The sequence below is a fragment of the Juglans microcarpa x Juglans regia genome, chromosome 2D, assembly GCF_004785595.1.
Source record: "Juglans microcarpa x Juglans regia isolate MS1-56 chromosome 2D, Jm3101_v1.0, whole genome shotgun sequence".
NCBI lineage: Eukaryota > Viridiplantae > Streptophyta > Magnoliopsida > Fagales > Juglandaceae > Juglans > Juglans microcarpa x Juglans regia.
The window spans coordinates 19545909-19617997 of record NC_054596.1 but is presented as its reverse complement, the minus strand read 5'-3'; the positions used below and the strand labels follow the sequence as shown (position 1 = coordinate 19617997).

General features: G+C 35.4%; 3 protein-coding genes, 1 long non-coding RNA gene and 1 pseudogene across 4 annotated transcripts; 2 read left to right on the top strand and 3 right to left on the bottom strand.

Annotated features, from left to right (window-relative positions):
• Positions 1-13696: 13696 nt before the first annotated feature.
• On the top strand, positions 13697-15214 carry LOC121248752 (transcription factor MYB74-like). Its single transcript, XM_041147309.1, has 3 exons — positions 13697-13946; positions 14030-14159; positions 14293-15214. The coding sequence occupies exons 1-3, from the start codon at positions 13814-13816 to the stop codon at positions 15068-15070; spliced, it is 1041 nt and encodes a 346-aa protein (XP_041003243.1). The 5' UTR covers positions 13697-13813; the 3' UTR covers positions 15071-15214.
• Positions 15215-34015: 18801 nt separating this feature from the next.
• On the bottom strand, positions 34016-42402 carry LOC121249917 (annotated as a pseudogene).
• On the top strand, positions 34604-37261 carry LOC121249918 (uncharacterized GPI-anchored protein At4g28100). Its single transcript, XM_041148776.1, has 2 exons — positions 34604-35887; positions 36586-37261. The coding sequence occupies exons 1-2, from the start codon at positions 35273-35275 to the stop codon at positions 36913-36915; spliced, it is 945 nt and encodes a 314-aa protein (XP_041004710.1). The 5' UTR covers positions 34604-35272; the 3' UTR covers positions 36916-37261.
• LOC121249920 lies at positions 37073-37948 on the bottom strand. The gene is made up of 2 exons (XR_005937670.1): positions 37395-37948; positions 37073-37349 (listed from the first exon to the last, which is right to left on the bottom strand). It is a non-coding gene; the product is annotated as an uncharacterized LOC121249920 (long non-coding RNA).
• Positions 42403-53307: 10905 nt separating the features above from the next.
• Positions 53308-54009, bottom strand: LOC121249345. Its single transcript, XM_041148055.1, has one exon. It carries the CDS (start codon positions 54007-54009, stop codon positions 53308-53310), a length of 702 nt encoding a protein of 233 aa, XP_041003989.1.
• Positions 54010-72089: the final 18080 nt, after the last annotated feature.

Here is a 72089-nt window from a genome sequence, read left to right as displayed (position 1 = left end):
ACGGAGGCAAAGCTGTAGTATAAGCATGTTGCAAACATACGTGCGTGGTGGAGGCATTGGGCTGATTTTTGGACGGTGTGAAGAAACTGAGTTATGGTGCTGCGGCTTGGTGTTTTGCAGAAAGTATGTGTATATATATATATATATATATATAGGTGATTGAACATAAAAAGAAAACCCTAGAGCCGTAGGAGACGTGAAAGTGCAAGGGAGTGAATAAATACCTTAGATACGTGCATGCTTATGACTAATGGAAAGAGGCGTGTAAAGGTGGAGAGTTTTAAAAATCAAATGGAGAGAAAATCAAGAGAAATATATATGGTTGTTTGATCAAAGTAATGATATATCTACCGCTGCTGAAAACACTAGTGGGAAGCTCAAGTACGTGCATGGGATGTGGGGTCAAGAGAAAAATTTCATGGAGTTGGGCTTTATGGTCCATTTTAAAAATAATATAGACGAATGAATAAATAAAAAAATGAATGGGCTCTTCCTTAAATTTCCTCGGCCCATAAAATAGTACTTGAAAAATTTTAATTGGATTTTTCACATACTTAACCCAAAATATGAAAAAAAAAAAAAAAAAAAAAAAAAAGGCTTGGCGCTAGGCCTGGGTGTTACACAGCCTCTGAGGAATCCTCTTCTAGTGACATAGACATATTTACGCAACTGCTCGGGCTGTAATCTAGTTTGCCAAGAGGTTTGGGACAATCTTTCAAGCATAGATGTTCATCCTCCTCAACCTCATCGACTTCACAAATTAATAATCCTACCAAAGATTTAGAAGCTGCACGGCATGAAAATGAGTATATGAGGACGAGACAGCAAGAGTTAGAGTCTCTCTTAGAACGACAGTCTCATTTAGAGACGCGTTTATAGGAACAATAGAGAGACCAGGAGGAAAGAATACGCAGTGAAATCCAAGAGTAAGTGCAGCAGGAGATGATAGTGCAAATGGAGCGTATTATGTCGTTGCAACAAAATAGCAAGGGCCAAGGGAAAAAGAAGAAATAAATTTTATCAAGGTATATCTAATTTTGAAGTTTTATAAGACATTTTTAATTGTTAATTCATGGTATGTAATATGTTACAATTGTTATGTTTTAAAATTTTTTGAAATTAGTATTTTTGATCTGTACGTTCAAATGTAAATTAAAAACGTTCAAACATTGATTCACATTTGAACCAATGTTCAAACGTGAAAACACAAAATTATATAGTAACATTTGAACTTAGGCCTCAACATTCAAACGTACTCACCCTCAAATGAACAAAACATTCAAATGATTAAATGATTAATGTTCGAACAAACCTCCGAATGTACCACTTGCATTCGAATGCTCCTTCATTTACATTCGAAATAACGTCTGAACGTTAAACCTGTTACGTTTGAACATTGGTCATTTAACGTTTGAACGGAAATTTGAATGTTTATTGTAATTAATGTTTTAACGCATAAACGTTCGAACGTAAATATGATACGTCCGAACTATAATCAATGAACGTCAACTTCTGTCATTTGAACGCCAATCGGTCAGGTTGTCGTTCAAACGTTCAATTTGACGTCCAAATGTTACTTTCTGTGATAGATCTCAACCGTCACAAAAAAAGGGAACGTTTGAACGTTCAACCAAACGGAACACCTCCAACCGTCACTAAAAATATTTTTAGTGATGGTTCAACAGTAAACTGTTACCAATTGTTTTCTATGATGCACATTAGGTGACGGTCGTGGTGACGGTTTCAAACCATCACCAAATATCTTTAGTGACGTTTTGGTAATTTTTTGTGACGGTTTCCTCTGCCACAAAAGACAAATTGTGTTGTAGTGAGTTTTGGTCAAAATGTAGCACCATGGCCAAGGAAACATTGTGTCAATCGCACCAGCACACTCAACAACAAACTCAACGTGTAATTTTGCCATGCATATGCCGTAAACCAGCACCACAAGACCACATGACCACGTCATGTCGATGTTTAAACTAATATTTATCCACTTTCTAGTACAGGAGCTAAGTTAGGTTTCCTTCTCCATATATACTATAATTCTCTCTTACGCACACGAGATTTTGTAGTACACCTCTATGGATTGTATACCATCATCGTAGTAATATAAAATGTGCATGAGGAACTTATAATAATGAGCTAGGGTCAAAAGTCGATCCACACACCAATATATATCACGTATTACGTATGGAGTTGAGGTATGCATGTGAACTCTTAAACTGATATTACGTACCAGCCGATGCTAAAATTAAACAAAACCCACTAATATTCAAAGTTTGTTCGAATTTTGGACACCACTCGACAACAAATTAGCAAATGTATTAATAAGTCAACATGATACGTAGACATATTTAGCTAGCTAGATAACTACATATATTTAATTTATATATTGGGTGAGCCATGCACAATCGATCATACCCAACATTTTCGACAAGTGACTACCAAAATCGGTATAATGGTATGTAAGCATCTTTTAAATTCATGAACGAATACTTATAAATAGAAACTATATAAAATATATGGTGTTGAAACATGACTCCATAAATATTACGCACAAAGATCTAGATCAGAATGGAGGAGTGTGTGGTCTGCAAAAGAGCTCATGAAGGAAGGGTTAGTACGGCTTGTGGGCAATGGGAGACAAATAAAAGTTTGGGGTCAGAAATGGCAGCCAATACCTTCTTCTTACTGTGTGCAATCACCAGTTTCAGAATTGGGATATGAGGCAAGAGTTTGTGACCTTATTCTACCTGGGTTGCAACTATGGAATGAGACCTTAATAAAGCATCATTTTAGACAAGAAGAAGCTGAGATCATTTGCAGGATTCCAATTAGTAAAAGAAACTGTGAAGACAGATTAATATGGAATTAGCAAAGATGGAAAGTATAATGTCAGCAGTGGTTATTATGTAGCCAAGCAACTACGCTTGAGGAGGGATGGAGAATCATCAAATGGGGGGCAGGTGGAGTGGTTGTTGAAAACAATGTGGAAATTATAGGTACCTGCTGCAACAAAACATTTTCTTTGGAGGGCTGGTTCGAATGCTCTTCCTACAAAGGCTGCACTGAAGCAGAGAAAGGTGGTTGAAGATAAATTTTGTCCACTATGCAAACAGGATAAGGAGACTGTCCTACATGCTTTATGGCAATGTTCTGCTATGAGTGATGTTTGGGCAGAAAAGGAAAGTGCTTTACAGAAGTGGACTGTTATGGCTGGAGATTTTATGGAGTTATGGGGTACAATGCTCTCAAGGCTGACTCAAGAGAAGTTAGAAGAAGTAGCGATTTTGTTAAGAGGGATATGGCACAGGAGAAATAGATTTGTTTTTTAGGATCACTTTGATGGCCTAAAACAGGTTGTTCAATATGCTCTATTGTTCTTAAAAGAGTTTAAAGATGCACAACAGAAGAAGGAAATGGGGAGTACAACAGGTAATCCAATGCCAAAGATGATTTTTTGGAGAGAACCTTAGGAAGGGTGGCTTAAGGTCAACTTTGATTCTGCTACAAATTCGAAAAATCAGAAAGTAGGAGTTGGGGTTATAATTAGGGATCATAATGGAGAGCAGATGGCAGCCTGCAGTGAACCAAACTTGTTGTTGTCTCAACCTTTAATAGTAGAAGCAGCAACCATGAGAAAAGCAGTTGAGTTGTGTTCAGAGTTGGGATTTAACAGGGTGATTATAGAAGGAGATGAAAAAGTAATCTTATAGGCTGTGGTGAATCTAGATACATGTTGGACAGCATATGGGCAAATTATTCAACATGTGAAAGAGAGTTTGAAAGAGTTGAATGATTGGAAGATTAGTTTTGTAAAAAGAAAAGGTTATGAGGTAGCTCATATCTTAGCAAAAATGGCTTTGTCTTTAGAGGAAATGCAATGTTAGGTTGATGAAGGGCCTATTATGATCTCTAGTAAGCTAGAGTTTGATAAACATTGTATTGAGGAATTATTATGAATGAAATTTGTTCTGTTTTCAAAAAAAAAAAAAAAAACAAAAGATCAGAATGTATGCATGGCAACAAGGAAGCGCCATGTACGGTCGAAAACAGAAAAGGAGAATCATTGTTTATTAATCATGATGATGTCTTTTATATGAATCATTTTTTTAATTTAGTGGAAATGGGGCCATGAGTTATCGTAGCTAGCCATAACAGTCTTGCATGAGACCTCCTCTAGCTAGCCGGGGGATCGTTAACAGAAGAGATGTTTCTGGATGCCAAACCATGGAGATCACGATTTCCTTCACTCTTAGACTGCATTTGGATGTTGATTTGAGCTCATCTGAGTTGAGTTCTTTATAAATAGTAGTCATGGATCCAGATGTTCAATGCATAGATTCAACAGGCTTTATTAATGATGACATGATGACTTCTGGTTCCGGAGATGCGTATGGTGAGGGGGAATATTCAGATGAGGAGGACCTATAAACAGATGGGGGAGAATATTCAGATGAGGCAGACCTATCAACAGATGAGGGAGAATATTCAGATGAGGAGGACCTATCATCAGAGGAAGAGTCTGTGTAAGATTTATAATCACAACCTAATAACTTCGTTGATTTTAAGGTTGACACAGTAGATTTTTTTAATTGACATTGGTATGTGTACATAGACAGCTCACTATTGCTATTTGTATGAAATACCTGTTTTTGAGTTATTTATGATAACCATGAAGGATTTGATTTCTCCTAGCTCGAACTATCTACCATGCAAATAACAAACAAGTACAAAAGTAGTTTTCAGCTTTACAACTTAGCTAATACTTAATTTAAACGAAGTCTAACATGTGATACTTATTTCAATGCAGTTGATGAGGCAAGTTTGATAAGACATACTTGTCTGTGGTAAGCTGTGTATATAATTTGGAGGCATGAGGAGCACTATAAATTATCAAGGTATATAATTTGAAAATTCACATATTCCTTTGTCTATGTTATGCATTTAGATGTAAGGGTTAGTCTACCCACAAGTAATTGATAACAGTAGATAAATGATCTTTTTTACGAACTTGTCTGTGACTTTGAGATTATTATGTGGAATGGATCTGACATACCTCAAAAAATATTATTAACTCGTACTCGTGCAGGTGACCGACCGGGACCGAGCTCTAGAGGCAGAGGGAGACTCCGAGGCCTTAGTGCAAGGTGATATGTACCGTACTCAGGTCGCCACAGCCGACCAAGCGGATCAAAGATCTCTTCATATCATAGCACTGAGGAGTGTAATCAATCCTCCTTGGATGACTCCACACAGCCCCCAAGTCCCCCACTATGCGCCAATCCAATTCCTCCACTAGAACCTATTCAGGAACCCTCACCAACACGGGGACAATCAGCTATTGTAGAACAAACTGGTGCGTGTTTTTCTAATACATACTGAATGCGTTGACCTATTTCTATGTGTTATTAAGTTTGAATATTCCACATTACACATGACAAACACTAATCTAGGGAACCTTTCTTACAGCTGCGGATGCCTCCACGAATTCAGTAGCAACGCAGAAACAGAGGAAAAGAACTCATGGGCCCGTTAAGTGCATTTTATTTGAGAAGATGAGGAAGAACGGGACAGTACACTTCAAGATAAACGATGGCGAGACTGCCCCGTCTTGTGAACACGCTTCTATGTTCATGACACGAGTATCATGGATTGTTAAACAATACTGCGACATGAGTTACAAGCGTTGGTCGGATATCCCACAAGCCATGAAAGAGGAGCTCATCGACCATGTTCGGGTAAGTCATTGGTTAGTTTTAGGGATTGTTTGAAAGTGGTTTATGTAGTATAATCATGTCACAAATAACGAGAAGTCACATAAGTGTAGAGTGACTTCTTGTTCAACTAGGAATGCGAAAACCATCGATTGACAGTGACAAAGGCTCTATGTAAGCGCTTCAACGTCTTCCATCACTACTTGCACAAGATTTATCAATCATATGGAAGCCACGAAGAAGCGTTGGCTAATGGGACTAGCTTGGTGGACCCCATTGTTTGGGTGAAGTTGTGTGGCAGGTGGGACAGCAATGACTTTAAGGTATATATGCTCTTTCTCAAATTAAACCATATATTTACCCATTTAACACATAAAAATATTAATGTGGCAAATCCGCTTGTTTGTCATAACTAACATTCCTTATGCATGATAGAAAATATCGGTGCAAAATCGGGAGAACCGAAAGAAGCAGGCGATTAATCACATAACAGGGCATAAATCATTCGTCCGATTACTTGAGCAAAAGGTATGAGGATGTGAATAATTTATTTCCATTTCAATTGACTTGTGAAAATGCACATCACTGTTGTTTTTGTGACAGTATTACGTATCATGTTGGGGAGGGGTTACTCATAGTTTTTTGGGCTTAAAATGCACATGTCTACCTAATATAGTTTTCTGAAAACGCTAATATATTCTTATACTTATTGCTCACACATGTAGAGCACTGAGATAGAAATTTGGTTGACTTCTATAAGGAGATGCACTGGTCAAAGAAAAAGAATAAGTTTGTGACAGATGCTACAGAAGACACTTATGTGAGTCGTAAACTTACAGTCCCTGGGATCTATGTTTATTTCTGAATGTGATAAATGCCACCTTTAGCACTGAACCTAGATTGTTAATAATTGTTGTTTGGTCAATGTGCAGAAGGAGATGCAAGGTAGGTTGCAAACTAGGTTGGATGGCCTAGGACCAAAGCAACCTAGTGATGAGGCAGCAGCGACTGTCTTTAGGGAGGCCCTTGGCCATCGACCTGGATATGCACGTGGACTCGGGGAAATGGTCATCCCCGAGTCAAGTAGACAACATGACCAACTTCAAATGCAACATTACTTGTCTAAGATTGAAAAACATAAGAAAGATGTTGAACAACATAAGAAAGATGCTGAAGAGTACAAGAGTCAGTTGGATGAAATGAGGAGAGAGATGCGGGCTCTTAGGGAGCATCAGATACAGACTGACAACATGCTTCAGTCTTTCTTTTGGGGTTTTCTGTCATTCACTGAGTCTCTTCGATAGACTCAGTGTAACGATTCCCCCGACCCATAAGGGGGTCCTATGTTTTGAAAATTTTGGGTGGTTTTTTGTTAGTCTATATGACAACTGGGCAATATATATATATATATATATATATGTATATGTATATGTATATGTATATATAATACTATCTATATATATATATGAAGGGATCTATGTCTATACCGAGGAGATACAAAAGTTTGGGTGTCAAGTTTTTTGAGAAACTTTTGAGCATATCTTGGGACTCCATACCTGACCCATTCCAGAAGGGGAGGTTTTATGGCTATCTTTTGTGGGCATGTCCCTTTTATTCACAAGTAGGGGCAATTGTGGTTGTCGCGAACGTAAGTTGTATAGTTAACTCTCAGTGTAAGTTAAATGTTTTTCAAAAATAATTTTCTCAACCAAACAGTACAAATATTTGTTGACTCTTTCTTCCTATTTTCTGATTCGGGTTGATTTGCTTTGCAGTGATGTGACTAGCTTAAATCAACTTATGGGACGTGGCTTGCAACATAGTGCAAGACGAAGGTATATCTTTTATGATTTGCTATTTGTACTTTAAATGTTAATATGAACAAGATATGATGTCTATTCATTGCTTAATTGGTAACATCCAGACTAAGTGAAAAGCAAGAAGATTTTTTTTCCTTGGATCAATTAAACAAGTTATTAGCAGTCCTGCTCAAGATGCTGTTAATTGGGCTAGTAATTCTTTTGGTTGTCAAGTATTTTTTGGTTGATGAGGAGAGTAAAAGAGATGTTCATCCCTATTTTTTTCAATGTCACATACCTTCGCTCAGTGACCACATTATTGGAGTTGCACTCCCGATCTCTGATTTCTATTTTTTTATTTATTTATAAAAATTTCCTCAAATTTGACATAGATGGGCATGAGACTAGATTTGGTCATCCGAACTGGGTGAAGACACATGAAAAAGCTTTCTTGGACATCTCCCGTGGTTACTACTGTTGTCGAAGGAGGTACTACTGTTGGACATCTACCTTGGGTTTTTAGCTAGATTTAAGATGAATAGAATGTTTAGATCCAATTCTTATGTTAGCTCCAGATTTAATTTACTTCATGATATTATCAATGGGGAAGATTACTCTCTTGAAGAGTTTGATTGTCTTGGTTTTAATAAATGAAGTAGTACAAAGATTAATGCTAAAATTATTTACAAAATTAGATGGATTCAGTATGTTTTTAAAACTGAGTTTAATGTTAAGATTGTTGAATAGACTTATGATATTTCTAAAACTCATGCAAAAAGTTGTTTGTTTAATCGAAAATTCATCCATCATTTTCTTTTCCGAGACTTATCTTCCATACCCCTTTTGTATGTATTTTGCTATTGTTTTATGTTTATATTGAAATCAGAATATATATATATATATATATATATATATATGTGTGTGTGTGTGTGTTAAATAAAGACTTTTGGAAAATCCCAAGTCATGTGAACTAATTCATGTGACTTGAAAGCCCTCAAGTGCAACCCAGCTCACTTCCATGCATATGAGAGAGAGAGAGAGAGAGAGAGAGAGAGCCCTTTCAAAGGCGTAAATTATGGAAGCCAGCATGATTAATGAACAAACTGTATTGTGGGAAGAAGGGAGGCTATATATGGCTCAGCAACTGGTGCTAATGATTATCATGATGGAGGCCTTGTATCTTCATCATTTCTGACTCATAGCAATCTCTCACTTTTTTCCCACCCCTCATTAAAAGGCCAACCACACAAATCTTAAATAAACCACTAACAATGACATTTTCCTTAAAAAAATGCAAGAAAATATAACTATCCACAAAGGAAAACCTCCAAATTCCCCCCGGCCGTCAAGTTCAGATTACTCATCTACCCAAAAATCAAAGTCCAAGTTTGCTGAAATGAAGAGAAAATAAATTTCAAGTTGCTCATAGAAAAACAAACCAAAACCCCCCATGTTTCCCACCCACTTCCCCTTATCGATCTTCATGCTCTCTCTCTCTCTCTATTGCCTTTAAACTTTCTAATTCTTGAAGTAAATGTTTTGAGAAACAAACACAAGGTTAAACACCATGATTCCAGCATGTTTTAGCCAACCCAACAAACTCTCAAGCAGCTCTCAAGTACCTGATCCTCAAAACCTCATTACCTGCATATACCAAACCCAGCTATGCGGCTCTCCCTCCTATACTTATAAAAAAAATAACTAAAATACCTATTCATGATTTTTGAAGAGTCACTGTGTGTTCTGTACCTCAGGAGTTTTAGTAAGTAAATTTTTATTTTTCCAATAAAAATTTAGTTTCAAGTCCTGTAGTATTCTTTATGTTATCCCATCTGTTTAAAAATTGAATATTAATTTGTTGTGATGCTTGATCATATTTTAAATCATTGAGCAAGCTAATTGTTTTAATATATTGATTAAGCCTTTCTCACAAATAGTATATATATGGTAGGTGTTGATGGTGTTGGTGGGGTGAGAATACCTGCTGCATTTTGTGGCATTCTAGGATTCTGATCCTCACATCTATATATTTCACATCTACTTTCATCCTTGTGCGTTGGGTTTAAAGGACTTTTACTCTACTTATCTTTTCTACTACTGTTTTTTTTTTTTTTTTTTTGCTATAGGTTTTCTTCTAAACATGCTCCGTTAAATCTATTCTTTTCATATAACTGAATTTTTTAGTTTTCCTTAATGTTGTGCGCAGTCTGTTGATTTTGTCAAATACACAGATGAAGAGTATGAGAAGTCACGTGATAGTGCTATATCTATGAAATCGCCACCTTTCTCGATCAAAGCCGATATGTAGAACTTTGGGTGCCAATGCTGATGGACGGTCCCACTTTAATAGAGTTGTGGAACTTGGTAGTAGTTATTTCGGTGGATATATAGTAGAGTTAAACAATCTGTTATAACTGTGATGTTTATCTAGTATTTAATATGTAGCTAGCTCAGTTTGTACTTGATATGAGAATATAATGCACCACCTTAGTGTGTATATATATATTTGTTGATGGATTAGTTTTATGATGTGTTTTTAGTCTTCAATTTGAATGAATGGATGTGAGGTTGTTTGAATAATGAATGTTGCCTCTAGGAACAAGCAAAAAACGACGCCCAGTAAAAGAAAACAGGGTCCATAATATGATTAAATGAGTTATCTGGCGATTTTCAACAAATTGCCGGCGAAATATTATCGCCGCGAAACATTTTTCATATACTGTTAAATAAACTACCAGTGATTCATTTTCGTTGGTAGTTTATCAATTGCGGCGATTTATAAGTCACCGCAATTGAACAAAGAAAACAGAAGGGGCAATTACGGCGAGTTAATTTATCGTTGCATTATCAGATATACCCACAATTTTATAATCGCTGCAAATGAGTTATCAAAACCAAAACTCAATTCCAGCGATTATAAACCCACTGCATACTCATAATGATCGCTGCAACTTATTCAATAAACCGAAAATACAATTGCCACGATTAGTAGCTTTTAGCAACGATGTATAATCGCCGGAATTAATCGTTCCCAACGATTAGAACTGAATTCTAGATTACATCTTGCGGTGATATGTTATACTATCTGGGGCGAAAAATTTCGCTGGGAAATATTATTTTTTCGCAGTGATTTTTAGCTTTTGTTGGGGTAGCTCAGAATGGGAGGTCTAATACCGGCGAACCTCCAACGATGTGAATATCGCTGGTAAAGATATTTAGCGGCGATTTAATGGCCTTATACCAGCAAAATTGATCGCGGGAAATGTTCTATTTCTTGTAGTGAACATGGAGATCACTATTTGCTTTACTCTTAGACTGCATTTGGATGTTAAACTGAGCTCAGCTGAGTTGAGTTCTTTATAAATAGTAGTGAGTTGAGTAGCAAAGAGAATTATGTAGGACCCATATAAACTGAATTTAAAGTGTGTTTGGATGTTAAGATAAGTTTAGTACTTTTTATGAAAAATTGAAAAAAGTTATGGGTCCCATGTATTAAGATCTTTTTAAGTTGAAAAAGATTGTGGGTCCCATGTGTAAGAAGGTTTTGAGTTGGGATGAGTTTAGTAATTTGAGAGTAGAGTATTTGAATATTAGACTCAGTTTAAAATTAGACTGAAGTCAATTGAACTCAATTGAATTTAGTAACCAAACAAATTAGTCTATGTCTGTCGCTGGGAATTCATGATCTTCAAGTGGAAAGTGATACTTTGTTGGTTGTACAAGAGCTTACAAAAGAAGATGAGTCAATGTCCATTTGGCGAAATCTGGTTTTTGAGATTAGGAATATGTTAGAAAGGTTTCCAAAAGTTGTATTACAGTATAGAGGCCATATGGACAATGCTGCTGATTGTTTGGCAAAATATTCATGGCATCTACATGACTTATAAATGGTTTGGTGGAACTCTTTCCCTGAAATGGTTTCACATATCATTGAGCATGATGCTTTGTAGTTTTTTTTTTTTTTCCCTGATGAATGAAGTTTGTTGCTTGATTATCAAATTAAAAAAATAATAATGATAATAATTGTATATCAAATGCGTGTATATTATATGTTCGAGTGTGTGCATGTGTAGATGAAACACGCGTATACTTGCGTACATTTTGAATGCAAAATCTAAATCCTAAATAAAATACATGAAGCTCAAATTAAATTAATTAAACTGATTTTGTTTAGAGTGTTTCTGGAAGCATGAGTAAAAGACCGTTTAAACATGTACGTAGGGTAAGATATTAGCAATATCTTTTTCAACGCAAGGCAAATTTATTTGGATCAAGCTAAATAATAATATATACTACCACTACTACTACTACTACTACTAATAATAATAATAATAATAATAACTAATTGACAAGTTTTATCTGTTTGTTAGATTAGATCATCGCGGTGGATAGGATGTAGCACTCCATATTCAATGGCTTTGAATTTGGTTTCCAAGGCGAAGTCGTGTACGTAGGCCTTAAAAAAGGCGCAATGTCTATATGAAAAATGACATGAAACGCATGCATGTAGATCAAAACCAATGTTCTTGACCTTCTCGAGTACTGTTTCTGGAAGCAATAAATTAGGAACGGTTAAAATCATGTTGGATAAGCAAGAGATCACACTACGTATATAGGATTTAGATCAAATACTTGTGTGGATTATATAAATATATATATATATATATATATATATATAATAGTATTTGACCAATTTCTGTGTTTGTTAGATAGAAGTGGATGAGATGCAGCACCTGATTTTGCAAGCACCTTTTGACTTCGTTTTCCTGCGATGGAGTGTGAGTGTTAAAATAAAGCAATAGGGACAATTGTCAAAGTGAGATGGCTTTTAGTTGTCAGACTAGGGGGTTGATTGACTTTATTTGTTAGGTAAAAACTAAAAGCTCGACTGCTGTCACTATTGGCAACGTGGCTGGATGATATTGGCCTGATTTAAAATACGTTCCAGCTTGGAAACTTGGCCACTTCATCCTCTTTTGCCGATAAAATAAATTAATTAATAAAATTGCTAGAAGAGGAAAGGAAAACTGGCAAAAAAAATAAACCGATGGGGAGCCAAAATCTTGCTATTCGATCTTTATCTATAATTTAAGTTTCCAAAAATATATATTATAGAATAAATATAAATTCATACTTTAATTTTTAAATGCATAAAAAAATTAAACATCAGCTTATTAGTACTCATATTAAATATATTAATATTTTCAATAAAAATCACATCATATATTAATTCTCTCATGTTCCCTTGTTATATATAAAAATAATTTCCAATCACCTAATGCCACATCATAAAATGATAAAAGTTGGGATTAAGGTACGCAATCATGAATTCTTATATATCTTCTTTCAAGCTGGTGCGTGTTCTTTCTTTTTAACATAAATAATTAGACTCATTGTCATATATATATCTCCTATCATGCGACAAGAGACTACTCGATCCATGAATTGTTAATTAAATTCATGATATCCACATGATCTCATGTAAGGATTTCATATACTTATATATATATATATATATATATATATAGGTATGACGAATCCAATTAACAAGTGTATGCATTAGTTATATTGGAAAAGAGAAACAAGATGAGGAAGACAAAATGAATTAAGGAACGAAACAACAAGATACGTAATATTCTCTATCTTCATAGGGGACCTAACTATACTTTACCGTCCAATCATTCTCGTTCCGGAGATGTAACAAAAAGGTCAAACCCAAAACTTAGTTGTCCTTTCACACTGTGATTACACAGCCAACGAAAAAGCCAGCTTCCCTTTTTGCGCATTCACTCAATAATATTACCCGCTCCCATTCCAGGCTGGGCATGCACGTACGTGTCAGCTTATAATCATATATGCATGCATGCATTCAACCTTGATCATATATATATATATATATTGTCTCTCAATCATATGTATTATATATGTGTACACAATCATGTGCAAGCATTAATAGATCACATTAACTAGCTTAATGTATAAAATATAAAAGCATGCATCATGTATATATGTACATATATGCATGCATGGCTATAAATCATCAGATCAAAGGACAGTACGTACGCGGCATTTAGGCCGGCACCAAATCCCTTTGACTTCAATGGATATCTCAGACTTTAATATTATATATAAAGGCCACGGTCCACAACCCTTAGGATCATCAACAAGTACAACACCTTTGTGTTTGTTTCAGAGAGAGACCACGTTTTGTCTGTGGCGAGTAATTATAATCATCACCATCGATCTCTCCTACCCTGAAAACTCCTTTTAAATCCGTTCCGGATTACAGGACCAATGGGAAGAACACCTTGTTGTGACAAAGATGGGCTCAAGAAAGGTCCTTGGACTCCAGAGGAAGATCTTAAGCTCATCAACTATATTCAGCTCCATGGACCTGGCAACTGGAGAACCCTTCCTAAGAATGCTGGTAATTAAGTCATGAAGCTTCTAGTTGCACAATTTTCATTGTTTTTTAATGTTTTAGATAACAATTTATGACAAATTGTGCAGAGCTGCAACGATGTGGAAAGAGCTGTCGTTTGCGATGGACTAACTATCTGAGGCCTGATATCAAGAGGGGAAGATTTTCTTTTGAAGAAGAAGAGACCATCATCCAATTGCACTGTATCTTAGGAAACAAGTACGATGATGATCATTCTGCTCCTCCTGTAAATTTATATGATTTTTTTTTTAAACAACTCTAATCGATGTTTATATATGAGAGAAATTGTGACAATTATGAGCTTACAAATATTTTCTTCTTCCAAACTTAGGTGGTCTGCAATAGCCGCTCGCTTGCCTGGAAGAACTGATAATGAGATCAAGAATTACTGGAACACCCACATTAGAAAAAGGCTGCTACGAATGGGAATTGATCCTGTGACTCATACTCCTCGCCTTGATCTTCTTGACCTTTCCTCCATCCTAAGCTCATCTCTCTGCAACCCATCCATTCTCAATGTGTCAAACTTGTTAGGCACTCAAACTCTCATGAATCCAGATATCTTAAAGCTAGCCACCGCAATCCTGTCACTAAAACAGGAAAACCAAGTACCCTTTACAAAAAATCTCCAGGAAAACAACCTTTTCAACTACTTGATGCAAAACCAAGTCCAACCAGTACTACAACCCAACGATCAATATCAAACTCCACTACAAGAAGGGTTTTCATCGGAGATGACAAACCAGCTCATGCAAGCCAATGTAGAATGGTGTTGTTCGAACGTGTCAACTTTTGGGAATTCCCAAGAAAACTCAATACCTACAAACCTGAACGAAGAGTTCGTTTGCCAGCCAAACTATATGTATAGCAGCTCTAATCCAACGGTTCCTGATATACCAGAGAGTTCAAATTTCCAGTCACCATACAATAGCAATCAGAACTTCAGCTTTGAGTCTGTTGTATCGACACCAATATCAAGCCCTACTCCCTTAAATTCTCCATCCACATTCATCAACGGCGGCGCTGAAGATGAAAAGGAGAGCTACTGCAGCAGCGCCTTGTTTAATTTTGAAATTCCAGATGGTTTGGACATGGCTGAATTCATGTAATGGATCTATAATAACCGGATACATAAGTGATATATTGAGTTTTGGGCCGGGTTTGTATTGTTTTCAGTCTGTCGATGTTGATAATGAAATTCACTGTGTTTATCATAATCTCATGCAGAAAAAACTAGATAGTATCTATAAGAAAAACGAGTACTTATGACGAATTATTTGTGATGAGAATAATTATTTGTGACAAAAATATATTCATTTTAGCAGAAAATAATTATTTTCGCTAGAAATAACTAACCACGAATTAATTAATTAATTATATATACCCTTTGCTCGCAAATTATCAAGCCTATGGTTTCATCAAATAGAATTATCCACTTTGTTTTAAAAGCACCTATTTTGTTTAATCAATTACGAGAAAAAGAGAACAATCAAACCCAAGCTACATCCATTTATATTTCAATTTTTAGCTTTCATGACTAGATAGTTTTACCACTACTGTATCCTAGCATGATCAGTTAAATCATGATCACAACTTTCTCCAATTTAGAGGCCAAGAATATTAATGTTCTAAATTAGTCGTGAAATATATTGAATTGAGATCATGACTTATTCGGCTATTCTCGCACTGGCCGATTGTAACTCTTTGGCGATGTATTTTTCTTCTGAAGTTTAGGAGTTTACTTGACTTCACGCTTTGTTTTCAAACCCCAAAATGAAGCGCATGCAGTAAATTTTAGATCCGAATTATTTTTTATTCAAACATAATGTAACACTAATTTTGTCAAAAAAGAAACTAATTTGCGTGGATATTGTTCGTTCAGAACATGACGATAAAGGTGGTTTACTTGCCCAAGGGAGAGAGATGTGGCTTAACAATATGATCTTATAGTGTCCCTTCTATATTAGATTGGTTATATATAAAAACAAATTTATTTTTAAGCTAGCCTCCTTAATTATATATTGACTAATCCAATTAATTAATACATTCTTCTGGTCACATCGGTTAGCATAAAAAATAGAGTAATACTAGGTACAAGTCTCAAATAGACAAACTCCATATAAGTCATTTATAAAATGTGGGTTTCACTAATAAAAAATAGTTTTTTTATACTTTTTAGGTGGGGTTGACTTTTTTACAAGGATTTATATGGAACTTATCTATTTGAAACTTGTACAAATCATTTCTCTAAAAAGTAATTATATTTTTATTATTTTGACAATTCAAGCAAGTCTCACACACCAACTTATAAATATATTGTAGATATATAAATAGTCCTCCATGATTTTACATAAGGTTAGAACACAGCTGTAAAAAATTTGGTTGCGTTTGGTTCCTTGATCAAACTCAAAGTTGAGTTTGGTTCAGATTTAGACTTCTTTTAATTAACATCTAAACATCCAACTCTTAAATCACTAAACTCATCTCAACTCAAAAATTCTTTATACGTGAGACTCACAACCTTTTTAAACTCAACACATTTTTACACGTGAAACCTACAATCTTTTTCAACTTCTCATAAATACATTTAAACTCATCTTAATATTCAAACACATCTAAACTCATTTTAGGTGGATCCCCCATAATTCACTCCACAATCTCAACTCGCTATTATTCATAAGGAGCTCAACTTAGCTCAACATCCAAATACAGCCTTAATGTTGGGTATTTGTATAGGAAAATGATTCACTTATAACTACTTTACAACTCTGTATAAAATGAAAGGTACGTAATTTTCTAATATTGAAATTTATTTTTAATAAAGTGGCGTGATTATATTGGTTGATTGAAAATGAATTGTAAAATAATTGTAAAAAAAATTATAAATATATAATTAGCAAGTTAAAATTGTCAACTGACATTTATTGCAAAGCTGTTAAAAGAAACGGGTTCAATTCCTAGATCATGGCCGGCAAAACTCTTAAGAAATATATTTGATGTGTGTCGTTATATATTTTTCGTATGTAGAAAATATTAAGTGGTTTACATCATCACCGCCTTCCATTAATCCTCCTGCCCTCGACCTTCCTTTTCAGTCTCAACAACCTACACATCATGTACATACACATCAAAGCATCCGCGAAGCACTAGCTAGCTGATGATGACGATGATGATCAATCACAAGCAGCAGCTTTCCTTCATAAAGTGATGTTTCTAATTTCAAAGCTCAAAAAGTGTGATGTTGTCTTTACATCATGCCCACTTTCTTGTCTAAAAATCAACGTTTTGATCATCAAAAAGGAATCATATCCTCATTACATTCCGGCCCGTAAGATCAGATAAGACCAGATCGGAGCAATTCATGATGTTCCAGTACTCACAAATATATTATCATTAAGGGTGAGAACTGAGAAACACGTGGATCTAATTACAGTACTGATTAATATGAGTAGTACTATACTTAATATATCTTACAAATTAAGCTAGTTTTTTTTTTTTATCATTCCAAACTTTAATAATTTGTCTTGCGGAATATTATCTAATTCTATGATCTTGCGGAAGGAAATTTCCTTGGGTGGTCCACCTTTATCACCTTCTGGTGGTGTAATAGAAAAGTGGGTGAACAAAACAATTAACAGAAAGGCACGGATAAAGAAATTAATCAAGAGAGGCCAGACTCGATCAAATCCTTCTGCCATACTCTTTTGGTATGAATACTAATTTCTTTGCTTCCAAGTGAAGGAAAATAATAGCCGTGCATGCTATACCAGCTGCCAGCCAGCCAGCCAAGCAACAAGTTTTGGATTGAAAATGAAATATTTGTTCAAAATTTATACGTACTTACAAGAAAATTACTTATTTGCGATCAATTATTTACAGTAAAATAATTATTTTCAGTTAAAATGAATTTGTTTTCGTCGTAAAAAAATATCACAAATGTCCATTTTTCTTGTAATGATATATACTCATGTTATTAATTAAAGCTATTGTACTATTACCGGATTAATTAGAATTAAATAAAGTTTGTAATTAATGTACATAAACTTAACATCTTCATGATCATGTATCAATCAATAAGTATATATTAATGTTAATACGTAATTACATAATAACACAAAAAATGTGTTGCGCGCTAATTGTACACGCGATCGATGACATGACTAAATTGAAGATGAACAACTTTCTCAAAATACGAGCATAATTGCATTATTCAGGGAAGATCTTTAATTTGAGTTCAACCAAGCGTGCATGCATGGAAGGACGATTTAAAATATTATAGATTCAAATTCAGTAAATAAAACAAGAGGATCCAAACTCGATCAACTCATCTTTAAGGTCGACACGTAAAATAAGAGCAGAGGTTACTAATTAGAAAGAAGAACTTTAATGGCAATTCAAAAATATTCTGTCTTGGACGACTATAAGAAAAATAAAAATTTATGACAGATTATTTATGACAAAAATAATTATTTATTATAAAAACAGACCGATCATTTTAACAAAAATTAATTATTTTCATAAAAAATAATTAGTTATAAATAATCAATTTTCTTATAATAGAAGGAAACCAAAGCCCAATCATATTCATGTTTGAGGTTGAGGCCCAAGATCATGCACTCAAACGTAAGGCAGCTAGCTAGATACCACTTGACTAACTTCTTTTACATATCCCATTCGAAAACATGAAATTAAGATGCATATTTATACCTCATGACTATATATATATATATATATATATATATATATATATATATATATATATATAACACGAACCTCCATGCACACGACACGCATCCCTTTTTTCATTTTCATAAATAAATAACTTCTAACGATATTCCAAGTGGTCTTAATTGCCTTCATCTACTTCAAAACGTGTTCGACTTTTCTTCTAATTCCTCTTGCAAGTATACATAGGTTGGCCTCAAATACAAGAAGAAATTAATACGGGCCATGGTCAGATGCGACGACCATCTTCAGGCGCATATATATAAAAGGGCCAAACTAGCCTAGTATTTTGTTTAGCTAGCCTATATAAATTAGGTCTGGCTCCATGTATCCTAAAGCCACCCAACGTTAGCGTTCACACACAATTCTTGCACAACATAAAAATTTTATATACAGTTATTTTTATATATTTTTTATATATTCTATTAATATAATTGATTGTGTCACTTTTTTTTAATATAAAATAATTATTTTAATCAATCACATCAATAAAATGTATAATAAATATATAAAAATAACAGCGCGTAATAGAACTAGTCAATAAGAGAGATTACAAATTAATGGGTTTTTTCAAATAATATTGATAGTGCTATTTGCATCTAGAAACCTTTTCTGTTTATAATAAGTTAAAATAGATTATAATTAGGTACTTGGATAGAGCAAATAATTACTCCAATTAATTGAAAATGTACTTACTTGATCACCAAAATGATTTATATATATTATGTGCGAAAAGTCACGACGCATATACATTAAGGGGTTTGAAGATTAATGCTCTCCTTTTAACCTACTACGCTGAATATTTCTAATGATTTTTCGAGGGTGGGGTCTGGTTACATGCAGGGAATTTGGAGTGGTTGATAAAGTTCGTTGACAGTTTTTTTGTTTTTAAGTTACGTACAGCTAGGCTGTCCGTCACGCAATTTAATTTTGTTGTCATGGACTCTTGATTAATTTGTTTTGTATGATAATTTTCCAACGATGTTCGTTGCTTTTAAGATGGTTAAAATTTTGAAAAATGTTACTTTATCTATTTAATTTATCTACTGATCTTGATATTTCATGTATTTAATTTTTTTAATTTTTTATTTAATAATTAAGAAAATAATTGTTAGTGTATTAATATTTTTTTTATATTTTAAAAAAAAATTTAAATGATAAAAAAATATAAAAAAATTGAAAAAAAAACTCATTTTGAGTGCTATATATGAGAGGACTAGCTACTCTGAGCGGCAGAATCACGCTGCTCTAAAATTTTTAACTTTCATATAAATTTTAAAATGATAAAAAAAATATAAAAAAATTGAAAAAAAAAAACTCATTTTGAGTGCTATATATGAGAGGACTAGTTATTCTGAACGGCAGAATCACGTTGATCTAAAATTTTTAACTTTCATATACATATATATTATATAATATAAGTGATGGATCATAATAAACGCTTTTCGTTCGTTCTCATCCGTTCGTTCTTGTCCATGATCAGGAAAGGAATCGCGAGTAGTAGCTTAGCTAGCTAGTCAAAATACCATCCAACTTCTTGTATTTAGAACAAATATTAATGTTGCATGCATGTGCATGTGTTTCCCAAAGTACTAACATTTATAGCTTTATATATACACATATACTTATATATATTATTAATTAGGTTGAAAATCTTACCAATTAAACTAATATTAATTCATCAAATTAGTGCTAGCTAGCATGCATATAAATAGCATACAAATTATTAATAATCCAAAAGGGGCAATTCAAATAAAAGTAGTTCCTGAATGATCATAGTCGATCGACAATTAATGTCACATTAATTATATAATCATATGATGTTGAGGGTTGGAAAGATAGGGGGCACGATCGAACTAGCTAGGCAATCAACAGCCATGATAATCCGATATTCACAGATTAAAAGGTAATCTTTATTATTTCAACAAATTAATATATATATATATATATATATAGCTGCCATTTATAATTAATCGTAAAGTTATTTCAAAGCAATAGTACTATTAAACTCTCTTAAGTATCGTTTAGATTCGAAGATAAATTAAAATTAATTGAAATAAATTATAAATAGTAGTGAGATTTATAAATTAAAATTATTGAATAGTAATAAATAGTAAGATAAATTAAGATAAATTGTGATGAATTGTGAATACAAACCGAACTTTAATCATTATAAACTGGATATATGGCAGTACTATACATCTCTAGAAACCTTTAGCACAATTTTTTTTATTTTATTTTTTCACATTTTCCCGCATGCGGGAAAAGTACTGTACGTACTTGGTTTGGCTTGTAATAAACTAATAATCTATGAATTCACTGCGAGCTGGATTTTTAATATTTAGCTTCAGCCATTACTTACCACCAAATACTCGTAGCTAGTACTGATCTTTAAGTATATAATTGGTCACGATCACTCACTTTTTTCTTTTTTCTTTTTTTTTTTTACATCGTCATGATGACTCGCTTAATTTATCAGGAATATTGCCTACAAAAAAAAAAAAAAAAAAAAAAAAACACATCAGGAATATCACTAATTTGCTGATCATGGATGACTAGCTACCGGAAGAATTTGAAGATTGATCTTTAATTCTGATGATTAGTTTCAACAATTGATCAATACAGAGAATATAAGATATTTGCCCAAAAATATAGAAAAAAAAAAAAAAATCTTTGATTTTTAACAGATTTTTTACCTACAAACAGATTTTTAACAAAAATAGAAAAATCTCAATAAGTATACCAAAAATAAATACGTAAATAAAGAAGTAATATATCAAAATTCTGGCCCAAATAGGGTTTAAAATCACTTCATAAACGAAAAATGAAATATTACTATAAACAGCAAAAAAAATATCTAAAAATAGAAATTTGAAGGGGAAAACAGCTGATTTTGACCTCGAAAACGATACACACCAAATGTAGCTGAGTAACCATGACGTGCACACCGAAAAGATCTGTAATTGTGCTAATCTGCCGTCTCAATGTAGTTCGGCATCATCAACGTGTAATCTGACAACTCAGTATCATCTAACTCGGATCCTTTTGCATCAATAATGGAAAATGTGACCCGTATAATTGAACATATAAAAACAATTATCAATATATATTTTCAATTTAGGTACATATAATGTTACTTTTATAGTAATAGAAATTTTGGCACCAAAAAGATTGAAGTTCGTAAGAGATTTTTAATTTTTTATATATATTCTTTACAAAAAACTATGTCCTCAAGTCAATATGTATAGTACATATTGTAGAGTGCATACATGATATTATTTGATTTAGAAGATAAATTTTAAAATTTTAAGTTTACAGATCAAATTGTGTCATTTATATGGTATTTTTAAGATTTTTGGGATGAACTATTGAGGCAATATTGGTTTTAATTACAGGGTGTCTCATCAGTTTAGAGAGGAGAATAAAGTGGCAGATCTTTTAGCAAGGCAGGGCAAGGGCGGGTTAAATTGTACATATGTGGCTTCCGATGAGTTGCTCCTTGGTGTGAGAGGTTTGCTACATTTGGATCTTCTTGGTTTGCCTAGTATTAGGCCTTAATTTTTTGTTTATGGATGTTTTGTTGTTTTCTTTTTTAGTTTGTTGAGTTTAGATTGGGTTTTAATTGTTACGATTTTTCTCCACCATAAGTGAAAGTTGTTTTTCAATCAAGGATGGAGGTGCCGACCTCTTTTTTTTAAAAAAAAAAAGAAAAAGAAAAGAAGAAGAAGAAAAAGATAGTGTGCTCCTAATATTGTACATGGTCTTAGGCGTGAGCCACTCCAGAATTGCATCTGCCTTTAATTGATCTGCATGAACACCATCAATACACATAACAAAATAAGGAGAGTGACAATAATAAAGAAGAAACACTTCTTCTGATTGACAAACAAATACTCCTTCCTCAGCTTCTCAAAAATAGCTCGAAGGCGATCTAAATGTGACGCCTATGTCGAGCTATAAATGAGGATATCGTCGAAATAAACAACAATGAATTTTCTCATAAAAGGCTATAAAACTGATGCATAAATCTCATGAACGTGTTGTGCGCATTAGACAATCCAAAAGGAATAACCATCCACTCATACAAACCATATTGAGTTTTGAACGCTGTTTTCCACTCATCTCCAGGCCTTATTCTGATCTGGTAGTATCTGCTTTTAAGTTTGATTTTTTAGAAGACCTTAGAACCAAATAGTTAGTCCAACATGTCATCCAGGCGGGGAATCGAAAATCTGTACTTCATTTTGATCCTGTTGGTCGCTCTGCGGTCTATGCACATACACCAAGAACCATCTTTCTTAGGTACCAAAAAGGCAGAAACCGCAGATGGGCTTATGCTCTCATGGATGTAGCCTCTCTCCAATAACTCCACAACCTGACGCTGCAACTCTTCAAATTCTTTGGTACTAAGGCGATACGCAGGTCAATTTAGCAAACTCGACCCTAGAACAAAATCAATCTGATACTGAATATCCCTCATTGGTGGCAGTCCAGTAGAAGATCTTTTGGCATCAAATCTGAGAACTCTGCTAGTAGCTACTACACCTCTGGTGGCAAATCTGGACCTATGTCTGATGCACTAGTCTCACAAGGCAGCAAAGTTAAATCACGTCTTCACACTCAATCTCCTCTAAAAACTTGGACATAGAAAGCAGGTTAGTACTTTGGGCTATCAGGGTAGAAGTGGTTCCTTCTAGGCAAGGTGCCAACATGATCTTCTTCCCCTTGATGCTAAAAGAATATATATATATATATATATATTCTTCCGCCCATTGTGAATAACATTGCGATCATACTGCCAAGGTCTGCCTAATAATACATAACACGCATCCATATAGATGACATCACACTAAGCATTATCAAAATATTTTTTATCGATCGAAGAAGATACTAGATATCATCTATTTACTGTTACCTCACTGCCCTTATTGAGCCACCAAAATTTGTACGGCTTTGGATGACATACTGTCTTCAACTGTAACTTCCGCACAGCCTCTTTAGACACCACGTTTTTACAACTACCACTGTCAATGATAATCTTGCAAACTTTATTAGCAAATGTGCAAGTAGTGTGAAAAATATTGCTTCTCAACCAATCGTCTCCTGAATCAGCCTTAGGATCTAGTAGACTCTTGCAAACAACCAGGGTCTCATGGCCATCACCATACGACACATCTACATCTTCATCGTCATCATACTTAGGCTCCCCCAACTCCTCAGTTTCTTCTACCACTTATTTTTCAATTAGGAGATTTTTGTCTTTCTGATTAGCAGGTTTTCTAGACTCAGTTGATCGGTGTCCTTGTTCGCCACATTTGAAACACCTAATATTGGAGTTAGAACTCTAGCCCTGCGACTGAAGGGTAGGACAAGATTCTTAGGGGTGAACATCTCGACTGTTTTGATCGCTTCTAATTATTGACCTCCTTTTCTGTTGTTTCTCCACAACCAGTGGACATTGGTATGTTTCAAAAACTGTCCACAGAGAGCGAAGACTGAGGACATCCCACAAGGGTTGCCACAAGCTACCCAAATATCATGCCACCATCTGCTCCTCTGTTTCAGGCAGTTCATTCCGGGCTATCAATTGATAGAACTTTTTTGTGTAATCATCAACTGATCTTGTGCCATACCTCAACGTGTGAAGTCGTTGAAACAAGGTTTGAGTGTAGCCGAAAGGAAGGAAGTGAACCTTCAATCCTTTTCTTCGTCTTGTCCTAGTCAGTAATCTTAGCCTTGCCCTGTCTGTCTCCGGATCATCTCAACTACTCCCACCAAGCAGATGCTTTACCCTTTAGTTTGATGGTGACCAGTTTCACTTTCACACGATCTGAGACTTCCTTATAATCATAAATTCGCTCCACTTCATGCAACCAATCAATGAAACCTTTAGCCTGTAACGTACCAGAAAACTCGAGATGATCTGCTCTGAAACCGAAGTCCCCCTAACGCCCCTCCTGACCATGGTGCTCCCAGAATAAAGCACGAGATTGATACATGTTCTCAAATTTGGAATCGGAATCGTGATCTTCCATCTCATGACCACCAATATCCTACGTTGCTAGAGGCTAGGTTAACCCTGCAACCTGTCTCTGCAAATCCTCAATCATCTCATCCTGAATGCTACGATCACAGTGCGGGACTTCCTCGTTCAGAACCTACCCACGATGACCATGACCACCAGCACCAACCATGGAGACTGATGAGATATAACCTCAGGAAAGATGCATCAGCTTTGATGCCAACTAAAGCCGAACATAATTTAGGTTAATTCTGGCTGCTAGTTCCAATAGATGATCAACATTAAGAGTGTAACTGGTTTGGTCCGGTCCGATTTTGAACAAAATTTAGGACCGAACCGGTATGTACCGGTTTTGCATTTTTAAAAACTAATTACGCACCGTTTACCCCTCCTAAACCGGTATTAACTATAACATTATTTCATATGTAACTATTTAGTATAGTGATTTATATACGAATTTATATATAGGCTTAAAGTATATTACTAATAGTAATATAGTATTAGACTATTAGTATTAGGCCATAAAATGAAAATTATAATTAATATACATTATATACTAATGTATATTAGTATTAATAATTTACTAATGTATTATGTACTTATCAAAAAGAATATATTGAGAATTTATTAGGCATAAAAATTTGGTAATAATATTTGAGTGATTTTCTTTCTTTTTTGGTAAATAATATTTTAGTGATCTTATTTACAACTTTGGTATATAAATTCAAATCTTTTGATATTTACGATTTTTTTTCAATTGATGTGATTTATCAATTTCAGTTTAAAGTTTTAAATTAATTTATATTATTATATCTACTATATATAAAAAATTATATATAATATAAAAAATATTATTTATAATTTTAAAAAAATAATTTAAAATATATATTATACAGAACTGGCCGATTTTGCTATTACAAAAACTGGTTCCAGACTGGACCGGTCCAAAACCGGATCAGTTTGACCTATTCGGGCCGGTCTTGTCCGGTTTGCCCTTTTTTTTTTTATAGCCATAATCAACACGGAGAATATAAGAGATTTTTTCAAAAACACAAAAAACGACTCTAATGTTCAATTGAAAATGATCAAAACTCAATAATGTTGAAATCAACCTACAAGTCGGACTTTAATAGCTATAATTCGAATATATCAGATTTTTACTAAAAATAGCAAAATCACAAAAAACATACTCAAAATATATATGTAAATAAAGAAGTAGTCTGCCAAAACTTTGGCTAAAATCAAGTTCAAAATCATTTTCTAAACAAAAAATGAAATATTACCATAAAATGACAAAAATATCTAAAAAATGAGATTCAAAGGGGAAAATAATTAATTTTGGCCTTGAAAATGATACACATCGAGCGTTACTGGGTGAACGCAACGTGCGCCCTGAAAAGAACTTTCCGAATTGAGGTCAAATACGCGATTCTGATACCTGTAATCATATATAGTTATGGTCAAAATACCGACATGTGCTCAAAACTGTTCCAAATCAAGGAAAGATCAATGTTTACTATTGTACTTGCGCTGATCTACTATCTCAAGGTAGTTCAACGCCATCAACATGCAATTTGACAGCTCGGTATCATCTAATTTGAATCCTCTTGCATCAATAATGAAAAATGTGACGCACATAATTGAACATATCAAAATATTTATCAATATATATTTTCAATTTAGGGACATATAATGTCACTTTTATAGCAATAGAAATTTTGGCGCCCAAAAGATTGAAATTCTTAAGAGATTTTTAATTTTTTATGTATATTATTTACGAAAAATTATATTCTCAAGTCAATATGTATAACACATTGTAAAGTGCATACATGACATTATTTCATATTGAAGATAAATTATAAAATTTAGATTTTACAAATCAAACCTTGTCATTTATATGAGTTACATAATATGCTCTACATACCGATTTAAGAATAGAATAACTCATTATTTCTTAATTAACAGACTATTTTAAGATTTTTGGAAAGGATTATATAAATATTAAGTTTCATAATTTTTTAAACTAAGGATGGGGATTAGAGTGCCCCTCTCTCTAGGTTCGCAATTAAACAAGTGATTGCCAGCTGTTCTACAATGCATGATTATTACCATTAGTTCACGGGAGTTAATTGTTAATTTCACGATTTGATGATTAATTGATAATTGCTAAACTATTTCGTTAGTCAAAGCCATCGAATCTCGTGATATATAAGGATCGGGCTGATGATGATTATATATACAATGGGTATAAACAATGATGAGTCTCTTGATTGGATTTTAGTATAGCATGTAATTTGTGACAGTTTAATCCAAGCTGCATATATTCAACTTTTTAAACAGTATGTATATATATATATATATATTCATCACTATTTACACAACTATTATAAAAAACTGGTTTAATTGGAAAAACTGTTTCTCTCTTAAAGTTATCATTATCTCTTTGTGAGAAGCCTCAATTCCTCCATTCTCTTCTCTTGACATTTGATTGCCCTTTCAACTTTTGTCCTTCATTTTGATTTCCTAATTTTCAAAAGAGTGTAACCCTAACTTCCAATTGTGCCCCGCCATGCACCAGGGGTGCTACCCACACCCCACGAGCCCGCATCTCGCACCGCTCCCCGGTCCTAGTAGGGGGACCCACTAGAGATCAGACCTCGTACCTTGGAAACGAAGCCCCCAGTCTGGGTGATGAGGGGTAGATTTGGACCTTTGGTCCGTCCGCCCCCTATCCAAGATAAATGGGGGCCTAGGATCCACTGGATCCAAAACCTCTTTCTAGGCCATTTTGGATGCAGATTCTTAAAAAATAAGTCTTAATAAAAAGAATAATTATATTTTACAATTTACATATATAACATAAAATTAAACAAAGGTTGTTTAAAGTTTAAAACATAAAAATCTAAGTATTATAAGCTATTACAATACAAATTAATCTAAAAATATTACAAATTGTTAAAAAACTGAAATCAATAATATTACAAAATGAGAAATTGTATCTGGCAATTTGACAAACAAGATTGAGATGACTTTGAGTTTGAGTCCTAAGATTGAGATTTGGAGGTGGTGGGTAAGTGAGACGTGAGATTATAAAACCTGAAACATTAATTAGAAAAAATATTAGAACTACAAATAATATAATGATATATACATATAAAAAAAAAAATCAACCATTACTATCATGGGTAGGGATGGATTTAGGGTCAAGGGTTGTGTAGTAGTAGGGGGATTAGTAGGGTCACGAGAGCTAGCACTAAGGCTAGTGGTTGGATTTGCCTCGTCCATTCTCGTTGATTGACACAAACCTGACATACATGATGACATGATGCAAAAATCACAATACAATTTCATAAAATCATACGTACAGTCATGAACAATGAACATCAAGGGGTTTCAATATTGAAACCCCTAAAAAAGATTGCTAAATTAAATTAGGGATTTCAAAATTGAAACATCTAATAGTTTGAAACCCTAAATTAATTTAAGGGATTTCAAAATTGAAACCCCAATACATATTGGGGTTCAATCCGAACCCCTAACTAGTTTAGGATTTCAAATTGAAACCCTAGATTTATAATAATTATAAATAAAAAAAAATCACCAAATGAAACTTATCATCATAATCACACAAACATTTCCACAGGACACAAATCACAACCCCATCTTCCAAATACATTCATGAATACCATCCTCCATATTCTAATTCGAGAATTAAAAGTTAATGGATCGTCAGGATACTTACATCTGGTGAGTTCGTAGGAGAGAGAAATGGACTTGACGAGGGTGTTGGTGTGAGGCGAAGACAACGGAAGACAACGACTTTAGACAATAGCGACAAGTGAGAGAGACTGAGGGTTGTGAGGAGAGAGAGAGAGAGAGAGCTAAGACTGAGGGAGTCTGAGAGAGGGGAGTCGAGTAGGAGATGAATTTACGTATTAACAAAACGACGTTGTTTTGTTTAATGTATAAGGTTATATATATATATATATATGTGTGTGTGTGTGTATAACCTTATATCGTACGGGGTGGGGGATATGTAGAGTGGTAGAGGTGAGCAGCGGGGGGCCTTGCCCCCGCATGGGCTGGCGGGCTACCCCGCACCGCCCATGCGAGGGTGGGGGGCAGGTTGACCCCAGCGAGGCCCCACCCTGCACCCCACTCCGCACCGTCCCACATAATAAAAAAAAAATTATTTTTTATATTTATATAAATAATTTATATATATATTGTATATAAATATATACAACTTGTTAAAAACTTGAATTCAAGTTAATGGATTACCTTGGCCTCCTTGGCCAACCTTTATATAGGAGGTGAAGGCAATACAATAGTCATTCTTAAGCAATGTGGGACTTACTATTAAGTCCCACATTGAGTAAGTCTCACATTGCTTAAGAATGACTATTGTATTGCCTTCGCCTCCTATATAAAGGTTGGCCAAAGAGACCAAAGCAGTCTAAAATATAACTCTAATGAGTTTATATTTTTTTTGAATAAAATTTATATTTATATTATATTATAATTTGGGTCTAAAAAAAATTAGACAAAAAAAAATTATAAATCCAATGAATCACTGGATTGAGCAGGGGGCAGGGCGGGGGGCGGGGAGGGGGTGTCCCCACCCCGCACCATGCGGGTAGCGCCCCTATAGAGCGGGGCCACGCCCGGTCCGTCCCCTAGCTGGATGTTGGCGAATTGCCCCGCCACTCGCATTTGACTGACAAAGGCACTGCCTTGCCATGGCGGAGGCGAGGTGGGGTAGTGAGGGGTGAGGCCCCACTGCCCTCCCCTACTGTGCACCCCCACTAAATTTTCTTTGTGCGCATTGTATTCCACCAATTTAATTTATTATAAATACTCTAGTCACAAAAAGATTTCATAAAAGTAGTCCTACAAACTAATGTGACTTTACATGATTCTTTAGATTGTAAAATTATTTTTACTATAAAGTAAATCTGGTAGATCACATGAAATCATATCAGTTTGTAAAATTACTTTTATATAATCACTTTGTGATTGTAACACTCTTCTTAATTTATTATTTCTGGCATTCGCCAATGATCTTATGAGTGTGGTACAAGCGCGCATGACAAATAGGAATAACTTAGAGATAGCAACATAGGCCATCATATTATCTTTTTATAATGGGAAATACTCTAGCCACATATAGATTATATAAAATAATCTTATAAATTGATGTGGTTTGATGTGATTCGTCAGATTATAAAGTTACTTTTATCGTAAAGTAAATTTAACGGATAATATAAAGTCATATCTATTTGCGGGATTACTTTTGTATAATTCATTCGTGGATATAACAGTACTATTTTATAATTATTCTTAATTTTCTTTGAATCACACATAACACTTGGTATCAACCAATTAGTTGATTATATATATGGCACCGTATTAGCTAGCTAATTTGGATTGCTTTTCATCATATAATTCCCATGTCCAATTGTTATAAAATTTAAATTTAAATTTAGTTAATTTTCCATTTCTTACTCGATGATGAGTGTTTTTGGATGATAATTGGTTCTCTTCAACCAGAGAAAGAGAGTAGGAAACAAGGTGCAACTTTGGTCAGGCGAAATGTCAGACAAATTAGAAGCAGATGGAGAGAAGGCAAAGAGGGCCATGCACCATTGCATCGTGCATGTCACCTCGTATGGGACTCACCGGCAACCGTACGACTATCGATCATATAATGTATATATGGGTCCGTCATCCCGATTTGCAGCACCATCATTACACCTTTTCCCTATCCTTCCCCTTTTTCTGCGATCAATCCCCAAACACTTCTTCTTTTTTCTTGGTCCCAAGTAGTACCAGACTTTGCCGAAACGTCTCTTTTTCAACCTTTAGACATAATCCAACTATATTAAAACATAATCCTTGATCCACAGAATTCTAAAAGTAAGACCCAACATTTTAAAAAAGAAAAATAAAAAACGACCCGTGCCCTTTAATTCTTTATCCCTTTCTTTATTGAAACATAGAGACCCAACCCAAATTCCAAAGACACAAATAATAGATAACAAAAAGTAGAAAGTTTCTGCAAAGCTGAGTATTTGTTTGAATTATTTTACTTTTTGAGGGCTTTTGTTTTTCCACAAACCAGTACCTCTCTCTCTCTCTCTATATATATATATATATATATGCGACTATTCTTTTTAATTTTGTGTCTTACTCTCTTCTTCTATGATGGAACCTAATAGGGTTTGCTGCAAATATTTGTCCTCTATAGGAAGGGAATATGCAATGAAGCAACACTACTAGCGAGGACGTTAAATAAAAGGAAAAATCTTATTATAAGTAAGTTCGTGTACCAATTCATACATTAATATTGATATATAATATATATATTTAACAAAACGATGTGAATTAAAGACGAAAATAATTTTTATAATATATGAGATTTTCTTCTTCTCTCAAAAAAATTTTTTTATTTTTTTAAATTAAAAAAATCATCGATACGCGATATAGTACACGAACTCACTTGTACCTAATAAAACTCTAAATAAAAACAATAATACTGTTTATTTACTAAGTAGGGTGGACCGTTAAATCATGTAAACAATAATTCTTCTTTTTTTAAAAAAAAAAAAAAATTATAAAACTGGTCTTTGAAACGTAAAGTTGGTTGTCATGCACAGTACAACTTCTGTTGTAAAGCTGACTGTTTAGGCAGTAACCACACGCTTAAGCCATGCAGATACGGCTGCTCAAAGAGTGTCACACAGATGTTGCAGCCCTAGGATGCCATACCATTCCGAGGCAGCTAGCTACCGACTTTCCGCCTTCCGGCCCCGTTTCATGCTTTTCATTTTCATTTCTTTATTCTAAAGAAAATGATAGGATCCCGCTCGTTCATTTATCCAGTTTCAAAATATATATATATATATATATATATTTCTTAATTTTTTTTGAAAATATTTTTTAATAATATTGAATTTTTTTTTCTTTTTTTAAAAAGATTTGAAAGTGTTAAAAAATAATGTGAAAAAAATATTTAAAAAGTGTTTTTCTTTCCATATCATTTTTTAACACTTTTAAATATATTTTTTTAAAAAAATTTATAATATTATTAAACAACATTTTCTTAATCACTACGTAAAATAAAACTAAGAAATAAAAAAAAAAAAAATTGGAATGTGATGCTTGAACGGAAACCCCAAGCGGATCCCTAGCATTGCCCTTATTCTTATCCCATTTTATTCTGTCGGTGTGCTTAATTTGATCAAGTGGGCGGGTATATACTCTTTCAATATTAATTTTTTATTGAACATAGCATAAGTGAGATCAGGGACAATTCAGTTATACATCCAAGAATGTTACAATAACAATATGGTATAACATATATGAAATATGAGTAACGTTGTATTTATATATAACATACATACATATATATGTATGTTATATTAATGGACCATATATATAACATATATATATATGTATATGCAGGAACAGGAGCCGACTCTTTTGATCTTTTCATGACCACTTTCCTACAGCTAATGTTTCTTCTCTTTTATTTATTTATTTATTTATTAATTAATTGTATCTTTTAAGCTAATGATTCATCTCTTTCTAGACTCCTCTCCTGGCCCCAACACAAATGATCATATTATATAGTTATACACACACATACATCATCACTCATCAGCAGCACGAGTGCCCTTGGTAAAGATGACTTGGGGAAGGGGAACCCACCTGCATTGCTTTATCGTTATACAGTCGATCGTGTGACCATTATAGGCTCAATCTTCCTGTTTTTATACATGCACTACATCAAAGTAAATATGTTGTGATAGTAAAAGCAGATAGTACTGTGATTTATGGTGAAATTAATATTACATGAGCAGGCTTCAACAAGTCTTAAATTATCTTCACTAGCAACCAAAATGGCTGGTAACAAGAATCAGGTCCATATATACACGAGCTGGAACATACAAAAAGGGGATGAACTAAACAAAGGCAATCCTTCCTACACGCCATCGGCATCATGGCACTCGGGTGCTTATCATTGCAGGTGAGTCGTGTCTCAGAGCAGACATTAGGCGCTGACATGGTTGATTTGTCGTGTGAGAAATCGTCTGTACATGGGGGCTAGTGATCGGTTTCGGTCTTTATAATCCAAATGATCACATACATTAGATTTGGATTTTCAGTAAAGCCAAACTGCCTTTTAAACTCTTTAAGAATTTTGGATTTGAAATCATCATTGCTTTGAAACCCAAATTAAAATTTTTTGTTTGTATTTAAGAATTTGAAATCATCATTGCCTTTTAAACTCTTTAAGAATTTCTTTTGTTTGTATTTAAATTTCTTCTATATTAACTCCGGCTGTTAAAGAATAGAATTTTACTGTACATGAGGATTTGTAAACTTTACTATTGAAGAGTTAAGAAGGGTGGCACGACTTAGCGCTCAGCCTCTCTACCTTTTCTTAGATGATTTTTTTTTAAATTTTTTTACACATGGCAATTTATGGTTGGGTTGACATGGTGTGTTTGACGGGAGAAATGAAGTCCGCAAACGTCATATAATCACTTTAAAAAAAGTAAATAAATACGAAACACTACAAGAAAAATGGACTTTTGTGACCTATTTATTACAATCAAAAGACTATTCGCAACTAATTTTAGTTGTAAATAGTTATTTCGCTGGAATTAACTGGTCACAAAAGTCTATTTTTCTTATAGTGAAATCCATATAAAAAAAAAAAATTTAAATAGTTGATCTCACTCTTTTTCAAAGCGACTACACAGCATTTACACATTCCACGACTGTATGTAACATTACTCATTTGACAGACTATTGGCAACAAGTAATATTATATATCACACTCTCATTTTACTATGTAATATGTGGTACATTTATTACATTTATAATAAGGTTATAAATGTATCACATATTACATAATGAGATAAAAGTGAAATAATAGTGTACTGTATAAAATTTTTTATTTACAATATATTGACTTAAATATCAAAATTATTAAAATTCGAAACGGTGAAATTTTTAAATTTAGAGTAAAAGGATATAAATATGTCAAAAAGTAAGTCACATCAACTATTTAAATATTTAACATTTAATTTCAGTTTTTCATATTTATCTATGTTTTGATCAAGGTCCCATGCAAGTGGATCTACAGATTGATTATGATTATCGTGCGAACTGTTGTTAAATTTCCTTGTTAACTGGAGACTTGTCTTTTTGTTTAATAAGCATAACTCAAGACTTGTTACACGTGAACATGCAATAGTGTAAGCCACTAAAGGAGTCTGATCCACCCAAGTTTGAATAATAATAAAAAAAAAAACTTCTGTTTTCTTGGTACAACATTGGTAACCATATGAAGACTATCCCAATTAAAGTTCCTTGCTGTTTAGCCCTTTCCTTCCGTTTTGTTTTCCTGGTCGATTGTGCTTTGGCAGGTACCATTTGATCATCATGCCACTCTTTTCAAAAGAAAAGATTAGATTAATGTTGATTTACACACCAAAAGACTACAAATCCACGTGACGAGGTGTGCAGTAAGTGGTGAGAGGAGAATAGGGCAAGCACTTGGCCAAGAAAACAGAGTCCAGCAATCACACACCAAAAAAGAGAGGGCTTTCACATCAAACTCTGAAGTAGGTAGGGAATGAAAGAGAAAAGGACACCACAAGCTGCCAAATTTCAGACAGCCTTTCTTATCAAACGCCTCCTCGACTATCCTTCTCCTTCGTCTCTCTCTCTACCAAACGAATCTCTTTCTGTTTCTCATGGACCCCTCCCTCACTGCCTCACATCTCTTTTCTCTTTTGAACCTTTTAAAAACTCACGAAGATATTCCAAAAATATAAAAACAAAATAATATGATAACATAATTTAATGAGTGCTTTATCTACTTCGTGACCCTAGAGCCTCTGAGCCGGTACCCATAAACCGAGAGAGATATCTGAACCTACCTCCTTTTTCATGTGGATTTTCAACCTCCCCTCATATATCACACTTCTCATACAGACAGCCACAGGCCCAGATAGAGAGACAGGGAGAGAGACCCTTCTAACAATTTTCGTTTACTTCTTTAGGTTTCTCTAACACAGAGCTTTTGAATCAGAGGAGGAGATTGTATCTTGGGAGCCTCGATAAGTGACAAAAAGTTTTACTCCTCAATCTTCATCCTGCTACAAATGCCACCACCTTTGAATCTCTCCTGAATCTTTCCTTTTCCTCTTTATATCATCCCGTATTTTCCGAGAAACATAAAAGTGGTCTAGCTCCTTTATAAAGCAGATTCATAGTTCAAAGCTCTCCCCTTTAAATCCCAAGTCCCACCTCTCTTTCCCTCTTTTTCCAAGTTCCCAAGTGATTTTTCTTCCTTTTCCATCCCTTTACCCCCCCCCCCCCCAACAAAACTTTCCACACAATCGTGACTCCAAAAAAAATAAAAAGAGAGAACTTTCCACTCAATCATATTTTCTCGTTTCCCAAACAGACCCACGAAGCCCTCGCCATCCATATTGAGTCTCTCAACGCCTAAAACTACAACCCAGAAAGTCCATAGCTACTGCTTAAGATGTTCTCTCTTACGATCATCTTTCGGTCTTTTATTTGTTTGTGGTTTATGGTTTACAACGCTCGTGCCGGTTTACTTTCTGAACTGGCTAATGGCCATGACCAGCCGTTGAACCCGGGCGAGTACTCCGTCCCGGCCTACCCAGTTCAGACTCAGACCCAGACCTGCCGGCTCGACCTCTCAAGCGAGCTCTTCGGCGGCGTGAGCGAGGCCTGCGGTAAGAACCTCGACCGAAGCCGTTGCTGCCCCGTTTTGGCCGCGTGGCTCTTCGCTGCTCACGCCAGGTCGGCTCTGCAGGTGTCATCGGCTCCGGCTCCCGCGGCGGAAGAAGACCTCCCGATGATGCCGGATGACGCGCAGAGATGTGTGAACACACTGCAAAGCTCGTTGTTGAGCCGGGGCATTCGGATTCCACAGCCGAACGCGAGCTGTGACGCCATCCTTTGCTTCTGTGGGATTCGGTTACACCAAATTAGCTCGCTGAGCTGTCCCGCGGCTTTCAACGTTACTGGGTTTCACAATGCCACTCCGACGGTTTCCGTCAGGAATTTGGAGAAGAATTGCCGGAATTCTTCTTATTCTGGTTGCACGAAGTGCCTTGGTGCCCTTCAAAAGGTTAGTTTCCCTCAATTCATATACCTATATAACCGTTTAATTTATGTAAATGATGTGATAATATACCGATCCGCTTAGCTCTGGTTTTGCTTAAATTTGGTTACTTTCTTTTGTTTTGTGTGCGTGTTGACGTATGGAAATCTAGATTGGGTTCAGGGGTTTTTGGTATTAGTCTTGCAAACTGACTCGATAGTTTGGGTTGAGCTCCAAGCATCTTCGTGTGATAATAAATTTTATATATTTGTCCGAGCCTACACATTTTCTTCTATGAAACAGGGAGACTTGTCTGATATAAGTTGATAGTAAAAAATAAGTAATTGGATTCAACCCCATTTTCTTTCTAAAACCAACCATGATTCTTTCAAGTGTACGAATACAGTTGCTTGCCGAAAGAATGGAAATGAGATGCCTTTTTCGATTGACAAAGTGTAATGAATATATATAAATATATATGGATTTAAACCTGGTGATAATGGGCACATGAACACGATGGTGTGGAAGTGTCTGAAAGTGGAAGTGAGTTGGAGTTGTTCGTCCTGCCGTTTTCTAAAACAACCAAAGTCGTTTCGGTAGACCCCCTTGAAAACGAGTCTCCATGTTTTGCATCGTTGTTTCCTTTTTACCTAACCTTTTTATTTATTTTTTATTTGGAATGTAATATGACTGAAATGCCCATACTGGACTGTCCATAATTACAGCTCAAGGGTGGATATAAAAACGGGACGGTAGGAGACAAGGCCACTAGCGAAAGGGCGAGCAAGATGTTCAACAGGGACTGCCAGCTCATGGGGCTGACTTGGCTGTTAGCGCGCAACAAAACGGCCTACATTCCTACGGTCTCGGCCGTGTTACGGGCCATCATGTACAGTGCGCATCCGCCGCACGAGTCCACGTGCAGCCCCGATCAGGAGAACATGCCACTCGCCGTGGATTCCTTGCAGTTCCAGAAAGCCCAGTCCTCGTCGCCGCCGTCCATACTTCGGTTTCCCATTTTGCCACTAATCATTTGGGTTCCCCTGTTTGTGTAAAAAATAAATAAATAAAAAAGAAAAGGTGGGGTCCGTCCGTGGCGTGGCCATCTTCTCTCTCTCTCTCACTCACTGGAAATTTTTTGGGTGTCTTATGTTGTGTCGGGTCACGTGAAGCTAGTAGACAAACGGGCTACCGGGGATTTTTTTGTCTTTCTGCCCACTGTAAATGTCTGCCCGTACCGAGACTTAATTGACGTGTAGATGTAGCGTGGCGTATGTTATGGTATTGAGGGAGGAGGGATGGGTGGATGTTTAATTTTTGCTAAATTTATATTTCATAGTGTTACCCCCTATTTAATCAAATCTTATTGCCATATTTTTATGGCATATATTCAAAGAGCCATGTTTAATGAGTTGCCTCTCTACTGAATATGAATTTGTTTGAGTAAATGGAAAATGATGAACTTAAAGAGTGTCAAACAGGGTTAAACCTTTTGTGTTTGGGAGTTGTGGAGGGGAAAAAAATAATAGAAAACAAGAGAAATCAGCTTTAGATTGCGCGGATTGGATTAACAAAAGTGGGGGGGAAGCCGTCGAGAAAACCGACTCACGAGGCAACAGGACCATCTCCCTATGACTCAGTATGTTGGTCACGTTGTGTATATTTGATAATTTTGGGCTACAATTTCAAAGCGTGAATTTAAAAAAGCAGAGAGTTGAGGTGTATAGACTCGAGGGGTACAATATTCTCAAATTTCACATGTTTTGGGGGAGAGAATTGAGGTTGAATGTTTGCTGCATTCTCTCATTTCACATGAAATCCTTGCAAGAAACTAATTTTTTTTTTTTTTAGTAGTTGTACTAGCATGAGGAAATTGACCTTGTCTAATCTTTGGGCCGGACCACACCACTAATTTGCATACGGAAATAGGACACAAGTTTGATGGGGGCAAAGAACATTCATCCTTCAAATTTATTTAACACTCGTATGCTAATAAGATGAAGAAACAATCGAGTAATTATCAATGACTTCCCTAAAGAAAGCTGTACATAACATTTCAATTTACAAGTAAAGCCTAGACGTGAATTTAATGAATCATTATTCAATAGAATTGGAAATATAGTTTTCCTCGACTATCTAAAATAAGAAGATAACCACTCACCAGCCTTTGCCTATTAGCCACAGCCAGTCGAGTGTCACCCCTGCAAAAATACCTCCTAGAAGAAACAAAACCAAAAGGTTTCCCAAGGCATTCTGCTCCGGTCCCTACGAGAGGATTAGAAACACATTTAAGGTTTCTTATAAACGTTCTAGGCCTTTATAAAAAGCCGATAATAAGTAGCTTTTGGCAAACTAACCTTGTAACCTTTTGGCGCAGAAGTAAGGACACAGACAGTGAGGTAACCATTCGTTAACCCCAAGAAGGATGTGAGTAGTATCATCCAGCCTTGGTCACCATACTTGGCCGTGAAATAGAATGCTGGGATGAGTAAAAACCGAGAGAGAATTGCTATCATGAGACCTTTCCGTGATTCCAACTTCAGGAATTTCAAGAGTGGAATGTATCTTCCAATAAGATCCCATGCATTATACATTGCAATCAAAACAAGAGCATACCTGACAATTTAACCACCTATCAGAATATCACACTAAAACATGAGCATGCACATGTACACACAAACACACTGTGAGAGACCTTGTCCTTCAATTCTCTAATTGGTCATTGTGGGACAGCGAGATGGACACGATCAATTATTGATTTGCAGAAGTGATTAACAAGGCACTAAAACAATGAAGTATTATTTGATATGCACATACCATGCACCTAAGCTGTGAGATCCAGTATCTTCAGATAAGAATCCAGGGAAAATAGATAGTGTCAGAACATATATCAGAAACATATCAAGTGCATAATCAATGTTCTGAAATAACAATTCTTTGTTGCTTAGCCGCTCCAGTTGTTTTGGGTCTTCCTCAGCCTGCAAAATTCCAGTGTCTCACAAATGATTGACTTGATGAATATTAGGGAAATTTATTGCATGCTATTATAGAGAGAGACATGCCTCTTGTTGTGGTAAGGTTTGGATGCCGCCAGCAGCAAGGTCAGCTGAAACGGTTTTTGATCCTTCTGAGGCTGCCTTTGAACGGTAATACTTCACAATTTCAAGTTTCGGAAAGGCAAATGCATAGAGAAGAACACAAAGAAGCTCGAAAAAGGTGGAAATGGCAAAGAACAAAACTGCATTGGAGCATAAAATATAATTTTTAGAAACATCTTTTCAGAAAACCCAAGAGTATGCTTGTCTGTCTATTATGATAGTTTACCGAGAAAAAAATGGAACATAGCGTTCAAATATTTCAACATGTAATGATTTCTTAGCATCAAGAAGAAGATTAAACACACGGTTGTATTAAGAAAGATGGACTTAATCAATTACACACCATCCAATCATAGCATGCACCTAAAGTCCACCATTCCCTGAACGATGACTATTGGAGTTGAGAAGAACCAGAATAAACGGAAGTAATAAAAACGCAGAAACTGAAAGAACAGATTTTTCTAGGACCTTCTGTATAATCAGGTGATACAAGAAATAACGTTAATGTCCTCTGTCACTCTTGTATAAATATTATTGGACAATGAAAGTTTTATGCAGTCAACAATGAGTCTCAGGTTACTCGTATCCAAAACAAACTTGAAATGAGTTGGACAAACCTACAAATTAAGAGCTAGAAACTCATAGTGGATAAGGATCTCAAATTAATCCAACTATAGTTAACAACTTACTAAGATGAACAAGTGAATCCTTGAAAGAAACAAAAATAATAGGAATTTGACGATATGGCTCATAATATGCAATTGGAAATTTGTATCTATAATTTCCAGAAGTCACCAATCTGCTATGTCATAGCATTAATTTTTCAACAATAGCACCGTCAGGGAGATTTTTTCCTTATATTTCTATATATAGGAAACTGAAATAATAGCTATCTGAACATACGTGCACCCTTGCGAAGACCATCCTTGGTCCTTTCAAAAGCTGCTTTTGTTATCAACCTCAAAGCAGAGGTTAGAGCCCCTGATGCAGCCAAGCCGGCAAGGAAAGACTGAAAAAAGGGAAAGAAAAAGAAACAGTAAAACAAAGAAACTAATGACAAGTTTCTCAAGTCTCAACAGCTGAGAAGCTGTTGAACATGTTATGTAATAATGACGGTCATGAATACTGACTTGAATGAATTCAGGTCGCATGAAAGAGAGATCCCCAACCATTCCCCCTGTACATGAGCATCTGCAACTCCAAAAGCACCGCTAATGGCACATATTCCAATAAAAGTTCCAAGTCCCCTTTTCCAGAAGTAGCTAAATCCAACTATTGCAGAATAATGATAGAGAAGAAAGGAATAAAAACAATATCTCAAAGGATTAATAATTTGTTTCTAAACTAATGGTATGTGTAACCAGATCTGGTAGAATTCAGGAAGGAAAATATTTGATGAGGAGAACAAATTGTACTTACAACTAAAACCAAAAAAGAGCTTATAAAAAACAGGATATAGCCAAATAGGTTTCTTCGTCTTGTATTGATTTTTGCCTCATGGTATGCCAATATTGCAAGTGTTCCAAGGGCAAATGGCTGATATACAAGAGTCAAGACCCTTGCAGAATGGTATTTCTGCAAAAGAAGAAAAAATAGAAGGTTGATTACTTAGGCAATCCTTTGCTACAGAAACAACTATTGACATTCTTATAATTGAGATTCAGAAAAGGTCTAACGAATGGAGTAAAAAATATATATTACCAAATCTAGATCTAGCACATTAATGCAAAAGATATGTGATGGAAACAGTCCAGAGCAAGTCTAAATAGAGGCAAAATGGGTCCTACCAAACCATAAATGATATGTTACAAAACCTATAATCTAATTCAGGGCATAGAGACTGCAGTTTGGCAACCAATCAGAAAAATCAGGATAAATGGGAACTAACAGGCCACGGCTGAATGAAAAATGAAGAGAAGAATATGTAAAACGTTTCCACAGTAAATGGTTCAAAATCTCAAAATTTCTGCAAGTGACAGGATCGATAACTGTGCTTTATTTTCAATTTCTGTGAATTGATCGGGAAAAAGGGTGGGAACAAGCTGCTGAGCTAAGTGGTACCAATCTCTGGTCAACCAATTCCTATTTGCCGTTTATCAGTAAAACAATGAGGTTAGATCACCCATTACACCTTAAATTTAGGTTTTCATATAAGTGTTAGATATCTTCTTCAAGTGCTTCCTTTCAGAGGAGTGGCTTTGCAGGCCAGTTGGACATGAAATACATGCCTTAACAAAACTACAGCCATTATAATAACTCCAAAACCTGAAATAGCATACTAAAAAACCTGAGAGAGACTTCATATACCGGGAACAAGTCAGAATAGTAATCTCCAATCGTAAGCATACTGTTCCACGAAACAAGGCACCCATTTCCAAGAAGCCAGCAAACTATAATTGCCATATACTTTCCCTGTTAATGCAAGCAGATAGAAATAAAAAGAATCTTTAGATAACCAAGCATCCTTCAGCAGTGACAAATAAAGAAAACGAAAGTCTTGATCACAAGCTAAAAAACAAAAAATACAAAAACAAAAACAAAAAGAAAGCTTTATAACAAACCTCAAGATTAGCAGGAGGCACATTTTCATAAGGGGCTGCCATGAATGAATGCTTTCCCTTCAACGAACTCCTACAGCTGATGCCGACAATGTATGAACGAGTAGTTATTAAAGAACTGGTTCATTTTATTTAAGGCTTTTTTTCCCATCCCACCTCAGCCCCAGTAGCTAAGTAGGACTTATTCCAGAATTTCCATGGCATTATTCCGACTAATTGAATAAAATCCTTCTACGCTACAAATTAAATTGCCTTGTAGTCTTCAATTCATGATGAAATTCATGGCAAGGGGAAAAAGGAGATATTTCCAACACCCAGAACTACAATTTTCAAAACCAATAATCAATTAAGAAAGAAAAAAAAGAACAAGAACCCATTCATCATATAATAAATACATGATCGGTTCACAAGCATGAAAAATTACAGTCATTCAACATGAATGAACCTCAACTCTTTAGAATGAGAAATAGAAATCAAAGAAGCATCAATCAGATGAAACAACCAATAGCACATACAAGACAAAATTGAAACACAGAGGTGGAACTCACAGTTAGAAGCTGGCTGCGTATTTATGGCCTAAGAGAGATTCTGGTACCTTTTCTGAGAATCTGGAATTGCTTTGTTTATCTACTCATATACCAGTAGATAATCTAAAAAAGAAAACTTTAGAAAAAATAGAAAAGAAAAAGAACTTCTTGTGGTTTGATGATCTAAAAGGAAATATATTTTCAACAATTATAGCGCTGGCTATTTCCAGTTGCTACTGGCAATTTCTTTGGTGGAAAATTAAAATCCAAAGAGTTTCCGTGTTTGGTCGAATGTGTAGTCATTCCTCTAGAGTTCCTCCGACTTCCTCGAAAGGGACTCGCGATTTGTTTAGTTTTTGTTTTTAAAATGGAATCTTTTTCTATTTATTTCCATTTTCAATAATCTTTAAGTGGCATGCGTTGGCCAATTGGATGACGATCACTTCTATTTCATTGAAAATAATTTATTTTGGATATCACTTCTCATTTCTATTTTATTTTTTTATTTTCTCTCTTTTTTTATTCATACTAGTTTAATATTTTTCCCTTTCAACATGGGCAAGTAATAAAATAAAAAATTTAAAAATAAAACTAGCTTTTTAAAGTAATAATAAAAGAGGTGGAAGCAGTGGCTGAGTCACGAACGAGGTAGACCGTAGAGTCCCTCATTTAGAGAAAACATAGAAGTACTAGGATATAAAAATCATTATCTCATTAGAAAACATAATTTAATTAGGACTATAGTTACTTATTAAATATGTTTTATGTCCCTTTATAAAATAAAAAATTATATTCTCAAATCATGTGAAGAGTATGCATAGTAAAATACTTAATTATATGACATAATTTGATTTAAAAGATAAAATTTAAAATTTAAATTCTATAAATCAAGTTTTATTATTTAAGTGATGTTGATAATGTGTTTTGAAGACTCACTTGAAAATATAATAACTCTTATAGTGAACACCATGTCTAATTACTTCTTGCCTCGTTTGTTTTCATAACTCCTTTCAATTCATCTCATATATTCATTATAATTTTTTAAAATTTTCATATAAAATAAAATAAACTATTTAATTTTTTCAAATTTTAAAGAACAATAATATTAAAAAATATATAATAATAATATTTTATTTAACTTTTAATTTTAATCTCAACTCATCTTATTTTATCTGTAAAAATAAACAAGGCAGTTTTCCAATTTCAAATTTCTAGTTTTATATTTTTAATTTCTAGTACCTATCGACGTGAGTTTGCATGTACCTATTGACGTGAGTTTGCGTATAGAATAATGATAGGATTACTATTATTTTTATATTTGATTTTTTTTTTTAATTTTTAATTTTATTTAATGATTAAGAAAGTAAGTATTAATAAAATTATATATTTTTTTAATTTTTTATTAGTAATTAATTAAAAAATATGTAAAAGAAAATAATAAAAAAATAAAAAAAAATTTGAAATACTCTTAAATAGTAGATAAATAGTTATAAAGTAGTAACTCTCTCACAACCATTGCATATATATGAGATCAGGACATGTCGAGCCTTAAATGCTCTGATATTCAAAGGGAAAAAAAGCATCAATATTACTGTTTAAAGTTTCGTTTGAATATTTTAATATTTTTAATTTAATTTAATTTTAATTAAATAAAATGATTAGTAGTGGAGTTGTATACTTTTTTTTTTTATTTCTTTTTAATAGGTCAAAATGTTAAAATAATACTTAAAATAAAATAATAAAAAAACTACAAATTTATACTAGCGAAATGCTCAATGGTAAGCACTGGCGGCCCGCTAACACTAGAAAAGAGCTTTGTGATTCATCATTTTCACACATTCTACATCAAATTTATTTTTATTTTTTTTATATTCTTCTTAAATTAATTAAATTCTTCTTTTTATCATCCATATATTATATATTTAATAAATAAAAATTAAAAATTAAAAAATTATATATAATATATGATATAAAGATGATGAATAAAATTTTTCTATAAATTTTATCCTTAGATATGCTCAACGGTACCACCAAACACGCCCGAGCCTACTCTCCCAATACTGTCCATTATTTATTATTGTTTGTTTCGGGCCTTGCAAGCCCCACCTCCCTCGGAAAATTCATTCACTCGATTTTATTAACTCAACTGGTGTAGAGACCACGTGTAAAGCTTGTATGCATGCATGCATTTGGTTTTTAATATTTTTGTTTTTAAGTATACTTATTTTATAAGAAAATCTACTTATTCCATTTTTATTGCAAGGTCCTCACCAAAGGTGGAGGAAACGTTTTATTATTACAATAAATGCAAAACCTTATACTATTTCTAAATGCAACCTAATTTAACTTATTGCATTCTCATGAGATGTTGCTTGGGTTGTAAATAAATCAATCTATTTGATAACTTGCTCTGTTAAATTTGAAATCGAACTCAACTTGTTAGGAAAAAAAAATCTCGATAGTGAAAAGATATCCACTTGATTAATAAATGACACATATCTGATTAAACTATACTTGACCCGACTAAGGGTCATTAAGGCCTAATCATCTATGCTCGACTCGACTCGATTAAAGTTAGAGTTGGGCTTCGACTCTAACGGAGTCGAAATGCCCAACTCTGACCAAAGATGGAGGCCAAGTTGAGCTCTGACTTCAACTCCGAGTTTGAATCGCAGTAGATTCCAAATTGGAGTTGTCGAAGTCGGAGGATTAGAGCCACAGAGAGAGAGAGAGAGAGAGAGAGAGAGGAAGCTTAACGAGAGTTGAAATTTCACCAATTATTCATCTGAAATCCCAAACAAAGCAACCAAACCCACCAAACATTCATTGATCAATGCTCATAATTCAATCAACAAACAAAACAACCAAACCCACAATCTTAATGAAAACGAGAATAGATCGTTTAACAAAAAATTGAAGCTTGTTGAAATTCCAAAGAAAGATTTTTCATAAGTTCCTAAGGGTGTGTTTGGCTCATGCAAGTAATTAAATTAAAAACCGAGAACCAGAGCTTTAAGCTCTAATCAATTAGCGTAGAACAAACATAAAACAAACAAAACTCAGTACACTTACCTTCATGCTGCTGACAATGGTTCCACCATAGACGGAGGCCCAAATGAGAAAATAGCCCAAGAAGCACGCAATCGCAGCGACCACGTGGATCACAGAGATGCACGTTACCGAGGGTCATAGAGGAATAGAGAAGGCAAGGGTTGCCGCCAATGTCCTCAAAGATGAAAACGGTGTTGAGAGTGGATTGATCATATGACTGGGTTGATTTAAGAACCAAGGAGTAGATGACGAAGGTGTAGGATGAATTGCATTTTGGCTAAAGGATTGATGAAGACATTTCACGATTGATGAAGACAACATCTAAAAATTAGGAAAACAAAGGAAGAGAGAAAACGAAGGAAGAGAGGGAGAACGAAGTTGTTGTCAAGGAAATGCATAGAGCTTTGGTTGAAAAGAAGAGATGAATATATAGGAGGTGAAAATGATGTCATTTTAAGAGTTTCTTAAAAGAAGCGTTTGCAAGATGCTGCCTCGTATGCACGGTAAGCGTGTTTGCAAAATGCATGTCTACACCGTTAAGTCACTAAGCTGCTTATTATGTATATTACAATATTAAATATATTAAGTATAAATATCGAAGCCGGAACTAGGGTTGAACAAAAATTCTATTCGAATCCAAATCCGCCCTGGCTCCACTCCGACGAAACAAAGTCGGAGACGGATTTTTAGTTTTTCAGCCGGAGTCCAAGGTGTCATTAGACCAACTCCGACTCCAAATTTTCTCTCGAAATCTAACATCGACTCCGAATCCGATTTCGATATTGTACATATGTTATAAAAATATGTACTTATTTATATATTTATTATAACTTATATAGTTAAATTGAATAATATACTAGTATGGACTAATTATTATAAAATAATATACTTATGCTATAATATTAGTGGAGTAATAATAGTTTAGTATATGTAAGCTTTATAGTAATAGTAGAAATAAACAGAGTATAATAAGTTAATAAAATATAATACTAATTTACTAAAATATAATAATATGTAATTAGATACTAAAAAATCTAGTATATAATTAAGTAAGACATTAATATAATAACATGTAATACTAATGTATAATAACATGTAATTAGACACTATGGTATAAGTCTTGTATTGAAATAAATTAGACACTAGTATATAAATAACTACTAATTCTAATATAATACGTTAATAACACATAACACTAATTTACTAAAATATAATAACAAGTAATTAGACACTAGAAATAAGTCTAGTGTAGAAATAAGTTATAAATAAATTAGAAATTAGTATAATATAATAACATGTAATACTATAGTATAATAATATGTAATTGAACACTATAGTATAAGTCTAGTATAGAAATAAGTCTAATACAATAAGTTAATAGCACTTAATACTATAGTATAATAACATGTAATTAGACACTAGAAATAATATGTAATATTATAATACATGTAATTATATACTATAAGATAAGTTTTGTATAAAAATAAATTAGATATTAATATACATGTAAATCAACAGTGAATGATTTAGTTTTAGTTTTTAATCATTGGAAAAGCTAAAATTTTAAAGTTGACAAATTTATTTTTTTAAAAAAAGGGGCTAAATATAAAACTAAAAAAAAGTCTCAAAAAAATTCAAATCCGACTCCGCTCCGACAAGTCAAAGTCGGAGTCGAATCAAAGGCTACACAAGTTGAAGTTGGAGTCGAAGTTCAGATTTGAACTCCAACAATGTCAGAGTCAAAGGCGGATTTAGGGAAATCCGATTCCGATTATGTCTGTGCTCACCCCTAGTCGAAACCAATCAACTTTGACTCCAACCAAAATTTTCGGAGCAACTCTGACTCTAAACTCTGAATTTTTTGAACCCATAGGAGTTGGAGTCAAAGCGAGAGCTGGTCGGAGTCAAAGTTGTCTCAAGTTTTGCACAGCCCAAATTAAAGCTCATTGATACATCGATGAATGAATGAACGAGTTTCAAGGCTCTATTGAGCAACAAGTTTGTTTTGAGCAACAAGCCTCTCCCAAGCAACAATGCCTGACTTGGAGAACTAGCTAGGGGGTCACTCTCAAACACCTCTCGGGCCCTAAAGCACTCACTTGAGCTTTCTGGATCTTCATTATCACCAAGACAAGACTGCTCTCAAGCCTTACTTAGGCACCTCGAGCCCTCACACTCCAGCAAAAGAAGAGAGAAGGGAAAAGTCCAACAATGAGTCATCTTCGAGCCACACTTGAACACTACAAAAATCAAAATCTCACCAAACATTAGGCCATTTGGCTTATATTTGTAGGTCTTAAACTCTTGGTTTGGATTATTTACCCTAATCAATTTGGTTTTTGGTGAAAACTTCTCTAAACAACTGGGTCACTTTAAAGTCAGGCACTTGGGACCTTGCAAAACAGGCAAACCAAGATTAACACACGTGCATGCAACCAATGTTAACACTTGCACCTCAATAAAGCAGCCAAGAAAACTTCCCGCTACCTCAACATAGCAGCTAAGCAAAGCTCCTGCTACCCCAACATAGCAATCAATTCTCCTGTTGCCTCAGCCATGTGATCGAGCAACCTGCCTACTACCTCAGTAGAAAGAGTTAGCGCACGTGACTGGGATTAACTCCATCACCATAACTACTACTAATGAGTTACCTTAGAGAATGGGCATCTAAGTTCCATAACTGCTTTGTGTGGGTTACCTTTGGAAGAACAAGGTTACGGGCTTGGCAACTTCCTAAGATGGGTCTAGAGGTTGACAAGCTTCACGTCCACTTAGTGGAGGGTTACAGGGTTACAACAAACAAACTCTAACTTTAACATAAATAAAACAACACCAATGTGAAATCGCCTAAAGAGGGAAAGAAATCCACTAGCACCAATGAAAGCAGAACGATTTTTTAATATGGAAAACACATTTTTCACTTTCTTTGCTAGTAATTAGCAGTTTTCTTTGCTAGTAATTAGCAGTCCTACGCTCTTACAAGCAAACTTCCTAGAGTCTTTTACAATGAATTTTACAAGTCTCTTCGAAGTTTGCCCTTAGAGATCCTCATTCAAACCCACATAAAAAAAAAAAAAAAAAAAAAAAAGCATAATCTCTAGAGTTTATTTTCCTACAGTTCTATGCTGGAAATCTTCATTGCATCGCACAGACAACAGAAAATCAAAGGCAAGTCCTCAGAATTTTCTCTATCACTATTGACTTATATTGAAGGTTCTCAAGGCCTTCTTGTTGGATAAGTCAATCTTAAGAATCACATACCTATGTTGGATATGAAATGAACTAGGGTGCAACCCACAAGAAGACCATTGACAAGAATAAAAAGAAATAAAAGGAAGTATAAAGATAAATAAAGTTGATTGACTAAACTGATATAAAGCAAGTACGACCGAGCTACTCCAAATAAGGAAGGAAATTTCTATAAAAGGAAAAGACCACTACGAACGTGGGAATGAGATAACTATAAAAGGAAAGGCTTCTCTACCATCTCGAAGGACCCTCGCTCTAGAAGGTAGACATCTTCTTCAATTTCCTCGAAACTCTATTTCCTTCATTGTATTGAGAGTTATGAGAGGTCATGAAAAACTGTAAAATCATCCAATATAGTGGATATTGCCCTCCAAATGACTTGTGAGCATAAGCGTTTATACCTAACCACGTAAATCTATGTCTTTCTTTATTTAGAATTTCTATATTTTATTTACATTATGTTTCATGTGGATGAATATTTGAGCACTGTATCAACCTTCATACCATCATCATAGGCCATTCAATCGTATTGTTGGGCTCCGACTCGGTTGAAAAAATGTAAAACAAATAATACCACAATAACAGAGTAACTAGATCATTCCATAATAGAATGACGATATATAAGATGTTATGTATTATATATTACATAACATGACTATATTTGCTCTCTCTTATCTCTTTATTTTTGGTAAAATATTGTCATTGTAGAATAGAGCTTTAGAACGTGATTGTAAAGAGTTTAGGTATATGAATGAAAGGACTTAAATCTTTTTTTTTTTTTAATTTACTTTTCACATAATTAAAGAATTTAATTTAATATACTAAATAATTCCTCCAACCTTGGAGAAATCTTATCAAGTTTGTGTTTATACAGATTGCGTATTAAATATACAGATCGATCATCATGCAAACTCGTTATGTATATAGTCGATCGCAGTATGACTTATGAAAGCATGTGAACCCATGTGGATTGAGTACAATTCACAGCTGTACGTATCAGCGATTTATCTTCATGTTCACACAGTACTACTTCAGATTTTTCAAAAGCCAAGCTGATATGCACAGCCCATATATCATGTTCACACTCTTCAGTCTTCAGAGACTAATGAAGGTGGAAATTATATTTTATTCCTTCAAATTATCAATTTTTGTAAAATTTATATTAAGATTATAATTACGGCCTTCTTCACTTTCATAAAAATTTCATTTTATCTTATCTCATCTAATCATTATAACTTTATCAAATTTTTATATAAAATAAAATAAATAATTCAATTTTTTAAAATTCTAAAATAAAAATAATATTAAAAAAATATATTTAAATAATATTTTATTTAATTTTTATTTTTATTTTAATTTATCTCATCTAATTTTATTTGTAAAAATAATCGAGCCATAAATCTTTTTTTGAAAATTTATACCATCTCTATCATCAATATATATCTGATCATTAAAATTGATAATAAAATGAAAAAAGATATTTAGAAGGCGGCAGCAAATTAAGCAGCTGATGTTGACTTTTTGGCATTGAGAGAAGGGGCGGCTACTATGCCGCCCCATTTTGATCGCTGGCCCGCCCAGCCTAAATTTTTTTTTTATATTTTTTTAATATATTTAAATATATTTAAAAAATAAAAAAAATATATTAATATATTTAAAATTATTTCTTTAACTATTAAATAAAAAATAAAAAATAAATAAATTTTAACTAACGGTTAAATAAAAATATCAAATTAAAGAAGTAAAATAGACTTTCTCTTTATAGAAATAGGGAGACGAAAAGAAGAAAAACGATAAAAGACCTTTACTATAGTCTATAGGCAAGTCGGATCTGTTGTCCGACAGTCCCCAGGCCCCTCCAATTAGTCAAAGCTTGAGGCGTCACTTGCCAATTGAAAAATATAGAACTGCCACTTATACACAATTATTATTATTATTATTAAAAATATATATTTTAAGTACTTTTAATTCTTTTTTGTTTTTAATGCTAGTGGTATTAAAACTTTGTATTAATTGTAACCCATCATTGTTCTACGAATTGTCATGACTCGTCAACCTATGACTAAGAGGGATTTGATTTATTCAAACCATCATTTAATTACGATATTTGTATATTATTGCTTTCCTCATGGGAAAAAAAAAAAAAAAACTCATTTTCTGTAAAGGTCAAAATAAGATAATTTTGTTCTTAAATAAAGAGTAGTCTTATATGTAATTTTACTTTCATTTATATTTTTATTTATAAGATTCATTCTATTAGTTTTTTTTTTAAATTTAAATTTCAAATTTCAAATTTTATGATTTTTAGTTTATTAAGAACTGACATATGAAGAAGTAAGTTTTTTATAAATTTTTCTTAAATACATTTATCATTTTCCTTAAATAAAAAGAAAAACATAAAGAATATTAGACAGTGTTTTAATTATAAACACCCAAAACAAGTAGATACATCTAGCTAGCTCACGTCCAAGATTTAGTACCTTATGTACATGACTTCTCGTGCTTGATGATAGCATGACATATTTGACAATTTGGAGCTCATTGTTGTTATGTTCACATAGAGGAGGAACAAATATATCGAGGGATTGTTTGAAAATCAAACTGTTATCAGATATTTTCAGACTATTTATAAACTATTTACTACTATTCTCGCCACTATTCGAGATTGCTGTATGTTTAGATCTCAAGATCACCTCAATTCATCTCAAATCAATAATTGATGGAACTTTCTATTTTTTAACTTCTCATAAAAAGTTAAATACATCTCAACTTATTTCATATATTCAAATATATATCTCAACCTATTTACATTTAAATACATCTTAATAGGACTTATAAAACACTACTATTTACTTATCAATTTAGATAATATGAGATGAGCTCAGCATCCAAACACATGAACATAATACTGCAATGCCTGATCAACACTATCTCTTGTAAGCTGTCATTATCTGTAGCGGTGAGTATATAGCATCAACTAAAAGAAGGAGATCCAACTGTACGGATTAGAGATGTCTCTTTGTGGAGGACTAGACATGAACACCAACCATTTTTAGCAGCAAATGTCCAACCATGTTAGGGGCAAAGTGCCCATATATATTTGGAGTATACGCAAAACCTCTGTTAGAGTCAACAGAGAGATACTGACCAAACATGCATGCAAAAGGCGAAAATGCATGCCCCAACACAATAACACTTCTAAGCTCAAGGCCCAGCCATTTGAATATATGAGAGAAGAAAGAGTCAAAGAACCATAAAGACAACTCTTAGACGAAAGTAAAGTTGTCTTCTTACAAAAGATGTCAATATCTCTATTAACCTAGCCGAACAACATGACCACCAGATCACCTGAACCAAACAGTCCTTGATCAAATCATTATCATCTCACCTGTTGTAGATCTAACGCAAGCTAAGGGAGATGATCCATTCATATATAGGAATTAACATATCTGAATAAGCATAAGCAAATATAGAAGCCATTAATCTTATCGATAATTCAACTATCCATCAACCAGTTTTGGGAAAAATATGTACAATTCATAAAAAAAAAAAAAAAAAAAAGGTATGGAAAGAATGAAGTATTTATAGCTTCTTGGAAAACTAATTACATCACATATAGAACAATATAATAAAGAATACATATAATGTAGCATGCATATACTAGACCTTTGAGAGGTGCTACCAGCTAGGTAAGATACCAGTTTTACACCCACGAAAGCGGAGCTGACATGTATGAGTTGCATCAAAGTAAACAAAACGCTCGCATGGTGAATCACGTTCCTTATTTTCTTTTCTGATTATCCAGCTCGATTTCTTCTCCCCCCCCCCCCCCCCCCCCCCCCCCCCCCCCCCCCCCCCCCCTCTCTCTATGCTACCCCCAACCCCAGTCGCCTTGCTCCCCCCACCCTCTCTCTCTCTCTCTCTCTCTCTCCTTTGAAATACTCACACCTACGAAACCCCCTCTCTCCTTCTCTCTCCTCCAATTATTGCCCCCCTCAACCGGATTGAGATCTTCAAAGCCCTTGAGATCGCCGAGAGACTGACTCTGTAGCCATTGCCGATACCTTCACTTAACCATTCGCTTGCGAATGTTTGTTTAGCTCTCTTTGAGGTTAAAACTCAGGCTTTTTACTCTTTTTTTTAGCCTTTTAATTTTTATTTGGCTATTGAGAAAATGTGAAAAATTCATGAGTCTTTTATTACAATTCTATATGCTTTAAAATTGAGAAAAAGAAAGATTAATTGAGTTTCCATTTTGCCTCCCTTTATAGTAGCTCTAGCTTAATAAAGGCCCATGTTTGTCCAAAAAACTATGATAAAGTTCATTAGTGCATGGGTGTCGTTTATATTCTTCAATTAAAGTTTCTCATCAACTCAATGTTCCATCAACCTAATGGAACATAGTCGGTTTTCAATCTTTCTTAGTTCATATGTTGCAAATAACAAATTCAGCAACATAGTTGATTTTCAGTCTTCCTTAGTTTATATAGCATGATTTTGTTCTCTGCCAGTTTTGTATATGAGGCTACAATGCCGAATTTTATTGATTTTTTAATTTTTATTTTTATTTTTTATTGAACCAAGCGACCTGGTTTGTGGAGATGGGACGATGAGAAAAGGGAAGAGGAGATGAGAAGAAGGGAAGGTGAGATGGGACGAAGGGAGAAAGGGAAAATTAACTAACCTGGGCACACACCATAACACACATACGTCTTGTGTTAAAATTCTATTGACCGGTATAAAGAGGGAAAAAAACACCCGACCGATTTGAAGCTTTTCACAATTTTTATAGCATACTATACATATATAACTTATTGGTAAAGTTTTCAAAAAATATCTATAGCATATATATATTTACTGCCTACCAATCGGTCAAAAAGTTTCATAGCTAGTATGACAACTTCTATAATGATTCTCTCTCAAGTGGGGCTTTTTATTTTTATTTTTTTGAAATAAATCATTCCTCATTCATTCATATAGATTGGTTGATCAATACAATGTTTATCAATCTGTAAACTATTTAAAACAAATATTGGAGCTTCTTCTATCCACACTTTCTCCTCTTCAAAATGTAGAGCAGCTTTTTGTAGCTTGTGAGCTACTACATTAGTATCTCTATGTGAATATTGGACTTTCCATCCTTGCCAACCTTTAAGCACCATCTTCATCTCTTGAATACTACTTCCATTGAAAGGCGGGTCTTCAATTGGATCATTCACAACGTTTATAACAACCTGTGCATCACCCTCAAAAGTTACTTTGTCAAAATTTAGATCCTTACAAAGTTCCATTGCTTTTCTCAAAGCATAACACTTTGCTAGAGCTAGTTCTACCACATTTCGTTTTTGTATATTACAAGTTGCCATGACCTCTGCCTTCTCATTTCTGATTATAACACCAGCTCCCATCTTTCTTGCTTTAACATCCAAAGCAGCATCCCAGTTAGCCTTTATCATATTTTGTTCTGGTAGCAGCCATCTTTTCTCCCCTCCCACTGCACTTCTATTCCCCTTCTGTTCCTCTAACAAAACCTGTACTTGATGAAACTCATTCAAGGCATTCTTTGCTGATCTGATGACACAACTTGGACTAGTGAGATTCTTTTCGAAAATAAAAGCTTTTCTTCTGATCCATAGGCTCCTCATTATGGCAGTTGTTTCCTCCATTTCAGTTTTATTGAGCTTTTGAGACAACCTCTCCCATAAACTCAGTAAATCTATTTCTTCTTATATCTTCCATTTCTGCACTGTCTTTAAAAACCCAGTAAATACATCATTTGCAGCAGAGCAATGTCAGAGAACATGCATTACAGATTCATTCTCTTGGAGTCATATTGGGCACTTTGAATCATCACTAACTTTCCTAGCAAATAAATTCTTTTTTGTAGCCAACAAGTCATCACTTGCGCTCCACATGAACAATTTCATCTTCCCAAGTAGATTCAGCCTCCAAATATGTTTCCATTGACCATCTGACTCTACCCCTCTAGAAGACTCCCTTTGTGCCATTTTTTTTTTATCTTTCTTGTTCCAAGTAATATGCACTTTTCACACTAAAAAACCTTTTCTAGTAGGCCCCCAAAACAACTTATCTTCCACCTCATTTTTGCTCAAGGGAATGCAACAGATCTGATCAGCTTCTTCTCTCATGAATATAGATCTAACTAGGTTCTCATTCCATTCCTTCTTATCCTCAACCATAAGTTCACAAAATTTTGCATCTCCATTCAAAGTTATAATTGGAGACTGTACACAAAAGGAAGATGGAGTGGAAAACCATCTATGACCCCGAATCTGAATCCTCTTGCCATCACCCACCCTCCACCTTAATCTCTCTTTCAATAAACCCAAAGAACTCCAAACACTCCTCCATATCAGTGAAGGTGAGTAACCCAGCTTTGCCTCCAACAGAGTGGAATGTCTAAAGTATTTTTCCTTATAGATCTTGGCGGTTAGAGAAAGAGGGTTGTGCAATAATCTCCAGCCTTGTTTTGCCAACAAAGCTGTATTTAACTTCTTTATATCTCTGAAACCAAGCCCACCCTTTCCTTTTGATTGCCCCATTTTCTTCCAACTCCTCCAGTGAATACAACTTTCTCTTTACTAGTTGCCCCACCAAAACTTAGCTAGCATTTCATTCAGTTCTGTGTATAGCTTCTTTGCCAGCCTAAAAACACTCATGGTATAGGAAGGAACAGCTTGCAAAATAGCTTTTATCATGATTTCTTTTCCTGCACTCGAGAGGAAGGAGTTCTTCCAACTGTTTATCTTCTGCCAAATTCTTTCTTTTAAGCACCTAAAGGTGTTATACTTTGAACTGCCCACTAGAGTAGGAAGCCCCAAGTATTTTTCATAACTCTCTTTCACCATATCCCCACCTTCCGTCAAAATCTTTCTTCTAGTCTCTGAATTAGTGTTTGAACTGAAAAATATGGTTGTCTTGTCCTTATTTAGAAACTGACTAGAGGCTCTCTCGTATGTACTAAGAATCCCTTTCATTTTTCTCCATTTTTCCACATTTGCCCTGCCAAATAGAACACAATCATCTGTAGATTGATTCTCAGCCCCTCTCACAACTGAAAATCCTCTAGTAACACCATGCTGATTAGATTTATTAAGTAAAGCACTAAGCTCTTCTGCACACATTATAAACAGGTAAAGGGATAATGATCCCCTTGCCTTAATCCCTTTGAAGGATAGATTTTTTTCTCCTGACTCTCCATTGACCAAAACTGAATATGTAATAGAAGAGATACATTTAATGATTAGTTGTGTCCACTCACTGCGAAAGCCCAATTTTTTTATTATAGCTTCCAAAAAGACCCACTCAATTATGTCTTAGGCCTTTGACATATCAATTTTGATGGCCATACTTCCCTTCTTGCCTTTCTTTCTCACCTTCATAGTATGTAGAACCTCATATACTACTATTATATTATCAGAAATAATCCTTCCATGTATGAAAGCATTCTGGTTGGATAAGATGATATTTGATAAGACTCATTTCAGCCTATTTACAAGCACTTTTAAAACTTTCTTGTAAATGACATTACAAAGACTGATTGGCCTATACTTAGTAACATATATGTGACGTCCCGACTCCCACGAACAAAAATAAGGGAATCGTGAAGTCCGGATGATGACAACATGGGTTACACATCCCAACGAAATGTGCTCAAGTGTGTGTAACATGCAAGAGTGCACAATAAAAATCACAGCGGATAATATAAATAAGTCATCTAAGTCCTAGAAATTTAAATACAAATATTCAAAACAAATTACCTTTAAAGAGTTATACAGTCATCCCAAATATATTACAAAGGCAACACATAAATTGATAAAAAAAAACGAAACTCGATAAACAGGAGCAATCCCAGATCACTCCACCAACGGAGCCAAGCTAAGGCTCTTCATCCTCATCTGCATCAAAATCTGCGATATTATAAAATGGTACTACAGGTAAGTATAAACCAAACAACTCTCAGGATAAAAACATATTAATGCAACCAACACACATTCATACGACAAAATCCACTTAGCCATAAAATACCATTTTTTTTTCCCAAAAATGATTATTTCCAACACACGCCAAAATCCCATTTTGGCCCAAAAACATAGTCTGTCATTTTTCCAGAAAATGATTCACACAAACAAACCAATTATCGGACACTGTAGGCAGGAATCGCAGGCGAGACTCTACCACCGTCTCTGCTTACCACCATCCTTACCGCGTGCACCGTAGGCGGGAATCACAGGCGGGACACAACCACCATCCCTACCGCGTGCACCGTAGGCAGGAATCATAGGCGGGACTCTACCACCATCCCTGCTTACCACCATCCCTACAGTTCATTTCCACACAATAAATACTTATCACACACCATGAATACTTATCAGAGCACTGTAGGCGGGAATCACAGGCGGGACTATACCACCATCCCTAGCGCGTGCACCGTAGGCAGGAATCACAGGCGGGACACAACCACCATCCCTGCTTACCACCATCCCTATCGCGTGCACCGAAGGCGGGAATCACAGGCGGGACTCTACCACCATCCCTGCTTACCACCGTCCCTACAGTCTCTTTTCCTTTTTCTCAAACCAGTCAATCCAGTCGTTTCAAACACAACCAAAAATCATTTCTCACATAAAAACTCAGTTTTCAAATAAACACATGAACATGTATGCAATCATGTGAAAACTCAGTTTTCAGTTACAAACATGAACATGCGTACAAATGCAGTGAACAAAACACGACACCAATATCCAACAACCAACAATGTCAACACAATCCAATCACAAACCAAACATACAATCAACTCCGTCCGCAATCCATCTGACCCCCGAACTCCTCGGACTCAGTCCGGCATAACCAACCAGTTCACAGTAATATGTGTTAGTACAAAAATACATTTAAATCATGAAAGTTCTTTGGAAAAATACTTATAGTGCTATATTATAATTTTCGGAGGACCACGAAGTTGCAAAAGGTAGCGGCTCAGCAACAAAACAGTGTAAACTACACTGTGGCCATGGGTCTCAAAAACTCACTTTTCAACGGAGACAAACTAAGACCCGAAATTGATAGGGTAGGGCCTAGAGAGGTAGGTGAAGCCAATGGTAGTAGTGGTTTGCCGTGGGTGGCGGCGCAAAGGGTGGTTTTAAGGCCAAAAAGTTGAAATCGGAGATGGGCTTGGTTGTGCTTTCACAGGTGACGGATCGGAGCCGGGGTTGGGTCCATTGGGTTGCCAAGAGGTCGGGATGAAGTGGTGAAGAGTTGGTGGCCGGAGGTGGCGCGACGGCGGCGCGCAGGCACATGGAACGCCGCGGCTTCAAGCCGTGCGTGGAGGAGAATGCCGGCAAGGACGGGGTGGTGGCGCCGGCCGGTGGGGAAGCTGATGGGAGGGGCGGTGTCGGTCACCGGCGGCTCACGGCGGCGGGCTGGGTGGAGAAGAAATCGAACGGGGAGAGAGAGAGAGAGAGAGAGAGAGAGAGAGAGAGAGAGAGAGAGAGAGAGAGAGTGCGTCGCGCGGGAGGGAGCTGGAAGGAGAAGAAAAAAAAAGAAGAAAAAGAAAAGAAAAAGAGAGGAAAGAGAAAATAGAGGGAAAGAAATGAGGTCCAATCCTCACATCTTGGATTACAAAAATGATCCAACGGAAATGATTTTAAAACAGCAAATCAATTAAAATAATTTAAACGTAATAATACAATGAAAATAAAATACTTAAATCCCACAATCAATTAATTTAAAAGAAGAATAATTTAAATGTATAACAATAAATAAATATTAAGAAAACATAACAATTTAATTTTCACAATTTAAAGATCATAAAATAAACTATTTAAAATATCCGAAAATTTTAAACAAGAGAATAAATTTTGAATTATTAAAAATAATACTTCAATAAAAATACACTAAAATACGGGTGTTACAATATAAGGGGCTCTTTGTTTAGTAAAATTAATAGCAGAGATCAGAGAATTACCATTAAGGAAACTTAACACTGCATTGCATACCTCCTCCCCTATTGTGTCCCAATGATTTTGATAGAAACAAGCACCAAAACTACCAGGGCCAGGTGACTTCAAAGGACCCATTTGTTAGATGAAAACCTCTATTTCCAATCTGCAGAAAGGCCTAACCAATCTGCCATTCATCTCACTTGTAACTCGAGCCTCCACCTCTTGCACACATTTTGCAATGTCTTCTTGACTTGGCCTTGTTGAGGTAAATAGATTCTTAAAAAAAGTTATTGAAAGCCTCTTCAATGTCTTCTTGATTATTGAACATCTGTTTTTGCTCATCTATGAGTTTTTTAATAACAATTTTCCTTCTTCTCTGTGATGCACAAGCATGAAAAAATTTGGTATTTCTATCCTGCAAAGCATACTAGTTTCTCTTGGCCCTTTGTTTCCATTTAAGATCTTCATTCTCAAGCAGTACCCCTAGCTCCCTCTGTACCCTTTTAATATCTTCAACATTACATCTACTCTCTGCATGTTGAAGCTGTTTTAGTAAATCTGACTTCTCTTTTATCTCTTTTGTTCTGTCTGAACTGATTAGTCTACTCCACCTTTGAAGAGTTGTCTTACAAGACTATAACTTAGCTTGTATCTTATGGATCTGTCTATCCCTTTGCATTGTATGCCAAGCCCCTTTAATAACATCCTCACAACTCTCCTCCTTGGCCCAATTAGCCTTATATATGAAAACCCTTCTCTTCCTCCAAACCTTTCCAGGTTCTTCTTCATAGTAAAAAAGATTGGCCTGTGATCTGAGCTTCTACTTGTCAGCACTTCCACCCAGTGATCATTGAACATTCGTGACCATTTTGAATTTGCCACTGCCCTATTTAACCCTTCTTTTGTAAATGTCTCATCTTCATGCTTGTAACTCCATGTAAACTTATTCCCTCTCCACCCAAGATCATATAAATTCCCCCTTCTAATGCAGCTTTGAACCCTTCCATTTGTCTCTCTGATCTTGGCCTACCTCCCATCTTCTCATCATTGGAAATAATTTCATTAAAGTCTCCTAATACACACCACCCTTGATTGGACCTTGGTTTTAAAGATTTTAACAAGTTCCCAGCTTCATCTCTCCTGTTAGTGTCAGGTTGGCCATAAAAGCTAGTCATCAACCACCTTTCCCCTACACCCTCTGCTGAAATCCAGGCACTAATATACCTTTGTGTAAAGTTTAGTATTTTTACCTCAACTCTGGTATTCCACCATAGAGTTTATCCGCATTTCCTTCCCAATGGTTCCACTGAGCCTAGGCTAATGAGAGTACCTCAAGTACTCTCAAACACTCTCACTACTATTTTTTACTTTATTAGTACTTTTCACCAATTTTTTCTACTATTCATTATTTTTCACTGCTTTTTACTACCATTCAATATTCTATTATTACTTTTTTATTATTTTTTTTAATTTTTTCACCACCATTCACAAACATTCTTAAACACTTTCACTATCCAAACCTAAGTGAGTCTTCAATCTCACACATTGCTCACTTCCCACCTTAGTTTCCATAAGAAATATCACATCTGGGTCATTTTCCTTTATCATAAGGCAAAGGTCTTGAACTGTCCGAGAGTTCCCAAGCCCTTGGTAGTTCCCCAAGCCCATGCTTTCTAGGGTATTATTATCCTCCTCCTCACCACTCTTGCTAAGCTTTTTTCCTTTCAGCCTCTTTGTTCCTCCTCCCTCATCACCTACATACCTTCTTTTTTTAACAAATTGTTCACCAATGTTTATTACATTTTTCCCTTTTTCTCTTTCCCTTATCTTCCATTCACCCTTCTTTATAAATAATTCCTGTATTGTTTCGTTCAGATCTCCCCTATGCTCCTCTACCACAGTTATAGACTCTTCTTCAATCCCTATCCCTTCCCCCACTACTCCCACTCCATCTATTATTTTCTTTACTTCTTTTGCTTGCTTATTGCTAATCACTTCCCCATTTAACCTACCCTCATTCTCTTTTTCCCTTACACTTCTTTCCTCAGACTCAGCCTCACTCAATGCCTTTTCCATCACAGTAGTTTTTTCCCCATTTGATCCCTTTTGTCCTATATCTTTATTACCTGCTTCATCTTCCTCCACCGGAGTGTGCCAACCTTTCTCTCCATTATTCTTTTTTAAATTGACAGATTCTCCTTCTCTTCTTATTTTTTCTCCTCTTTTCATATATGCTCTTAACCATAGCTCATATTGTTTAGCCCCATAACTTTTGCTTACACAACCTCCCTTCCCATGAATCAAACAACCACAAGAGAAATAGAATCTAGGCAACTTTTCAAACCTTATAGGAATCGAGAGCTTCTCTCCTTTCACATTGATGGTTCTGCCTCGAGCTAGTGGTTTTTTGAAGATCTATCGCAACCAAGATCCTCAGATGTCTTCCCCATCCACTGCCATCCTCTTTCACATCCACTTCCTCCACCACTCCAATAGTATTACCCAATTGCCTCCCTCTATCCTCATTCATGCAAGACAGTGGCAGATTATGAAGTTGAATCCAAAATCGCTCCTGCATGAACCTCATCTTCAGTGGTGGTGTATCCTCATCAAAGAGTTTCAGCACAAACATATGGTAATCAAATGACCATGGTCTTCCACTCCAAACACGGTATTTGTCTACTAGATTTGTAAAGGTGATAGTAAATACATTTGTATCTACTTCTATAAACTTTGCAGGTTTACTTATATTGCACACTTTCTTCATCGTGTTCTCTAGCACCTCTTTGCTAATAGTTCTGTCCATGCACACTTTTCCCACTAGGCTACATTCTCCTTTGTAGGATACCTCCTCTCCAACAGCTTCATCAAAGACTATAGCAGCTTGTTCATCTTCCAGCAGATGCAGATTGTTCCATTTCTCCTCTAAATCCTCCATTCTTTCAAGCTGTTCTTTCTAGAGTTTTTTGTATTTTCCTACATTTTCCTGGTAGTAGGCACCCTCAGAGCCTTCCTCCACCGTACTCCACTCACACACCACCACCCCGCACTCTCACACACCACCTCAATTCTGTTAGGATCTAATGGACCCCACTACTCGACCTCAGTCTCCCATTCCGTAGGAGAGAGGAGAGACTAGGTTGCTAGAGTTTATTTTAAGTGGCAGTCTCGGGTTGACGCTCAAGTGAGGTTTTCTTAATTTGGGTTTACTTTTGTTTTCCCCTTGATTGTAGAAGAATTTTATATCTTAGTCAACCTGAGAATTAATCCCATGTCAGTAATTTTGTAGCAAATTAATGAGTTCAACTATTGGACTTAGGGATGACGGTTTTTTTTGTGACTCTGGACACAATATGAACCTGATCAAAATTTGATTTCACATGACTACTTGAACCCGACATACGACATTTTAGAACTAACAGTTCTTTTAATTACAATTTGCAAACTCGACACGAACTTAATAAATTAAGGTTAGAGGTCTCATGATCCCTTTAACTAAATGAGTTGAATTACGATTGACTTATATATTACATGAATTCAACTTAACATAACAACATGAATTCATGATAACCTTAATTTGGGCGGTAGGAATATTGACATATCCGTTTCATTTTTTCCTTCATGCTGATCTCGTTTTGGTATAAAACTATATTTTAAAGGTAAATGATTGTATTGAATTTTGAGAGAGTGACGCTATTAATCATCATTCTTTTATATATCATCTCTTGTTATGATATTAATTATTAAAAATATATTTATTTTTTCACTTATTTACCAAGCATTTGATGTGTCCTTAGGAAGTAACAAAAGAATGATGCTTATAGGGATGATGAACAGTATTTACTATTTTTTTTTTTCTTTTGATAGTAAATAAAAAGTAATAGATTGAAAGGTCAAAGTGTTGAATAAGTCCTTTTCTCCTTGATAAAAGTTTGTTTCTAAAATACGATTGGAGTCATATTACTTTGCAAGTTGGTGTGCAAAATGCATCATCTACGTTATTGATATGGGATGATTTAATTCCCAAGAGTTAAATAAATAATTTTTTTATTATATGCCACACCGAATTGCAAATCGGGTTTTCAATTCGTTGTACTCGTGATCCTATTAATGAACCATGTTAGACAGATAAGCCAAGATTCAAACTCCTCCGAAGATCACTCACTGCAAGTCCAGGATTTATCTCACACACGAGCAGCAGCCCAAAGTTTATCTGATATAACAACCCCATCTTCTATCCCTCCTGATATATAGGAACCATTACAGTTTAGATTAAATCTGTATTGTACATATCCACTTGTAATTCTAACTTATCTCATTCAATGTAAATCTATATATAAATAGAACAATGCACACGGCTGAAGTTTGATGTCAGCCTATATATTCATTCAAATCTTTTCAAACCACACGACATGGGTGCCATTGGGTACAATGTGTTAAAGCCCAAGTTTTATTTCCTCATAATGGAATAAAGCCTGTAGGCCGAGACCATTTCCATGTGGGCTGGAAAGAGGAGAGAGAGGAACGGATGTGGCCCCTTTTCCTATCTTAATTCCAAAGTTTAGAATATACTGTTTCATGTATTCTAGAAATAGCGACCAATTAGATTAGAATTTTGTACCATGCGTTCCATAATTAAAAATATAAAAATTTTATATACAGTCAATCACATGTTCACTAAGACTCCAAGTTCACTAAGATAAAGGTCTTCATTCATTTTTTCTTTTTTCTCGAGATCTAAACAAAACTTGAGCTTTTGGAATATAGATTACGACTCACAATTTGATGGCAATTAAATTATGGAGAATTGCTTCTCTTACGCAAGTTTCTATAAAAATGGAAGTTACGCGTACGTTACTTGGCAATGACAATTAATGCCAATCCTGGTTCAGTAACGAATTAACTCAAAACATTCAACTTAATTAGAATCAAACTGATTAATACGTCAAGGTGTAAAATCACTTTTGTAGATTATTCCTGTGTAGACCAAGTAATATCTTTCTTAATAGACCCTTTAATCTCTAAATAATTGGAGAAGCTGCTTGATATCTCGTTACCACTAGAAGAGGGCACGCTTTTTGCGGCCCTTACTCTTGTCGTAGAAAGGGCAAACATTGTGGCAAAATGACTTGAGCCACGATTTTCCCATCGCAACCTAAAGATCGCAAAATACGCTTCACATATGCTCTGTTTCTTGCTGCAATGGAACCACCGCATTTTTTTTTAAAGAGCGTAGGTCACATGTTCACGAGTAACTCTATCCTGATTTTATTAAAAAAACTCTCACTTGTAGTGGAGGAATATCCTAAGAACCCTCATCCCGATTTTTTTAAAAAAACCCTCACTACAGGAATACCCTAAGAACCAATTCAACACACCGGAGAAATTACAACTCAGATGCCAAAACAAAATCCTTAACAACCAAAACTATATACGAGAAAAAATTATAAACGTAAATAAGGAAGTTTCCAGCAATCCGTGCGGACCAATCCTCTAAGCAACTTGCTTCCTATTTCTACTTCAGTAAATGACCAACAAATATTATTGGCACCTTGCTTGGCAAGAAAATCCGCAACCATATTAGTTTCTCTGCAAATATGACAAATACTACAATTTAAGGCATCAAACAACATTTTAACTTCTTACCAAAATTACCACAAATACCAAAGGTTACAACCTTCTGCCTTAATCCATCCCACTATGACTAACGAATCCGATTCCACCATAAAATTTCGAAATCCCATTTGTGCGTAATCCATCTAGGAGAGCACGCCCCTCAGCTACCATATTTGAGGCCACTCCATAGTGTGCTGCAAAACTAGCCATAGCTCGACCATTCCCATCCCGGAAAATACCATCCCCGCTAGCCATGCCGGGATTACCAAGAGAACTACCAACAAGATTAAGTTTAATTCCACCCCTACTCGGTTTCTTCCACTCAACAGCCTTAGCAAGTTTCTTCTGAACTAGAACAAGGGGGATATTTAATTCCTTAAGAATTTCCAGATCTTTATGAGTCATCTGAGTGAATTTCCTGTCCCTAGAGAAAACATCTAACAGACCTATCTTGATCCACTGAACTATGCCTCTCCAATCTATATTACTTCTTTCCATCCGTGCAGCATACCGTGCTCTCCACAACGCCCAAGTCATAATAACAGGGAGAAACCCACGACATGCACCAGTTTGTGATGACACTGAAGCAAGTAACCACCATATATTAAAAATCCCCTTCCAAGTTTGGTTATGAGGTAGCCAAACGCCCAGAATGCTTGCAAAGTAATTCCAGATTTTAGTTGCTAACTCCCCATCACCTAAAACATGATCAATTGTTCCTTGTTTCGGGGACACACACAATTACACTTTGAGGCCAACGGAATCCCAAGTTTAGCAATTATATCATCCACCGGTAGAGCCTCTTTTCTTGCACGCCAACAAACAAAGGACATCTTTTTTGGGATATACTTATGCCATAGCCATTTGCTCCAAGAACAAACGTCCCCATGCGACCTGATAAGCTGCCAAGCGGATTTTGTCGAAAACACCCCATCCGAAGACAGTTGCCAAACTAGAATATCCTTGCCACTTCGTATCTTCCTTGGCCAAGCTATAATTTTTTCAACCATCTGCATAGGTAAGTATCCCATCCAGTTGGACTTTGCAAATCAGCAACCTGCAATGTAGAGTCACCCACCACCTCATGTGAATCAACAATGGCACCATCCCCCAACCAATTATCAAACCAGAAATTTGCCTCCCCATTCCGAATTAGGGTTCGAGCATTTTTAACCACTATAGGCAAAACCGACATGATCTTTTTCCAAAATCGGGAAGCAACAACTTGAGAAATAGCTGCAGGATGCTCTCCTCTAACATATTTTCTGTAAAAAATTTAGCCCAAAAAGAACTACAGTCTAGTAGTTTCCAAGCGAATTTCATGAATAACGATGTTTGCACTTCGACCATATCTCTTATACCCAATCCGCCTTCCTCCACTGGTAAACAAATGTTCCTTCAAGCCACCCACTTCCTCTTCTTCCTTTCCTCCCCAGAACTCCAAAGGAAGTTTGAGAAAATAGATGTTAGAGCTTTCAACACCCCATTCGGTAAATTCATAACTGATAAAATATGAATTAGCATGCTAGATAACACATGTTTGATAAGAATAATCTTACCACCAAAGGATACAATTTTACTCTTCCACCCTGTCAATGTTTTTTCCACCTTAAAAAAGGCCCAAAAAGCCAAATGGTGATTCTTCCCACATGCAGCGGCACCCCTAAAAACACACATGGCCATTTACCTTCCACAAAACTAGTCAATTGAAGCACCTCTAATTTCCTAGCAAGCGGAAACGTAGAGGAGAAAAAAATAGAAGACTTCGCCGGACTCACCAACTGACCCGACATAGCTTCATATGCATGTATAGTCTTCATTAATTGAGTCACAGATTTCTTTTCCCCATTAGCAAAGAAAAGAATATCATCAACATAAAACAAATGAGAAATCAACGAACCTTCATTTGAATTAAACGGTCTAACCTTAGCCTTTTGGAATTCATCTTTGAGCATGCGAGAAAGAAGTTATTGAGATTGAAAATATACGGCAATAGAGGGTCACCTTGGCGGATACCTCAAGAAGGCTTGAAGAAACCTTTCATAGAACCATTTAACATGATCGAACACATTGGAGCTGAAATACAATTAAAAATCAAACCTCGCCACTGCTCCGAAAATCCCAACCTTCGCATAACTTCCAACAAAAATTTTCAGTTCACTCTATCATATGCCTTTGCCATATCAATTTTAATCATAATGTTCCCGCCTCTCGTTCTCTTATTAATGCTATGAACAAGCTCCTGAGCAATAGAAATGTTATAAAAAATGATGCGCCCCTTTAAAAATGCCGACTGCTCTTCATAAATCAATTTCTCCATAATCGGTGAAAGCCTATACACCAACATCTTAGAAAGAATCTTATAGACTATTGAACATAGACTTATTGGTCGAAATTGTGAAAAACTACTAGGTTCTTCAACTTTCGGAAGTAACATAATATTAGTAGCCCCAAAGAAAGTAGGCAGCGGCTTCCCTTCAAAAAAATCCACAGCCAATCTTAATAAAGTGTTTTTTACAATATCCCAAGCATGATGAATGAAACTTGCCGAAAAACTGTCGAGACCTAGGCTACTATCCTGCGGAATTGACCATAGTGCCTCTTTGACTTCCGAAAGAACTAGAACTCGACACAAAGACAAATTATCTTCGCAGAAATAACAGGGGACAAAAGATTCATACTAGCGTCCTCCATATTGACAGATGACGTTGTAAGCTGAGCTTGGAAGAAATCAATAGCTTCGTTCAACACAACATCACCCGAGTCAATCACCCTTCCATTCTCAAGTGTCATACGATCCACACTTAATTTTTTTTTTTTTTTTACATCTCAGTGAAGCATGAAAGAACACGGTATTGGCGTCACCTTCCGAAATCCACTTCATCCTGGATGGCATCTCATAATCTCCTCTCTAAACATATAATGCAGGTGTTTTTACTTACACCTCAGCAACTCAACCTCCATCTCCTGAGAATAAGCATGTACAAGAGACTGTTCTCGAGTCAGGAATTCTTCTTCAATCACTTTAAGCTCCGACTCCACCCTGCCAAATACCTCCCAATTTTATCTTTTCAATACACGTTTTAAGCTCTTCAACTTCACGCTTACTTGAACCATAGGACAACCTTGCACCTCCTGCATCGAGCAGTCCCGAACTATAGAAAGGAAGTCCTCATGATAGCACCACATCCGTTGGAAACGGAATGGCTTTGGACCACTCCGACCTTCCTGAACTAGTGTCGTGAGCATTCGACTATGATCGGAAGAAGTGCGAGATAAATAATCCATTCAGCCATAAGGAAAAATCGACAAAAAATTCGAGTTCACCAACACTCTATCAAGCTGAGCCCAAATTCGCCGACCCCCTAACCGCCCATTACCCCTAGAGAAACAATTACCAGAAGATGTAATGTCTAGTAAACCACATTCTTGAATATAATTATTGAATTTCAAATGAGCACGAGAGGAATGGTAAATACCACCAATTTTTTCTCCTTCCGAACGGATAATATTAAAGTCACCGCCGATAAACCAAGGCCTATCATCCTTATTAACTTCACTAAGATACTGCCATAGTAGCTGATGCTATTGTTGAAAACAACTCGCATACACATACGTAGTCAAAACTCGAAAATTACCCAAAGAAAACCAACCCGATAACGCTTGCTCCATTACCGAATGTAGCTAAAACTCAATCTTCTCTACCCAAAACACCCAAACTTTGCCTCCAACCTCAACATTATGACAAAAATTAAAAAGATGTAACCAACATGCCCAACAAGAACGCTTATTAACTGAGAGAAAAGGTTTTAAAAATGCTACCACCGATGGACAATATTTATTAATAATACGCCGTAAGATAGCCTTCGACGAACGAATGCCCCTAATATTCCATATCAAAATCTTCATCAATTCAATAATGTTTATTCAACGTGTTGTCAGTTCAAGAACAACCATAGGTTTCTTCTTTTTTCTACCCCTCAACTGTTTAATTGGAACTTCAATTTCACTGTCCGATTAGTAGCATTTGGCAGCCAGTTCGTCAAGTTCTTTGTCCTCCTCCCTTTCTGATAAAAAACTACCATGCAATCTCGACCCCATACGCTCATCGTCGTCTTCAACACCCATGTCGAATGTCGACAAAGTTCATATTCCAATGCTTCATCGATAATTTTCAAAGCGCTTCTTGGAGAAGAAATATCTCCCAACGCTTCATCAAACAGTTTCGTGCCCTTCATTTGTTCAGACTGCTCAAACCAACTACCAGAGGATAATGGTTGTGCCAGCGCTATCTGATCTTGACTACCCATGATCCCCAGACCTTCTTTGACCGCAATATCCTGTCTACCCATTAATTTCAGCTGTGTATCATCTAAATCAAATTGGCTTTGAGTGACTACATCTCCATTAGATGACACGAACAAAATCTCCATTCCACATTGTTCTTGCTCTATTTTTTTCTCGTGAATCCAATCAAGTATTTCCTTCCGTCTGGCCTGATTATTATTTGTTTCAACCCCAATCACCTTCTTCAGCCCCTCATCTAACTTCTTTCCTCCCACAAATTTCCATTCTGGTTTACCAGCACCCCGCCCTTCATCCTCATGCGTCTTCTTCATCTTACCCTTCTTCTCTATTTTTTCCTTAGCATGACATTGTTTTTCCACATGCCCTTTTTTACGGCACCATCCACAAAACGCCGGGACTAATTCATAAAACACTTCTTGATAATGACTAAACGCAAGGCCTAGCGAGCCTAGCAGAAAATGATGCTTTAACGGCAACAAAACATCCATCTCAAGGCAAATCCTTGCAGCCTCCGGTCTCGACACACATACGGTAGTGTTTTCACGCTTCAGAAAAGAGCCAAACCCACCACCAATGCTTTTTATAATAGAAGCATGAAAATAATTAGGAGGAAGACCTGGAAGAGAGATCCAAACAGGGACCAATGGTGATTCAACATCTTCATCAAAATCTGGAGTCCAATGGAAAATTTTATACGGGATACCAACCACATCTACGTTACCCTGCGACATAATAGTTACGAAATCCTCCTCATTAGAGAACCTGATCAACACATTTTGAGCATTCCGCAATTGTCCCACCACCAGCAACGATTTAAGACCCCATATGTTTTTGATAAATCCACATATATGATTTAAGGAAGGTCTAAGGCACAAAAATTTCAAAACCACCATAACGGAACGGTTTCGCCGATTTAATAATCTCGGATTGAGAAAACATGAAAAACATCTCTCCTTTGCTAAATCACGGCTCACGAAATGATATATCCACCTCTGGCAAAACTTGGGGTCTATTGACAACAACGTTTGCATATCCACACGCAAAACCGACCCCTTTAGCATTCCGCAGATGCCCAACCTGCACCCCAGCGATCTCCTTAATGTTATCCCCCCCCCCCCCCCCACCAGAAGGTTGTCTCACCGAGGAGGATGATGGGGCAACGGGGTTTGCCATGCCCAACCCTAGGGATGACTTAATACTCAAGAGAAAATTAAGAGGCATGCCTTGTCAGCTAACTAAGATTACACGTCGCATAAAGGATGTTATTTCCATCAATTTACATGCTGAGAAAGTCAAGGGTCATTGCTGCCGCTATTGCTTTCCACCGAATCCATTTGTGCGCTTCAAAATCTACGATCGTCTGTTCATCAGAACAAAGTATCTTCTTCGAGACCCTCCAGTCAAGTTTGATGTAGTGTAATCGGCTGCCAAAGAAAATGAGGTCTGCGATGCAAAAGGCCATTTACAGTGTTTCCCCAAATCGTAGATTCACCATTCCCAACTATGAATTATTAGGTTTTTTCGTGGCAATGTGGATGAATTTACTGGCGTTTTTATTTTCCCCCATGACAATTGTTGTTGCATGCATACATAAAGTTTGAATCTTGTAAATTTATTTGGGGCAGCCGATAATTTAGGCATGCAATTTTAGGTCCAGTATTTGAGAGTGTGCACTCTCCAATGGACCTAAAATTTCCTTCATTCATCTTTGGAAATTGGATCTCCCAACTGAGATTGTGCATGCATATTGGTGCTTGATCATGATTTGTGCTAGATGGATTACAAATTAATTAATTGGCACCATAAATATTCAAGGTTTGACACTTTCTTGTGGAACTAATTTCTCTGTTTTTCTAAGTTTTAAAAATCCAATGGGTTTGCACACACATATATCCTAATCAATTTGGTCGTCATTTGGTTTTATATGCCTGCATTTGGTTTTTTGCACATGATAGAGCTTTCACATCGTATATATGAAAGTGTGTGTATAACATTATTCTACTAAATTGCATACAAAACCATTAGACTACCAATGATAGCAAAGAACCTTAAGCAATTGAAGACTTGAAATGATGCTATATATATAAACTGTTTGCAGTATGTCTGCAATAGGTTATAACTTCGTTTAGTAGACGTCCCACAATGCATCCATATTTGTTATTTCAATATGCCAGCAGTTCTACTATCTTTACATGTACATGGACATACTCCACATAAGAATTTTTACATTGAAAAGTTGTTTGAGGTATTGGCTAGCACATCCAAAAAAAGTGCTTGCCCTTGGAAGGTGAATTGACTTATTGCAATACACAACAATGTCTCAAAATCAGACCATAGCATGAATTCCTGCATAACCACCAACCTAGAATAAGTTATTAAAATTCCTATACCATTAACAGTACTTAATGTTAAATCATGCATCATGCAGTACTTGCAATGGCCAAACAAGTACAAAAATGTGTCATTTATTCTTCATTTAAACTCTGTGGTTCAAATGGGATATATTTGTGGTTCAGATGTCAATGTTGAAGTTGATGGTTTATATACAAGCTCAAAAAGCTAGGCATTTTCCTAATTCATATTATGATGACATTTAAAGTTGATGGTTTTTGTGTACCTTACGTTGACAATGCCATGAACAACCTCTTCAATTCCCACCTAGTCTGGAATTCCAATCAGTTCCATGTGTGTCCCCTGTAGCTCGAGAATCCTATGTATCAAAAAGCTAAGTTCTTTTAAGCTTTGGTTTTATACAATTTGTGAAAGGATATATTTATTTAACTCAGTCACTAGAGCACTATAACAATTGTTCTATGAGGAAACACTTGTCTACAAATGACAAAATTAAAGCAAAAAAACCTTTTCACAATGCAGTAGGTTATAATTTAAATTGGAAGTTGGCCAATTTAGTTGGAACCTATATTTTTTAATAGCATGTAGTCAATATTTGGGTCATAATTTAAAATCATGAAGTATGTCAACCACGGTTGTTCTGAAACTCCCAACGACACTATTTAACACAGTCTACAGTGTGTTAGGTATAGAAAGTGTATCTTGAAAAAAAAACGAAAACCAAAAGAGTTTTCAATGGTCACTTCAATTCTAATAAAATAATCATCACTGAATGAGTCATATATGAGCTGCCAAAGTTGGATAATCACGATTAGGAGATTAAAATAGTAGTATCCCTCCCTCTCTTTTACAATTTATAAAATATCATGTACTAATTTTGAGATGAACTTACATGGAAATTGTATTGTGACCATAACTAAATTTATTTTACTAAATTTATAATAGTGTAAGAAACCAGATTACCTCACATGCATCCTTCACCCTTCCCAACAAGAGTAGAATACGACACCGTAAAATGGACAAAATTATTACTACTAGTACTTCATCCGCCCCACGACAACTTCATCAAAAGGTAAGCAAAAATGTAGGTCAAAATACAAAAGTAGTTAGTACTAGCAAATACAGGATGCCTGAGGAACAACAGTTTGAGTCTCTCTCTAATACTCTAATTCTGTCTCCAGTTATAACATTCTCATGTTTACACGTGTCTCATAATCTCGCATATGCTCCATCATAGCCATGAAACCACTTTCAATCTCTTCAAGCCGATTTTGATAATACTGCACTTTTTCATATTTTTTTTATTTTCCTCAACAAGTCGTTCATACTCCTCATTGGGTACTCCAAGTACTTTAGTTGATTCGAGCATAATCGAGTGGCTCAGCTCTCTGAAATACCGTCTATATCCCAAAACCTCCCTAAATATGGTTGATATTGCTTCATCTGTGCGAGCCTCTGGCTCTTTGGCATTCTTCTTTTGAACCATCACGTTCTACATTATGAAAAAC

Coding starts and splice junctions, on each gene's coding strand:
- LOC121248752 (XM_041147309.1), top strand. CDS start 13,814: ATGGGAAGAACACCTTGTTGTGACAAAGATGGGCTCAAGAAAGGTCCT. Junction 13,947..14,029: donor AACCCTTCCTAAGAATGCTG/GTAATTAAGTCA, acceptor CAAATTGTGCAG/AGCTGCAACGATGTGGAAAG. Junction 14,160..14,292: donor CACTGTATCTTAGGAAACAA/GTACGATGATGA, acceptor TTCCAAACTTAG/GTGGTCTGCAATAGCCGCTC.
- LOC121249918 (XM_041148776.1), top strand. CDS start 35,273: ATGTTCTCTCTTACGATCATCTTTCGGTCTTTTATTTGTTTGTGGTTT. Junction 35,888..36,585: donor GCCTTGGTGCCCTTCAAAAG/GTTAGTTTCCCT, acceptor CCATAATTACAG/CTCAAGGGTGGATATAAAAA.
- LOC121249345 (XM_041148055.1), bottom strand. CDS start 54,009: ATGGAGGAAACAACTGCCATAATGAGGAGCCTATGGATCAGAAGAAAA.